The sequence below is a fragment of the Acomys minous genome, assembly GCF_964271855.1.
Source record: "Acomys minous genome assembly, chromosome: 11".
Lineage (NCBI taxonomy): Eukaryota > Metazoa > Chordata > Mammalia > Rodentia > Muridae > Acomys > Acomys minous.
The window spans coordinates 40411573-40483661 of NC_140492.1; positions in this window are offsets into that span (position 1 = coordinate 40411573).

Genomic DNA, 72089 nt, shown 5'->3' on the forward strand with positions numbered 1-72089 from the left:
AATCTAGTCATGTGTAATAGTCATGAGTGACACATTTAAAGTGTTATTCTTGTGAAAAAATATTTGAAACACCAATGTAGAAGATCGTGTGTAGTACTTATTTAATACAGTAAAAATTTCCTAGAATCTATGAGGGTACATTATTGAGGATGCCTAGTAATAGAAGACACAGAATCTGAACTGACTGTCTCTTGTACACAGGCAAGGCTTCCAGTAGTGATCCAGACTTGCATTCAATTGAGTTGTTGGCTAAGGGATTCCATTAGGAAACCCAAACAACTGAAGCTGATGCTAAACATTGACAGTGGGCCTATTGCCAATGACTATGTCCGCAGAGTTCATCGAACTTAGAGAGGTCAAGCTGGTACCTGCATAAAAGCTTCACTCCTATGTTTTTGCCTCTTTGGTTCAGGAAGGTTTTCTGTGGGCAATGGAAAGATAAACCTGAACACTACCTTAGTCACAAAACCTTCATCCTACAATCTGCCCTTCCTCCAAGATGTTCTGGGGCAGTGGTGACACAGAGAGGCAAACCAATATCTGGTTTAACTCGTGTCTCATGCCACCAGTGGGAAACTACCCACACCTGATCCTGATTGGATGTCCAGGAACAAGAGACTGGATAAGCTGTAGACCTAGAGAAGAACTAGCCCCATATGAGTGGTTTACCTTGTCTTACTATATCTTCTTCTGTTGTGTTTGGTTGTTATCTTTTGGAGATCTTCTCCTCTCTGAAGGGAAGTGAAGGGTAAGTCAGGAACTCCTTGATGTGGGAAATAGGTACACATGTCTATGCTCTGTAAGAAACACGTAGCTATCAAAGTTGCAGAAGATGCTCCAGTCCAAATCAGTGATAAGAATAACCACCAGTGTTTTCCCTTGAAAACCAGTGTGAAGATGGTTTCCTCATCCCTGTTAAAATTAACTTAATCAATCTGCATGGAAATCAAGACCTCAGAACCACCATGAGCTATTATTGCTATTAACTAAAATGAAATGACAGTTTAGACAAGTTGCTGGAAGGGTAGTCAAATGTTAACAGTATTTACAAGTAATATGTAGAAAATTAAATCAGGAATACTGATTTTTAAATACCAAGACCTTCAAGAACATTTCAATAAGAAAATGTTTACTAATAGAACTGAAAAGAGTTGGTGGTAAAGAAGAAAATATGCAAGAAAATTGTGTAAAAGAGTAGTCTATATAAAAATATTCATGTCTATAATATTTACACTTATATCTTACACAGTTAGTTCTAAAACTACAGTAAAATACAGTATGAATTATTTCTAACTAAGGACGAAAACATCTGAGCATTTAAAGCCTTTATTTTCTATTTTCTGACATGCAGTGATGGCATTTAACATTGGATCAAAATGTCCCGTTCAGATACAGTTGAGTAATCTTATCTGGCAAATGTTTTCATGGGGAATGAATGTATCTTTGTTAGATGAGCTGAATCATTATTCTCTTTACAGTCAGGCATGACATAGCATGAAATAAATCATTTAAAATTGACAATTTTATATGAAATCCCAACGGAAAGAAGTGAGACCTATAAAATAAAGTGGGGAATCAATGAAGGATAGAAAAAATGAATTATAGTTAGAGCAAAGGACTTTTTAAATGGTTATCCTATGTATAGAAAATGTAATGAATATTGGAGGTGATAAATATGAATGTATTTTAAGATAAATATAAACACACAGATTGTTTTAATTAAATTTTTACTGTGGAAGTGAACCAATCTTCCCAAAGTACCACAGATTATAAGATTTCAAAATCTTGGAAAATCAATAGGAGTGAAAGAAAGCATATTTATGTGTTCTTTTCTTTCTTTTATCTGTTGCTTATGAATTAGGATCTTTTATAAATAATTCCCAAAGTAATATTTTTGCTTAAAATACTTGTCCCTGTTCCTTAGTATCAGTGAAAAAAATGACCAAGGGCTATACTTCTTGAAATAATAAATTTAAGTGGTAAAGGTTCCAGACTAGCTAGTACATTGGATGAAAACAAAAGAAACATTGAAAGGACCTTCACCATCAACTAAGGAGAAAAGGAAGATTCTGTCACTTTCTTGCCCATCCTCATTTGCTCTATTCAGTTATTTGTTTATTTATAAAGTTTTTTTTACTTATCTCTTAAACATTTTATTGCTTTAAAATTCACTTCATTGAGATCTTTTTACAATTTCATTTAATGTTGATGATTAATGTATTTCTGAGATAACTAATGCAGATAGAGACAAAGACAAGGCCAAATAAAACTTACGTCTTCATGACAGAAAAGGTCTGTCATTTCATCTTATACAAAGAATAATTAAAAACCTCTAGTTATGAATAGAGCATCTTTTTCTCTAAAAAAAAAAATACAATATTTTATAAATGTCTGTGTGGACCTGCCATCCACATAGACCATATGAAATTAGGAATACATCTGCAGATAATTATTTTATCAAATAATATAAATGACCTTTAACATTAGTTTAGGACCTTCAGAATTGAGATTGGAGGACAAGCTTTGAAACATCTTAGCGTAAACCACTGAACTGAATTATCTATACTTAGGTGCCATGCATGGGTGATAAGCTTCAGTCAGAGTCATCTTCAGGCCACCCTCAATTTTTATTAGTCATCTGTGAAATCTTATTTCTTTCTAAAATTATTTAGAACATCAAAGAACACCAATTAATTTCCAGTGAGTCGGCGTATCTCCTGCTACTATCAGTCATAATTCCTTCTCAAATATGTGATACAATCCCCAGGAATTTTTAGCTTTAAATAATACTGCTATTTCATAAAGCCGCAAAAGTATTTTCAGGGCTGTTTGAACCCACAATATTCCATATTCCAATGCTAACAAGCCTTGAACAAATAAAATCCTCTGTGTTTTCGGCTATGCTGATTTTATTCTTGGTCAATACTTTTTCTTCCCCTGTTAATTTTGTTCTGGACAATATCACTTGACCATGTGATATTGATTTAAAGATTTATCATTGAAATGGGAGGTCTGCTAGTGCTCATTCCAATGAATTTGAGAGAGATCCAGTCATGAACCTCAGAAAAATCCAAATACTCAGGTAATTTCCTCTGTGCTTTGGATGCCTACTGCTGTGAGCCACCTGCATTCCATAGCACCGGAAAAGTTTCTCTATCAACCAGAAGGAATATTCACACCCTGCAGGAACTTTACTGGTCATATCAGCCTAAGCATTCCTGTAGTAGCTTGCAAGTTTCCAAATAAATAGGAATTTCAGTTTCTGCATCTGCCCACATCTTGGTTACATTGCTTTTGTTGTGAAAGTGCACTATGACCTAAGACGCATATAGATGAATAAGATTTATTGGGGGGGGGGGTGGTTAACGTTTTAGAAGTAAATTTCATTACAACAATGATTGGAGCATGGCATCAGGCAGGCATAGTGCAGATCAATGGCTGAGAACTTGTATCTTTTTTAAAAATCTTTTGTAATTAATTTATTCATATTACATCTCAATTGTTAGCCCATTCCATGTAACCTCCCATTCCTCCCTCCCTCCCGCTTCCCCCCCTATTCCCTTCCCCTATGTCTGTGACTGAGGGGGGACCTCCTCCCCCTGTATATGCTCATAGGGTATCAAGTCTCTTCTTGGTGACCTAATATCCTTCCTCTGAGTGCCACAGGCCTCCCCATCCAAGAGACATGGTCCAATATGGGGCATCAGAGTTTGTATCTTAAGACAAGATCCAGCAGGCAGAGAGAGAGGTAAATGAGAATGGTGTGGGCTTTTGAATCCTTGAAGCCCACCAAAGTGGCATGCCTCCTCCAACAAGATGATAGCTTGTAAACTTTCCTAAACAGTTCTATCAACTGGGGACCAAGTATTCAAATATATGAGCATATAGGGGCCATTCACATTCAAATGGCCACAATCCCATATTGTAAATTCAATGCCACATAGAACTTTAGGTAATATCTCTATTTCTGTATCCCTTAAAGTCTTTGTCCCATTTAATAGTTATTCACATTTTAAGACCTAACTTTTATGGCTTCTATTTCTTTAATTATAATTGAGATAATTGGCATACATGCCAATAACTATAATATATAACATACCATATATAGTATATATGTGAGCTTATTTAATGTTGCTCATATGTGTTTAGAAGTGACTGCTGATCCCTGGGGACTAACCTTTCAGACGGTTCAGTGGCTCACTCCTGGAGAACATAGATTTTTACCATAGCTACACAGAACCCATCAGTTTCTTGCTTTTAGCCTTATTTCTAGGATTGAAGCCCCACATTATTTCCCTGTCTGTTCTGGTTCTACATGCCAGTTGGTGGAGTACTTCTTTAGGTTTTGTATAGTCGACCATGTTTTTGAGATTACTAGTTGCAGCTACCATATCATATGTAGAATAAAATGTTTCACAGTAAAAGGCCAGGCTTGGTCCCCTGGCTCTTAAAATCTTCTGAACTCTGTTGTGAAGTACACTGTCAGCCTAATCTTAAAGGGTTGTGCTGTATATGTAGCATTCAGAACTGGTAACTAATGGGGACTAATCCCATAATTAGTAGTGCCCTAACCACATTAGGCTTTCATTAATGGTCTCTGTTTGATGCAAAGCAAGTTTCTTGGACGAGAAGTGAGAGGTTCAGTTATATGTGGGGATAAAGAAACCATTGATACTAAAGTTCATGTTAAATTATCGAGTGCTTCTTCTGTGTGATTTGACCCAAACATAACCTCACTTCCTACTCCACCTTTCTCTTGATCTTGAATCTTTGCCTGTCACCAGTTCTTATTATCTACTCCCTTTACTTTACTCAATAATAAATTAATTTTTAGGCAAATATACTTATAAAACATTGTACATTTCTATTTCAATGAGAAGTTAAGTCTTGTTAATTTTATTTGTTAAGGAAATATGATAATTAGACATTAGCTACACTTATTTGTCTTTATGAAGCAAACCTGTGGTGGTAGAATGACTAGAGCCATTATTCAAGTTCAACTTATAGCCTATGTCTACCATCTCACTAAATCCAATGACTCCCATCAGTTTTCTCTCACAAACATAATATTTGTGAATGACCAGAAACTAGACTATTCATATATCTAGGAATGAAACAGCTCAGAATGATAAGTCATTTTTGTAAGCTAAGCTAGGGAAGATTGAATATCAAACAATAATGTATATTGTAGGCTAATATGTAAAGGAGAGTTTGTGGCATGTTTGTCTTATGATTCTGTTCAAGGTCAACACATACAACAAAAACAACAAACTCTAGAAGGATGGCTTTGCTGTGAAATTACAAAGACCAGAGTTGAAATCTCAGCACCAACATCTGTAACTCTAACTCAGAAGAGATCTGACAACCTCTTTAGACCACAGCACATATACACACATACACATAGATATGTGTAGTCACATTTATTAATAAATAAAATTAATCTTTGACATCATGTGCAAAGAATTAACCAGATATTTTAAATGGTTAAGCCATTTATAAAAAAGATATTTTTTTTTGTCAATAATTGCTATCTTTCTATATTCGTTTTGTACACATGTTATTTTTGTTTTGGCTCGTAATTATTTTTCTGGTGGTCCTTTGTGCATTTATTACTTAATTTAGCATAAGGATCAAAGAGCCAAAGTACAGAAATGTCAATACAAAATAAAGACACACACAAAAATATATGATGTTACCACCAAAGTCTCCTTGACTACCCACCCAAAGGAGAGCTGTACTTTTTTTCACAGAGTGGAAGGGATGGGAGGCGGCATTTACAGCACCTTGTCAACTGCAGTACAAGTTATGTTAGAAAAATTAGATTTATCTAATGTTGCAGAACATTATTTATCCCTTATATCACCATGGAACAGGAGTAACTCACATTTAAAATAATCTTTTTTAGCGTTGGTCTTTATTGATACCTAGTAAACAATTAATACTGTTTAATTATCTTTTTCAGAGGGGTAGTGAATCTTCAGGGGAGGGGAGATGGGAGGCAGAGCCAGTAGAAGCAGAGGGAAAGGAAACCGTGGTTAGGATGTATTTCATGAGAAAAGAATCCATATTCAATAGGAAATAAATAAATAAGTAAATAAAAATATTTCATTCACAGTGACTCTGTATAATCACTTCGCCCTTTCTTAAAATTGTTTTTTTATTACTCCTGCAGCTTTCCAGATGAAGGTATTTTATTTCCTTAGGATAAAAGTGAATGCGACCCCTAGAACAGATGAAGGACCCCAACAGGATGGGTGCCTCCCCTGGACAAATCTGGCAGAGGCTCCTTACAAATAGTCATTTTCCACTCCATGTGGTGTCCACTTGTGGCTACTTGGAAATTGGCTTTGTTGTCACACCAGAAACTGTGTTTCTGTAAATGTCTATTTGTCGCATTTTAAATGTGCCTTAAAACAATAACAAAATAATTAGGCTGGAGGATCATAGGAAGATAATATCCATGGAAAGTGCATACGATGTCTTAACAAGAACCTCCAGGGCAAAATTTATATGCTTTATATTCTGAACATATGTGTCTCCAGGATAAAAATTGAAGTTCTCTATTAAAAATTGATTTTCACGGCTTCTTATGACTATAAACAGGCCAGTTATGAATGGCTTTGTGATGACAAGCATCTAAAACTCTGATCTTAGTGTATTCCTTTTTATAGAATGTGTATTTTACTTTAAAAAGGAAAATGTATATTGATAGCTGAGAAAGGAGAAAATGTATAAGAGGTATAATTTGTAATATCAGAGGAAACTTAAAAATTCAGATTTTCTTAATTGATTTTTTTCTCCCATCTCATTTGTCCTTTTGTCTTAAGACATTCTTAGCTCTGAATATTAATTATTTCATTTTATAAACAACTTGCTTATGGCTTTGATTTTTCTGCATTTGAGAATAATGCAACCAAAAGTATTTAGTCCTTAACACATAGTTGTGAGAATGTAAACCAGACTACCTCCATAATTTCTTTGACAGTTTCACAATATTGAAATAATAAAAATTATTAGTTACCACTTATATAATATAAAAAAATAAAAATATTAAGAAATACAAAAATCTTTCCAAAGTCTGGAAGACTCAGAACTTTCAAAGGGAAATTATGCAAATAACAATGAATGTTTAGATTTCAAGTAACATTTTTCATAAGTAGATTAATGTAGCTGTTTACTGACAAAAAGTAATTTGGATAAGTTCAATCTCATCATAAAAACAAGAGAGAAATAAGGGAAGACAGTGGAGATTGGCTGTGATTTGAACTTTAAATTCTCTCACTCTTTTATTTTATTTTTGAGAACCTTAATATATTACAAGCTGGACCCTCCCCTTTCTTCCACTCAGACCTTGCTATATGTCTTCACATTCTCCTTCAAATCTATGTCCTCTATGTTTATTGATTGTTATTACATACATATATACACATATACATATATACATATACATGTTTATACATATACACGTATATATGTGTATATATAACTAAATAGGCGCTGTACAGTATGCATAAAGTTACATGGATCTATGTTTTCAAGGCCAACACTTTAGTATTGAACAACTGGTTGGTGTGCTCCTTCCAGGGCAAGACTACTTCTCCTGCTCCCAGCTTTCCATAGATGCCCATGGTTCCCATTCAGTTCATGTTTGGACAGCCATGTTGGTGAGAATTTATGGGTGTACCTTCTGATATTAATAAAAGACACAGTCTCACAGCAAACTCCCTGATTCTTGGATTCCTCCAGATTTAATGTTAAGAGCTTTTGAATATCTGCTGATATCTGTCCTCTGGACTCTATGTGTATGCCTTGTGTTTACTCCTCTTCTACTCAACAACTTGGTACCACTTGAACATAAATTAATGTATTTGTTCATGGTCCTTGCAATTGATAATTGTATCATTTTCTTGCCCTTTTGAGCATATTTTCACCTAATAATCCAGTTTATCTTGTCTAAGTTTAACATTTCTATGAAGTATACCTGACAGGTTTGTTTTGTGTGTGTGTGTGTGTGTGTGTGTGTGTGTGTGTTTAATAATAACAATATTAAAACATGCCAAATTTGTGGACATTGACTAAGTTGGCATAGGATACTTAAATTCTGTTTAGTAGAATATAAAAATCACTTCATTACTATTCAAGTATAGCCTTATTCATTGCCTTAAGGCAAATTTCTTCTTTCAAGCCATACAATATTACATACTTAATAATGTTTTTATGTAATATTTCACAGTTTGTTTTCTTTTCCTATACCTGTAACACATCACTGACATTTGAATATACCATCTCATTTCTAATTGTACCTTAAATTTACAATGCAGTCACATAACCTAGGTATGTATTCACCGAATTCCCAAAATTATAATGATCTTTGTAACTATTTCTCACTAATATCAATTGTATAATCTATGGAATTGAAAATTAATGCCTGATGCTAATCATGTAGACCAGAAAGTAAGTTCCTGCTAAAAAGCTGAAAGAGACTGAAGATGGAAATTAAAGTTGGGTTCTTTGAAAAGTATGGCATTACACTATAGGAAGTATTTTGTTAAGCTTATATTAGAGAGGTTATGGAGGATATGTTCATTTTCCTAAAGTTATTAATAAACCATGCACATAGTTATATTTTATCTTCTAGGAGTTTAGAAAAGGATCAGAGGTAAAAAGAAGCAAATCAACTGCTAAGTAAGTGGTAGTCTAGGAAGTGTTTAGTTATATATGCACATCAATCTAAAAACAAGTGTCATTACACAACTAAAACTAGATTTTATGTTTTTCTAAATTAAGCTTCTTATTCTTTTATAATATGTATTTGGGGGCCAGGGTTTCTCTGTGTATCCCTGGTTGTCCTAGACTTGCTTTGTAGACCAAGCTGGCCTTAAACTCACAGTGATGCACCTGCCTCTTCCTCCCTGAGTAGTGAGATTATAGGCGTGCACTATCACACCAAGCTAATAAATATTTTTAATGTAATAGAAAGTGATATAATACCGTGAAATAACATATATTCAAGAATACTCAGTGTGAGGGTAATATACCAAAGGAAACAAAATAATGTTTTACCATTCTAGAGTTAAAGCTTGCAAGAAGTATTACTATAGATAGATGAGTGTAAGAGGGATATGGAGCAAGGAGATGAGGAAAAGAAAAATATGAGACTACTATGAATAAGGCTGCTATGAACATGGCTGAGCATATGACCTTGTTGTATGGTGGATCATCTTCTGGGTCTATTCTAAGGAGTGGAATAGCTGGGTCTTGAGGTAGCCCTATTCCCAGTTTTCTCAGAAAGCACCAGATTGATTTCCAAAGTGGTTGTACAACTTTGCACTCCCATCAGCAAGGAAAGAGTGTTGCCCTTTCTCCACATGCTCGCCAGCATGTACTGTCACTTGAGTTTTTGATCTTAGCCATTCTGATGGGTGTAAGATAGAATCTCAGAGTCGTTTTGAGTTGCATTTTTCTAATGACTAAGGACATTGAGCATATCTTTAAGTGTTTCTCAGCCATTCGATATTCCTCTGTTGAGAATTCTCTGTTTACTTCTGAGCCTCATTTTTTAATTGGGTTACTTGGTTTGATGGTGTTTCATTTCTTGAGCTCTTTATATATTTTGGATATTAGACCTTTGTCAGATGTAGGGTTGGTGAAGATCTTTTTCCAGCCTGTAAACTGTCATCTTGTTTTATTGACATTATCTTCCACCTTACAGAAGCTTCTCAGCCTCCTGAGGTCCCATTTATTAATTGTTGACCTTAAGGCCTGGGCTGTTGGTGTTCTGTTCAGGAAGATATCTCCTGTGCCAATATGTTCGAGGCTCTTCCTTATTTTTTTTTAACAGATTGAGTTATGTTGAAGTCTTTAATGCACTTGGACTTGACTTTTGTGCACAGTGATAAATATGGATCTACTTGCATTTTTCTATATATAGACATCCAATTAGACAGCACCATTTGTTGAAGATGTTATCCTCTTTCCATTGAATAGATTTGGCTTCTCCGTCAAAAATCAAGTGTCCAAATGCGTGTGGATTTATTTCTCAGTCTTCAATTTGATTCCATTGGTCAACCAGCCTGTTGCTGAGCCAGTACCATGTTGTTTTAGTATATGTTGCTCTATAGTACAGCTTGAGATCAGGAATGAAGATTCCTCCAGATGTTCTTTTATTATATAAATTATTTAGCTATTCTGGGTTTTTTGTTTTTCCATTGAAATTGAGAATTGACCTTTTAATGTCTTTAAAAATTGTATAGATATTTTGACAGGGATTGTGTTGAATCTCTAAATTGCCTTTGGTAAGATGGCAATTTTTACTATGTTAATTCTCCCAATTCATGAACAAGGGATCTCTTTCCATCTTCTGATGTCCTCTTCAATCTCTTTCTTCTGAGATTTGAAGTCTTTTCAAACAAAATTTTCACTTGCTTGGTTAGAGTTATTCCTAGATGCCTTATATTGCTTCTGGCTATCATAAAGGGTGTACTTTCCCTAATTTCTTTCTCAGCACATTTGTCATTTGTACACAGGAAAGCTGTTGACTTCTTTTTGAGTTAATTTTGTATCTAGCCAATTTTCTGAAGGTGTTTATCAGCTGTAAGAATTCTCTGGTAGAATTTTGGAGGTCACTTATGTACACAATCTTACAGTGTGCATTAGGGATACTTTTTACTTCTTCTTATTCCATTTGTATCCCGTTGATCTCCTTTTGTTGTCTTCTTGTTCTGGCTAGCCAGAACCTGGAAACAACCTAAATATTCTTCAGTCAAAGAATGGATAAAGAAACTGTGGTACATTTACATTATGGATTACTACTCAGCTATTAAAAACAAGTAAATGCTGAAATATATGGGTAAATGGATGGAACTTGAAGTGATTATCCTGAGTGAGTAAACCCAGACCCAGAAAGACTCACATGATATATACTCACTAATAAATGGATATTAGAGCAAAAGGGATGTCCAATGAAAGTCTTCACTTACCAGGAAATCAGGATAGATAAAAGTCTTCCTACTGGGACTCTAAGTGAGGGAAATATGGGAGTATGGGGAAATAGGACCAGAGGGTCCTAGAAACCCACAAGAAAAACATCATGATGAGTAGGTCTGAACCCGGAGCGTTCTGCTCAACCTACTGCACCAACCAAGGACAATACATGCAGTAAACATTGAACCCCTATTCAGACCTAGCCAATGGACAGGACATTCTCCACAGTTGCAGATGAGCAGGTACTGACTCTGACATGAACTCTGGTGCCCCATATTTGACCACCTCTCATTTGTGGGGAGGCCTGGTGGCACTCAGAATATGGATAAGCAGGCTACCAGAATGGGACTTAATAGGATGTGACTTTATGGTGGGGAAAAAGATTCCCTCTGTCACAGACCTATGGGAGGGGAGAAGGGTGAAAAAGGCAGGGTGGGAGGAACAGGAAGATAAAAGTGAGGGGATAATAATTGCGATGTAATATGAATAATTGATAAAATTAATTATAAAAGAATCACACTGCAAAAAAAAAAGAGAAATATATTAGGATATATGAGTGAAAATGCAACAAGCCTACTTTTTGCTTTATAAACTACTTTCAAATAAAATTTAAAAATAAAAATTTTAAAGTGCTTATAGAATTCTCTAGTCCCTGATTATAAATGTAATATTTTGTAGAACCAAATGAAAGAGAAGGAAGGAAGTCCTAGGGATGTAGTACAGATTTTGGTGTGATTTTCCCCTGTGCGGTGAACATGGTGACGAAAAGCAAATGAGAGAAAGTAGATTTATTTCATTTTACAAGGTAGAGTCCATCTTCTCATATAGGGAAGCTCAGGCAAGAAATTAATTAGGAAGCAGAAAGGAACACAATTTACAGCCTTCATCCAAACCTCAGGCCCAGCTATTTTTCCTTCAAACCACAGGCCCATCTGCTTAAGGTTGGCATAGCCCATAGTGCTCTGGATATTGCTACTTCAATTAGTAACCAAAGAAATGCTCCACAGACAGGATATGGCCAAAGCTGATGGAGACAGTGTTTCAGCTGACATTCTTATTGGTGTGTCAAATAACAACTAATTTCAATTCAAAGGAGGAAAACAGGATGAAGAGGAGGAAGCTGTAGATAAAAGGGGGAAATTTAATTAATAATAAATAAATAAATAAATAATGTTTTGAAGAAACTATCAAGTTATAGAATATTTTTATTTTTATTAAATTAACTCTGCTGGTGATGAGTAAAGATGATGCTGATGGATAAAAATTAGCTCAAACACTGAATTTTATACACACTTAGTGCTGTTCTCAGGAAAAACAAATAGAGCCTTGTTCATAAAATGAAAATCTCAGCTATAGTTTTATTAGTTGTATGAATTTTAAGTACCATAATCTCCGTTTTACTTCCCTGGAACTAACAGAGAAGTGCCTTCAAGATGACAGCTGATTTGATGGATTTAGGATTTCTAATTGAAAATCCTCACCAGCTTTCATTGTATATTGTCCGGGTCATTGTGCTAGATAGTTTCTGATAAGAAGTCACATAATACACACTATTTTTAATTCTGAAAAATGATGCTGTATCTCTCTCAAACTTTTACTGATTTTCTCTTTTTCTGTCATTGTAAATACATTTTCAAATATGGGGCACCAGAGTTTGTGTGAAAGTTAGATCTCCTTCTCCACTCAACAGTGGAGAATGTCCATCAGCTAGTCCGGGTAGGGGTTCAAGGTTTTTACTGCCTATTTTTTCCTTGGCTGTTGCCACAGTTTGCGGAGGGCCCCAGGGCCCAGACTCGCCTGTAGTTTTCCAGGACCCACTGGGTCCTTCCATTTAAACTCTGGTGCCCCATATTTGAACATGTCCCTTGGACGGAGATGCCTGGTGGCACTCAGAGGAAAGCTAATAGGTCACCAAGGAGAGACTTGATACCGTATGAGCATATTCAGGGGGAGGAGGTCCCCCTCAGGCACAGACTTAGGGGAGGGGAGGGGAGTAGGGGGGAAGTGGGAGGAAGGGAGGAATGGGAGGATACATGGGATGGGCTAACAACTGAGATGTAATATGTATAAATTAATAAAAATGTATTTAAAAAAAAGTAAATACATTTTCATGAAACTCAATCACTGTTTTAAAATATCTATAAGGGGATATTTGAAATCTTTGCTGAAGTCAACATATTGACCAACGCAAAAGCAATTTTTCTCCCTTGATTTAGTGCCATTGTAAGCCTAGTACTGTTTTGGTCATTGAATGCTGGCCATAATACTTAACACATGTCCTCTGTTTTATTGTTTGTTTGATAAGCAGCGACTGTTTAATCTGCCCCAACAAATCATTCAGTAACTGATACCCAGGATATTTTTTCTCATGAATGGTAGAAGCTGGTTTCAGAGTCAAACTCCAGTTGTCTCTGAGTTAGTGATTAGTGCAGTATTTTTACTGGGATACCATGAGATTATAGGCTTCTACTTTATGCCAAAAGAGCCTGTACATGTGACCAGGTTTTCCCTTTGTTCTTGAGGTCTTCTGTCTTCATCTTCAGTTCTCCCAAACCAGCCGTTCCGTGTAGAGAGTGAACGCAGGGGCCCACTGGGACTCTATGTTTTACGTGATTCCTACTACATTTATTTATGTTTTAGATTGTTGCTTATTTTGTTTCAGGACGTAAGCATTTCTGTTCTTTTATGTACTCACTTTTACTATGGAAATATAAGTCACTACAGTCTTATGCAATTTGTAGCATAATGCTATAAGCCAACAATATGTCATTTTACTGTCAGATTCCAGAGAGTTTGAACCAAACAACATGGTTAGGTTGGGATAGCCAGAGACAATTAAAATAAATCTTGGTTTAAACACTAGCTGCTTAGCATATTTAATGTATGAAAATAATCTCTGAATCTCACTGTAATTTTCCACATGCCAGGCATTTATAAAAGCCTGATTTATATGGTGTAAGTGAAGGTTACCAAGTAAATACTATCAGATTTTCAAAACAAATTACCCCCTTCTCTATTATTGACTTCATTGCGAAGCATCTCTGCCAAATATTCTTTTTAGATATATATATTAACATGAATGATTGAACATTCCTGATTCTTTCATATTTCTCTCCCATGAAGAGGTTAAACTTATTATTAAGATCCAATGTGGCCTTTCTTTCCCTTGTTTGAGAGTATTTTCTTCTCCTAGATGTAATAAATTGTTAGTAGGCTCCTTATACATTTAGTTCCTGACAACATCATAGTTGAATAGCCAGTGACAAAGAGCCATATGACAAAGAGCCATATGAATCATGCTATCATAAAAAAATCACTCTTCCTGTGCTGCCAATTACAATAACTGTGTCTTGCTTTCAATGATTCACTTCTGCCATTGGTGCTCCTACTTCAGGGCCAAATTAAGCTCTTCACATTTAATTCACCTAAATGTGCACTGGCATCTACAGCCCTAACATCTGGCACTCGGAGAAGAGCATTGAAAGAACACTTCAAAACTGCCAGCATCACACTCACATTTTGTGTCTTATAGTGCTAGTGAAGGGCATGTCTTCCTGGTTTTTCCCTTGTAAATGATCAGGTTCTAAACAGCTTCCCCACTCTAATCTAACCTTATAATTTCCATAATCTTTAAGATCTCTCCATCAACACTAAGCCAAGGGATTTCAGGCATCTTCAACTCCTTTTCATCAGGCCATCTCTTTCAAATGTTTCATCCAATCCATTATACCAACTTTTGGCATCTTTTTAACCATTTTAAACCTAGAGTCTCCACTCTGTTTCCATACACTCAGCCTACTCCAGTGTTATGGCCAATCCACAATCACTCCTTGACCTCAAAATCCACTCTCATACATATTCTCCAGACTTCCGCTTGAGTGATTTAGCAAACTCATAAGGCTCCGTGGTGTGGTGTGGTGGTGTGTCTTCCCACAGACTCTACTTCTTTATCTTCCATCTGGTAGGCTGCTTAGCTTTAAGTTTTGATGTAGGTCTGAAGACAATACCTGGTGGGAACTGAGGGACATCAGTCCTGTCTCCACTGGCATCGCTTACAATGGAAGTTCACTGCAATTTAGACAGATGTTGCATGACATTTTCCTTCAGACAAGGTGGACAGGGTAGTATTACAGAAGATGAGTCATGGTGAGGCATCTTCTGCATTGAGTGAAGAGAATACTTTCTCACAAGAGACTGACCTTTCTGAATCTGAGGGCCAAGAGTCCTCAGGTTCAATGAGTCCTCTGGAAGACCTGCCTGTTGTAGTTAATTTAATGGTAGGGTCTAATAATGTTTATTTTTAGGCCTATAATTAATGTTATGGCAGTATTTTTCTAACCTGCTAGCAACCAACCAACACACAGACACCTGTTATATTTTAAAATAGCCTTAGTTAACCTAGAGCAGGACAGATATTAATCCTCTAAACTACTTCACATAGTGGGTCAGGTATCCCTGCCCGAATCCCATGGCATCTTCTAATAATTTCTATGAAGCTAACTCTGATCCATAATGCCAAATACTTGCTAATTATCATCATCTGGGCCAAATCTCCATCCACACTGGCCATGTGCTTCTCCTCCACCTAACTCATGATGTAGGCTTCTCCTCTCCTCCAGTCTCTTCTCCTCCTAAGATTCCTTCTGTTTCCCAAAGCCCAGGAACCTTAGCCATGCCTATGCCATTTGCCCTGCTTGGGTGTAGTGGCCTTTTATTGGTCAAAGAGGTTAGACTCATAGGCAAGGTACTACAAAGTGGGCCACAAAGACTGCAAGCAGTAATTAGCATCTAAATGCATTAGACTAACCTCCAATACCTGTCAGTACCTCTTAATTGCTGAGCCTTGTCTCTAGTCCATTGGTTCTCAACCTGTGGGTTGTAGCAACCTCGGGGTCAAATGCTGCTTTCACAAGGGTCACCTAATACTATCATAAAACACAGATATTTACATTACAATCCATAAAAGTAGCAAAATTATATTAGTGAAGTAGCAATGAAAATAACTTTTCATTTGGGGTCATCACAACATGAGGAGCTGTATTAAAGGGTCACAGCATTAAGAAGACTAAGAACTGTTGCTCTAGCCTCTGTACCATGACTTAGTTCAAAGTGATCTTGATCATCTGTCTTTTCTATAAAATATCATATACTTCTACAATTACTACATTATGCTGGTTGGACCAACTGATATAATCACATTGGACTTGGTGGTAACATATATGCATATCAAAGGATAGGAACTAAATCTAATGAAATTTTCAAAGTCCTTTAACATGTGTGAATTTTTTCCAGTGGCATAGGCATACAATAACTATGGAAGTAGCATATTCCTCATTTAGTTGTATTTCTCAAACCCATATATCAAGTGACTTGAAAAACTGTTGACTTGGTGTAGAAGCTAATACAGGAGAAATCTCCTTAAAAAGCCATATGCCTTTGCAGGCTGACCACAGCATCCAGCATATTGTATAGCACCTGTGATATCAGTGGCAGATAGGAATAATGTTTGGGGCCTTTGGCAGGTCTGCTTACAGAAATCATAGCACACATCCTTGAGAGTTTGGACAAAATCCAAAATTGTACCATGACCTGTAGACAAATATTTTTGGGGAGACAGCTCTTAGCCTGCTACTGCAAGTTAGTGGAAGCTGAACATTTGTCAATAGACACCAAGTTACCATGGGCAACTTGAGTTGCCCATCATGACCTAGGTATTATATGACCCACCATGCCATAAATTAGGACATGCATAGCAACAATGCACAATTAAATGGTTCTGATATATATTCCATCAAACCCAAGCAAGTCTTGAGTACACAAAGAAGTTACAAGAAAATGTCTATGAGTTCTGCTACTGCTCCAGATTTATCTATTCCTAAGCATGCACCTAGGGACTCATTGGGTGTGTTCTATGAATAACTGACTGCAGAAAAGAAGATAAGGACCTGGTTTGCTAATGGTTCTACATAATACAGGAGCAGAATTTGACAACTGCAGCATTCAAGTCTATTCCTGGAAACCCTGAAAGAAACATGTGAAAGGTAATCATCACAGTGGGTAGATCTTCTGGTACTACTCATAGTAATACATTTTGTTTGAAAGGAGAAATGACCAGATGTACTATTGTTTACTTGTTTGTGGACTATAGCCAGTATTTTGGCTGAATGGTCAGGGACTTGGAAAGAAAATAAAGAAAGAAAATTTGTGAGAAAAGTCATTTGGAGAAATTTGTGGCTAGCTCTCTCCAAATGAACAAATCATGTAAAAATTCTGGTGTCTGGTGTAAGTGCTCATCCAAAGGTGAGTTCAGCAGATGAAGTGTTCAGTAATAAAGTAGATAGGGACAGCTTGATTATCAGCCTCTTTCTCTAGCTGTCATTTCCCTACAGCTCCATGAGCAAAGGAGCCATTATGGCTGAGATGTAGGTTATCCATGGACTCTATAAAATGGACTTCCACTCATCAAGGCTGACCTGGCTACAGCTGCTGTGAGAGCCAGATCTCTGAGCAGCATGAAACAACACAATGAGATTAGACAAAAATATTTTTTAGCCATTTTACTTATAAAGAGTTATAAACACTGTGCTATATTATCTTTAATTAGCTTGGCTCTGTCTTCCAGAATTTATGAGTGACATCTAGAGATTTAGACCTCTTATTAGATGTCTTATGAGGTGAGCATCACCTCTTATTTATAATCAATGAGCTGTAGTGATTTCTTCTGGAGGTCAAATCAAATGCCTCAGTTATATGATACTGGCATTTAAAGATTTTTTGTGTAACTTACAGATAGTTTCTGCTTCAGAAACTTGAGATATAATTATTTCCATTGTTGTGTCACTTTATCTGTATTACTTTTCCCTGATAATTAGGTGAAAGGAAATTTCTATTGACGTTAGTATTAAAATATCACTTCTGTTTTATCTTGATAGCTTGCCCAAATTGCTTTTGAAAAATTTGCATTTACTCGAAGACTTATGACTAAGAAATCATTGTTTCTTCGAGTTGCTTAGAAAATACTGACTAATAAGCTCTAGCAATTTTTTTTCTGTTGAGTTTTAACTTCAAGTGCATACTGGAGAAATAGGGCAAGTATCTAAACAAAGACCATGAGTACTAAAACATCAGCCAACCTTTTCCACATATCAATAACACTATAGAAACCTTGTGACACATTTTTATCGTATTTTCTAAATTGTATATAAAAGGAAAGTGTACTCTTGTGTTAAATTAAATTTAAAGCAAATTCCATTTGAAAATATTCATGCAAGTATTAGTGTCTTTCTTTCCTCTCCTTCCTTTTCTCCTAGTCTACCTTATCTCCCTTTTCCTCCCTTCCCCTTCCCCCTTTCCTGAGAAAAGGAAGCCCTCCCCACCTCAGTAATCAAGCCATCCCCAAACATTAAGTCTCATCAAGACTGAGTGAATCTTCTTCCACTGAGGCCAGGCAAGGAAGTTCTGCTGGGAGAAAGAGATCCAATAGCAGGCAACAGAGTCCATGTCAGAAAAAGTCCCCCACCAGGCTTCATAAAGGAATGCCATGAAGATCAACCTGTCCGTCAGCTACATATATGTATAGGGCCTAGGTCCAGACCATGCGTGCTCTTTGGTTGGTGCTTCAGTCTCTGTAAGTCCCCATGGGCTTAGGTCAGTTTATTCAGTTGGTCTTCTTGTGCAGTTTTTGTCCCCCCAGGGTCTTTCTATCCTTCCCCCTATACTTCCACAAGGCTGCCTGAGCTCCTCCACATGTTTGTTTCTGATCTCAGTATCTGTTTCAATCCATTTCTGGGTGGAGCCTCTCAGAGAACAGTAATGCTAGAATTCTACCTGAAAACTTAGCAGAGTATCATTTCTAGTGACAAGGGTTAGCCTGGAGTAGGTCTCAGGTTGGGCCAGTCCCTGGTTGGGCAATCCCTTTAATCTCTGCTCCATCTTCATCTTTGCACTTCTTATAGGGAGGGTAAATTTTGGGTTGAAGGTTTTGTGGGTGAGTTGGTGTCCCCTTTCCTTCACCAGGACGCCTGCCTGGCTAGAGAAAGTGGCCACTTCACTCTCCATGTTCCCATTGCGAGGAGTCTCAACTAGAGTCAATGCCATTTCCTCCCAGGATCTTACCCTGTAGAAGGTCTCCACTTTTTCTCAGAGATGGGGCCCCTCTGTTTCCATTCTTTCTCCGAGACTTTTCCCCTCCTGCCCACAACTCTTCCTACTTCTGCGTCTCACCTTCTTTCTGTCCCCACACCCATGTCTTGCCCAGTCCTCTCTCTGCATCCCCTTTCTCTATCTAGTTTATGTTTCTTTCTGAATTAGATTGAAGCAATCTCCTTTGGGTCCTCCTGGTTAGTTAACTTCTTTGGGTCTGTGGGTTGTAGTATAGTTATCCTGTACTCTATGGCTAATATCTGCTTACAAGTGAGTACTTACAATGTGGGGCTTTCTGGGTCTGGGTCACCTCCATCAGGACAATCTTTTCTAGTTGCATCCATTTTCCTGCAGGTCGCATGAGTTTCTTGTTTTGAATAGCTTAATAGTATTCCATTCCTGAGGAAGTATGTTCAATGGCCGTATGGTAGGAAATAATTGTAAAAGAGTGTGAATTCAACATTTGTCCATGGTAAAAGTTTTTATTTTAAAATTGAAATACACCCTGAAAACTATCTTAAATGATAAGCATTTTGCATTTTAAACATGGCCAGTAACATATATACAGATTAAGGTACCTAAAGGTATGGAATGGCTAAATGGCTGGGTCAATGTGCAAATTTACACAGTCTGACTCCTGAACTTTAACAATTAACTTGGCTATAACACTTGATGCCCCCAGCATTGACTGACATACTTATCACATAATGGTTATTACATATATCTTTTATGAGAGAGAAGGCCCTGAGCACAGTGAGGAGTATTTATCCATGCACTCCTCTGATTATTCAGTTCACCACAGGTCTTGTTTCCACGTGAGTCATGGTAAAAATAGTAAGTTTTCAACCAAACCCAAAGGTTCTAAAGTGAAAATTTGAGAATTTAAATTTCAGTGCTTGCCTCCTATTAACATTTCTAGGGACCTTGGTTATAAATCTCTCCAATACCTTAAGGTATGAAACTGTATTAAACTGTACAGTGAAAAGAATTGTCCCCTATATCATCACTAATTCACAGAGAGATGGTGGTATGGTACATATATTAAATTTATTCTAGCCTCTTAATTAAGTAAAAAAGAAAAAGTTTCCTTAGTGCTGTGTTTATCTGTGGATGATTATACGTATTATGACAAATACATTCAGCAGCATATATATTTCTCAAATTGTCCCAAGATACATTTTTCAACAAGTTTTATACACTTCAATATTTCAATTACAATTCCTTTCAATGCAGCAAAAAAAATTAATTAACAAGCTATATTCTTAATCTAACAAAAGTAAAAGTGGCAAAAGTCAGTGAGCAAGGACACAGATTGGACTTCGCAAAGTCAGGTTTCCAATTTTGTTTTAATGTTTGCTTCCTACAGGGTTCCTATTGCCTCATGTTTGAGGGGTTGGCAGGACTCATTACACTAGCTTTTATTCAAAGCTCAGTGGTATGCAGTTTTGCTTTGTCCTAGATAGAGTTTCCCCTTGGTATGTTGGTCTTTGTTAATTCCCAGTTGGATAGGTAGTACACATGACGCTTTTCTTGAAAAATCTCCAGATATTTCATACTGTGAAAGCCACAGCAGCTTGACTCCAAGCCTAGTGAGCAACTTTGACATTTTCAGTGTGAGGACACTGCTCAGCACTGGGCATCTGTCTGCAGTAGGAATTCCAACTATTTTTTTCCATTGTTTCCAAAGAGAGAATGCTCTACTTCCTTCTGCCTCTCTTAATTACTTTGAGATCTCCTCACCCTTCCCTGCAACTTGAAGAAACAGTCAGACGGAGGTCAGGGACAGTCACATGTTACAGGATATGCATTCAAGATCTAGCTCTGCTATATTGATATATTTGCATAATCAAATACCTCTGTTCTTTACAAATCACCTGGTTTTAGGCATAATTCTTAAAGCAGTGCTACATACACTAAAAATATCCTTTGAAATTCTTACTAATAGTTATTTAGGTATTGTGTCTTATTTATCCTCCAGCTTAAAATGATTAGAGTATTCTCTCCACTGGAAACTTAGTTTATAAATTTTATATGATGTTTAATAAAAAATTAAAGCAAAATAATATTTCTTATTATTTTACCTGACATGCATAGTCTTTAATATGACTACATTTTTTCTCTAGGAATTATCATGCATGCATTTAACCATTAAATAATATGTAAATTATTTTCCATTTAAGTTACCATCATATTAACAGAACTTTTTGTCATCTTTTTGTGTGTTCCTGTTTAGTTCAATAAAAGAGGACATATTTGTTAAGATATATTCATTTGTCAAAGTTCATAAATGAAGCTATCTCTAAAATGATAGTCCTATTGAAAAAGATATGCATGCTATACAGTTGTTTGATTGATGGAATATTTTATAGGAAATTCTAAATTCAAGATACTAATCCGATGTTATAATTTAGAATATTAAAAAGATTGGTTAGAGGTCTTGAAGTAATATACATAAGTGTTAACAAATCAAGATTGGATTTCATTCCATGTGATAATGAAGTAAAAAAATCCAGAGACATGTAAAGTTTCAGGATGACTGAGAAAAGATCAGGTTTAGTGATAATAAAAGAATATTTTCAAAGTCAGGAAACAAGGTATTTGTTTCAGTGGATACTGGAGTGTTATTGAAAGTCCCTTGATGTTGGTTAACCTTCCAGTTTGGTGTGGAAGAAAATAACAGAAGACTAAAGAGGGAAATGAGGGAACAGAGTGACTATTCAGTCACTGATGACATTAGAATGTGACTCAAAACACAGATTAGGTGTTTTCCAAACATTCCTGTTGGAAAAATGATAGAAAAGTAAGCCTTTAGGGTAAGTAAAATAAGTCAGTCACAGAACGATAAATATTTAATGTGTAACTTGTTTCAAAAGTATATATTAAATAAATTGTATGTATATTATTATGTTCGGTAAAATATATACTTGTTTAATATCTAATATAAATATAACTATATATGATTCCCAGCTGAATTAACATATTTAGCTCTTGATGGTTGGTTTTAGAGTTTGGTTTTTTTACTCTTCTGATATTGGCACTATTATCTCCTTACAACACCACAACACAACACAACTCCAGAATCTCACTTAAGCCCCGTTGTTTCCAAATATCAATGAATCTGTAAGAAATAAAAGATGTGCTAGGCAGTATATATATATTTATATCCAGCTGTGATTCCTATCATAAACAATGACGATCAATCTCCAAATATGTTCCCATTACTATAGTGCTATCATGGGTGTTACAGAGATAAATAATGGCTTTCTGATGGGACATAAGGTCTTCTTCTCAGGGTGGAACTGGTACCTGGTACTGTAAACCTGTCCGTCATCCCATGGTTAGTGAGGTCATATACCTTAATGGAGAACCTACTTCTGATATTTTTCTCTAAATGAACATAGCATCCAATTGCATTCTAAATGCTTAACGTTAAATCAGTAGATTAGTGCAAGTCTCATACCTCATCAGAGATGTTGCAGTGTAAGGCAGTCAACACAGATAAACTAACTACTTAAAGTACATATAGTAGGTGATTGTGCACTGCTCATTCCCAAACTTGATATCTGTATCATCTGCTGACCACAGACTCAGGAATCAATGAACAAGGGGAAGAAGAAAATTGTAAGAACAAGAGATCAAAAAGGCCTGCTGCAAATAGTGACTTTCAGATGTGACAGGAGAGGTGCACTCATGAACTCAACATGGATGTAGAATCTTGTACCGGACCTGAACAATATCAAGCTAATCAACATTCCAGCATGGATGGAGAAGATGCTTATAAAGCCTCAATCCTAGCTGAAAACTATAGTCCACTGAAGTCTAGTGAGAAAATGCTAATAAGCTTCCTTCAGTGATGTCAACTCTCCTAGGTTCTTCCTGCTGCATTGGAGAGCCATACATCCAGGATCATACTGGCAGCACTAGCTAGAACCAGTTGTTTATAATTTTAAAAAGGCTATGAATTTAAAACTTAGGCGTGGGTGATCTAATAGATGTTTTAGAAGAAAAAGGGATATAGATATGATCAAAATACATTGTATATATGTATAAAATTCTCAAAGAATATATAAATGATATAAAATGTAAAGTAAGAAAACTTGTTTTTATTACTTGGTCAGTAGTCATTGATTAGTATGATACAGGAATAATAATTTGGGATTAAATTAGATGGATCTATTACTAGTAAAACACCTTCACCATTACATTAAGTTTCACTCTTATGAAAATATACCAAACATGTTTAACGATAAAAAGCAAAGTACTAAATTTACTTTAGTACTAAGTTAGTACTAAAATAGTACTAAAAGTACTAAGCTTAATAGTAATAGATGACCTAAAGTTTTATCTTTTTCATTCTCTTCTAACTTCCTATGATAATGTCAGGATATCTTATGTGGCACATGGACACCCTTCAATACTTCATCTTTAATACCCCGTTGGAGATAAAGAGGAATCCAACATATACGCTTTGCAGGGAGCAATGATATGTCTGTTAATTATTGAAGAGACTAACACAGAACATTCTACTGTACATCCAGATACTTCTACAGTGCTACCTCTACTTTTGAGATCAATTGTCAGTATAAGTCACAGCCAGAGACGAATGAGATCAAGGTAGTTCCTGTACATTGGCTATAACCATGTCTCCTTTAATTAGATCCTCTGACTCCATTTTAAAACTTCATTACCTTTGAAACTCTAGCAATCAAAGTTTTTAATGTGAACACATTATTCATTTTAATCACATAAAGGTACATTCCCCATGAATTTGGGAAATGTTACCTCTAATCCTTTTGCGATAAAGAATTTGTGGACAAATCTCTTTTAAACACCATTTCAGATCTTGATAATTAATGAAAAATAAATTTCAGTGTAGAGAAAATGAATTTTCTAGTTATTACTTTGATTATATCAGATTCATTTATCTCTTTTCATTTCCCAAGCAAAGTTTGTTTTCCACAGAGCACTTCCATGATAAGTCATTTGGCCTTACTGTTTTTCATTCTTTTTTTTAAAAAAAGTCTCAATTTATAGTAAATCAAGTCTACACATGCTGAAAAGAGAGACATTTCTTGAATTATTTGTTGTGAGGAGGAGGACAATGGACTCACAGCATTCCTTTCATGTATAAGAAAAAAGGCAAGAATTACAGTTAGAAAAGAACATATGGATGGGCGTGGTGGCGCATGCCTTTAATCCTAGCATTTGGGAGACAGAGGCAGGCAGATTAGTGTGAGTTCGAGGCCAGCCTGGTCTACAAAGTGAGTCCAGGACAGCCAAGACTACACAGAGAAACTCTGTCTCAAAAAACCCCCCCCCCAAAAAAGGACATATGACACTAGAAATGTAATATATAGAAATCTAAGTCCCTTCTTGACTTTTGAAATGGAGAAAACCAGGTAGGAAGGAGGTGGGTGGCCTCTAACAAGAAACCCATTGGTCCTGTGAGAGATTCAAGGAGAAATTTAATCCTGCCAACATCTTAATTTTACCTTATAAGACTAATTTTGTACTTCTGAACTAAAGAACCATAAGACAATAAATTTGCAAACCACAAGACTCACAGCAATTTGTATCAAGAGCAATTGAAAGCTAATGCATTTCCCAGTGTAAGATATTATGAGAACTTAATTTTACCAGCTCATGGTAAGGTGTCAAGAAACATTAGGTTTTTGTTTTATATACAAAGAGTATGAAGAGGACTTAAGGACAAGTTTTCTGGAAGAATATTGTGAAGCGATACTATACTTCTTTACTAGTTATTTAATTCATGATAAATGTCTTTCATTTTATGCAGGGATCACGAAAGAACCTGGGTAAAGGAAAAAAGCATTTGTTTGTTTGTTTCCTAGCAAAAGTATGCATTGTACAGCGGTACCTGGGCTTTAAAGGGTGGTAATTTTTGTTCTTGCAGGCTGAATACTCAGTGACCTCCCTTCATTTACTCTGTGCTCTACTTCTGCCGCTAGCACATTATCAACTATATGTTTTCCTGTCTATCCTGTGGAGTTCAATCACAGGTTAGGAGTTTCAATTGTTTTATAGCTTCAAGAAACATTTAGGCTCTTTCGAGTTGACCAAGAAAATCTAAGCTGACAAGATGAAAAACAAACAAACAAACAATTGTACCTCTTGGAATGTGTATGACTATGTGTTACTAGTCAGAAATGTAGTCTCAAATTCAGAGCAAGAAGCTGCCACAGGGTCATAACTTCTTGTAGAATGCAAAAACATGCTCTGGACAACTGAGATGTTCTTAGGAGTCATGGATAAACATACACACACCCCAGTGTCCATGTCTCCATGTCCAGCATCTGGTTCTTATAACACTCCCCATTTTACCCAGACTCAATGAGAAAATGAAACATTTTATTTAAACAGATTGGAGTGAGCTACGTAGACGTTTACAACATGTTTTATCTGTCATACTTGACAAAGATTACTAATTAGTTCAGATATATTTAAATGTAGCAAATGTTTCAGATCCCTAAGATAAAAATTACAATTATCATTTGAATGAATTCTGGGAACCTGTGACAGCCTGGAGGTAAAAGCGACTCTAGAGATCTTGGAATTTAAAACAGAAATTGTGGATGTTTAATTAGAAAATAAATTAACACTATACATTTATATCTTTAATGTATTACATGAATCATTCAAAGCAATTTCACCTGCAGATACACACATTTTAATTGCTCTTTTTATGGTATGGTAGTTGTCCAGCTCATTGTTGTTGGTGGTGTTGGTGTTGGTAGTGGTGGTGGTGGTGGGGTTGCTCTTATTTTTTTATTTTTGCTTTTCTTTGTTCTTTGATGCTGAATCTCTCTGCTGTTTAAAATAAAATTTGCACAATAGGTCATGCAGTTGTATTATGTTTGACAAATTAGTTTGTCACATGGTAGATTTCAGTTGTCTTTTTAGCCTGTCCAAGTGTCTTATATCCCTGTCTGTCTTCCTATGCTTCTCTTGTCCACCCAAGTCTCCACTCCTGAGGTAAAGCCATAGTCACTTTGTACTCCACATGGAAATTCATTATTCTTAGACCTCGTGAAAGCCTCAAAATTAATTTCTTTCTTGGATTGGGGGGCCATAGAAAACCACTGTGCTCATTACACTGTGACATATGTATGCATCCCCTCAATATATGTATCCCCATAAAGTGAACAAATAATAATCAATGCAAGAAGCAAATTTTTATCTCAAAAGTAAATATAAATTAAACAATTTGGAAAGATTTTTAAAAATCTGTTTTTTATCTAAGTTTTAAAAATTGTGTGTGTGTGTGTGTGTGTGTGTGTGTGTGTGTGTGTGTGTGTGTGTGTGATATGTGTATAGGAGTGCCAAATTCCACAGAGGTCAGAAGCACTGGATTCCTTTGGTACTGGACTTATAAACTAAGTTTTTGTGAATGGCCAGATATGAGAGCTGGTGACTTAAGTCCTCTGGAACAGCAAGAAGCAGTCCTAAATGCTAAGCTATCTTTATAGGTCCCTTGATTAGATCATATGGATTACAGTTACAAGATTAGAATACAAAATCAAGAATAGTTAGGTGAGTTTACAACATAGACTAATGCATTGTATAGGCACATACTACTTATTAGAAATAAAAAAAATTACTAGTAATTGACACGAATAAGATCTAGTCATATAAATCAAAATTGATAAGTCAAAAACATTCATAGATATAATATAAAGTCTTAAAGAATTAAATAACCATAGTTTTTATTTAAAATTTGTATTTCTGAAAACTTCTCACTGTGTAGAATATGAAAAAAAAATATAATAGAGTTTTGAGATTTTTATGATTAGAATCTTATTATTGTAGAAATCACCAGAAGTAAAAGTGAGGAATTATTGACAAAGTTAATCTAAATAAAATATTCATACACTTTAATAAAAGAAATGTTAAGAAATAAAGAAATAACCAAAACGAGTAAGCTACTACTTAACACAATTGATCTAATAAGGAATATGATAGCAATCAATGCCATTGATAATCAAATTAGAATTTGAAATGTGATTGACATACCATTTTAGTCCTTAAATTTGTTATAAATGAATAAAAATGATCATTGTAAACACAAGCACATGAAAGAAAGTGAAAATTATTCAAAATGCCTTCTGAGTCCCCAGTATCACAGCAGCAATACATAATAGATCTAGAGAGACCCAGTTTATCCACCTTCTCCCAAAACTAAAACTGATTCCCCACCAGTTTTCCTCAAATCTTCTCCTCCAATCACAATCTAGAATCTGCCTATCTAGGAGATTAGATATAAATACTTGCAGTGGTGTGAATTCAAATGCTTCTACAATGTAGAAGAATTTGGATTAAGGCAGTGTGCCAAGTAACAAAAAAAAAAAAAAAAAAGCTACCAAGCATACAAATAGATTGGTGGATAATGAATGCCTCCAAGGAGTCCAAGGACACAAGTGTTAAGAAGAGCACATTCACCTGCTTTCTATGGTCTCCCTTGAAGTAGTAAGGAAGATTCCTTAAGTGAAGAATAAGAAGGTAGAAAGGAAAAGGAATCTAACATTTCCACATGTATTTACTTTTGTTTATCTGAATGAGGAAACAGCAACATGAAAATTCCAAAGGTAAGTATCTAAAATATTATATTCTTTTGAACCAAGTTATTTATTAAAACAGTTGAAATACAGGCTTTCTTAAATATTAACTGCAAGGTCATGACTAATAAATGAAGAAAAGGAGAGGTTTGGGAACTATACAGAGCAATAGAAAAAACAAACAAACAAAGAAACAAAAAAAGTCAAGTGTAAAACATTCTGAAGTCTCCTGTTCTTCACTGACATTACTAGCTGGTCCTCATCCAGTTAGAAACAGCACTATTTATCAGTAATAACCACTTAAATAATGGGATTTTTTAAAAAAAGGCATCCTCTGAAATGGTAAAAGGCAGAGAAAGAGAAAAATGAGATGAGGACTGACTTTAAGGCTCAAGCGATCCACATTTTGTCACTAAATACATGTAACACCGAGTTAACAATCCTCTGTGCTCTTTCCACTCATAAATTTCCTATTATTACTGATATCTGACCTGAACCTCTGACCAAAGCACAGCTTATGTTGGAAAATGAATCATGAAAGAACCATATTAACCTTCATAAATTCACTTTCTCCAGGGATGCACCAAGGGTAAAAGCAAAATAATGTTTGAATTGTGTTCTCTCTTGTACTGCTTATTATATTTTCAATAATAAATCTAAATCTGGATAAGTAGCTATATCTTACCACCTAAGAAACTTTAATTAATAACAATTTTAGATTATCAACTTATGTCTTATTGTCCAACATAATTTTAACTCTTAAGAAAATAAACAACAGAGAGAAAGCATCAAAAAGTACTCACCAGATAAATCTGTGTTCAAAATCTGTTTTTGATGGAAACCAGCTAGATCAGATGATCAGGTATTTGATCCTTTTCCCCTACATCTTTTAATATCCTTTCATTGTCTTTAAGTTTAGTGTTTTGATTACTATGTGCCAGGTGAAATTTATTTTCTGATCACATCTACTCGATGTGAATGCTTCTTTCTCCTACTCCAAGTCCAATCCCTGAGTCCCACACCCTGCTCTATACCAGACCATCATTGTGGCCTCTTTTCCCGCATTTTTCAACAATATTAATCTCGGCTGGTACCTTCTTCCTTCCTCCCTTTGTAAACACTCTACGCTAACCCTAAATGTCACCTTCCAAACTAGAAAGAAAAAAAAAACCACGTTTTCTCCAGAATCCACCATGTCAACACATGACAGGGTTCCAGAAGCATTCCTTGACAATCAATCTGCATTCACCACAATCTCCTAAGAAACAGAGAGGGCAATAGAACTCAAGGAACAAAACAATCACCTTACAAAGGCAAGGCCAGGTATCAGCATGTAGAGGACTATCATCCCAAACACAGATGCCTAGATGCTATCACGATACCATAATAATATCCAGGACAATGTAAGCCCAGCAACCCTATAGCAGTAGGCATTGTAAAATGCAGCATAGCTGAGGCACGAGACAAGGACTGAGAAATAGCACTTATGAATATGTTAAAGGCTCTTTACTAGGAAATTAATAATTTCATTAAGGAAATCTATATAAGCAGAAACCATTAAATAAGGATAATATTTCAAAAACAGGAAAGTGAAAATAAAACCAATCAAGAAAAAATTATCATGAAAACTGAAAAGAAAAAAATTAGGACCTTGAATAAGAACTACAGAGGTAAGCTTTATCAAGAGAATACAAGTGATAGAAGACATATGAAATGAAAAAAAGGTGTATGAAATAAATACCACAGTCAAATAAAATATTAAGTCTATATACTCATAAGGTCTGGGAAGCTAGGAAAAAACAAATCTACAGAGAATTGCAACGGAGAGAGAAGAAACCCAGGTCAAAGGTACAGAAAATATTTTCAACAGAATCATAGAAGAACTTTCCCTAGTCTAAAGAAGGAGATGCCAATCAAAATGCAAGAAGCATTCAGAATACAAAATAGACTGGATAAGAAAAATTTCACCTGGTACATGCTAATCAAAACACTAAATTTAAAGACAATGATAGGATATTAAAAGACGTAGGGGGAAAAGATATAATACCATATGAAGATTTGCAACTTAGAACAACACTCCATTTGTTAATGGGGACTCTGAAAGTCAGAAGGGACTTTCTAAAACCAGTGGGAAGATGTTCTATAAACTTTAAGAGACTACAGAAGTCAGCCAAGAATACCATATGCAAAAATCCTTTAAATCCACAATAGAGGGAAAAAGAAAGACGTTACATGCCACAACCAAGTTGAAGCAGTTTATCGACAAATGCAGGCACACATAAATCCTTAAAAGAAAATCTTCGGCCTGAAGACGTCAACCTCACCCAAGAAAGCACAAGTAATAAATAACATTACACCAGCAAATCAAAAGAAAGAGAGACAAGAATAACAGGAATCAACACACACTGCTCTTTGATAACTCAAAAATCAATAGTGTCAACTGCCTAACAAAAAGACACAGAGTATCAGAGTATGGAAACAGAATCATCCTTCTGTTGCTTCCAGTGAAATACACATCAATAGCAAGGATAGATATCATATTAGGGTAAAAGGATGGAAGAGGATATTCCAAGCAAATGGACAAGAAATAAGATGGTGTCTTCATTATAATTTCTGGCAATATAAATTTCAAACCAAAATTAATTAACAGAGGGATGATAAATAAAACTACATACTTATCCAAGGAAAAGTCCACCATGAGGATATTATAGTTCGTAGGGATTGTGTATGAAACACAAGAACACCCAAGTTCCTAAGAGAACCATACTACAACTTTAATTACAATTGACCTTCACAAAGTAATAGTCAGTGTCTTCAATACCCAACTCTTGTCAATAGATATGTTGTCTAGACCAAAACAACAACAAACCTAGCAACCAAACAAAAGCAAGCAATAACAACAAAAACAAACATAACAATAACAACAACAACAAATTAAGAAAGACATGGTAGAGCTCACAGATATCAATAACCATACGAACCTAACAGATATTTACAGACCATTTCACCATAACAAAAAAGAATCAAGGTACCAGAGTAGGTTCTTTGAGAAAAATCAGTAATATTGGTAAATCAGTGTCCAAATTAGCTAAAAGACAGAGAGGAAAATACAGATTAACAAAATTAGAAATGAAGTGGGTGGGGGTAATAACGTAGTGTGGAAAACCTGAGAGTCACAAGGACATACTTTAAAAACCTGTACTCTACCAAATTGGAAAATCTAGGATAAATGAACAATTTTTTTCAATATATACCCCTTACTACCACCTTGTATATCCACTTGTGAAAATCAATGTGACAGTTTCATAGGAAGCTGGCTATAACTCCCTTTAGGTCCAGCGGTATTACTCTTGGACATATACACAAATGATGTCTTATCCTACCATAGAGAAACTTGTTCAATCACGTTCATTGCTGCTCTATTCATTATACCCAGGCATTGGATACAATATAGCTGTTCTTCAAGAAAAATTAATGAATAAAGAAAATTCATTACATTTATATAATAGCATGGAACTCAGAACTTTAAAAAATGAAATCATGAAATTCATGTTTAATCGTTGTAACTAGAAAAAACATCAGCCTGAGTGAGGTAACTCAGACAAATAAGGAAAGCAGGCTTTCTAAACACAGCATGTCCCAAGTATGTGATAGCATGAAGAGGGACTGGAGGGGTCTGTACTAGAGGGAGTACTGGAACTGAAGCGAGAGGTGAACACATGCTCCCCCATTCCTATCCAAAAGCTATCACCAATAGATAATCATTATTTGCTAATGTGACATTAGTTTTCTCCAAGGAAGTTTTACTAAGGAAACAAGCCATTCTAAAGAATAGGTCTCATGTCCAGCAGTATAATATGACCAACACAAATGGAATTCAAAAGGATCTTTAGAGATCCATTGTCTCATAATGTTTACTCACGATATTTTTTTTAAACATATGGGTCCTTTGGTTATATATTATGAGTTTTAGGTTTGTGTTTCCTTGGGGTTCGTGTGTGTGTGTGTGTGTGTGTGTGTGTGTGTGTGTGTGTGTGTGTGTGTGTGTGTGTGTGTGTTTCCTGTGCTTTTTCTTTGCTTCCTTTTCTTCCATTTGTCTGTTTTGTCCTATCTGATCCATTTAGTATTTAAAAATATCTTATTTTATTATTACTCATTAGATGACTTTGTTTTCTATTGGGAAACATAAAAGGTGTGAATCAAGATAAAAGAGGAGGTCTAGAAGAACTAGCAGGAGTTGGGCTGGGGAAAACTGTAAGCAGAATATATTGTATTAAAAAAATCAAAAATTCAGAAATCCCTTGCTCTCATTATGGCTTCCTTAATTCATTAAAAGAAGTTTTGTCAGTACTCACATCCACACAATTTCTCTCCTCTCCTTAGTTTTATAATTGTGATTATTCTTTGTAGTTTTCTCATGTAAAAACTGATTAATATGAATCTCCTGAATTTTCTTTTGTTTGAATATCATACATAATCCACATTTTTTAATCTTTATTTAACATGACATCAACAGAAAATGGATTTGTTCTACAAAACTGTTAATTAATCTCTGCAAATTTTAACATCTAACTTTGTTCCTCATATTTTCCATACTTATTCTTCTCTTCCATGCCATTAATTTCTTCTTCAGTGTATCTGTTGTCTTACTTTCTGTTGGTTTAATTTTCTTTCCATTGGCCATACCATATTCCAGTTATACACACACACACACACACACACACACACACACACACACACACACACAGAGAGAGACACACACACCACTTGGAAACTGTATATAAAACTATATATTCAAAATATATTTACATAAAATTTACAGTTGTATGCTAATTCCTGAAAACATGTATTATCCAACATTATCTTTGAAATGTGTGTCATTGGTATATATTGAAAACAAAGTTTGAATTGTGTATTAATAATTATTTCTAATTTGCTAATATTCAAATTATTTGTTTTAATTAAGTGGGTAAGTGGACATTAATGTACCTAATATTACAAATAAATGACCAGAAGAGGATTTCTGATATCTGTTTCCATTATAGCACACTATCTTTTATTATTTGTCATTTTAAATATCAGGATTCTTTCCAAACTCTCTTGATATGCTACATCTTTTATAAACTTTGAATCATAATTCATATTCCCATCTATTTATATTTTTTTCAGAGAAAAGAAAACTACACTTGCCACTAAATGCTGATTTCTCTTAACAGCTTATGTACTTAAACATTCTGAGAGTTATTGTTTATGACCACTTTCTCCTTTCTAAAATTCTCCACATCACTGCTTTCATAATCCACTTTCCTTTGTTCTCTTTAGGGCTGCCCTTTGTACCTTGATGCCCTTTATACTTTTCTTCTTATCTTCAAAGTCCTATTATCCCTGTGCCTTTTCTGTGATGTCTTTTGTACTTATATTAAAATATTGCTTCTGAACTATTATGTGGACTAAGTAACTGATATTTTTCTCTGTCTTCACTATTGGAAGGTCAAGACTGAATTTATCTGTAGAATAACTACAGTTTAGTCATCTAGAAATGAGAAGTTTCACATTAAACAAACAAAAAGTAGCTTAAAATAATTTGGAGAACTAATAAAATTACATTTTCTATTTAAGTTTACATATATGCTAATAAAATTTAACAAATAGTAGTATTTTCAAAGTAAATCTCACTGCTAATGAACTCAGAAATGCAAAAAGACATCTGGATCTGCTTATACAGAATATGAGGTTGGAGCACAGGCAAAAGGGCCAGATGCGGAGGATTTTTAACTCCGGAAGCACAAAAGCTGAACACTGATGGGCATTTGTTACAGCCGTTGGACAACTCACCATAGTTTCACACATCGTTGCTCATGACATTGGGATTAAGTTGCCACTGTTATATATGATAACTTAACAGTGATCACACGAACAGTGAAAATGAGAGCAACAATTAACATAGATGAGCAAATATATCCGTAGTAGGATATAAAATACTTTGGATGCATGTCTAAGAGCTGTTTAGCAATCTAGCTGTCCATCAACACATGAAAGGATACGAAAATATAGTACATATAAACACTGAGAATCAAGTGAGCTACAAAGAAAAATTAAATCATAAAATTTGTAGGTAGATGGGAGGAACTAGAAAATATGCAGAGTGAAATGACCCAAAGCCCCTACTCAATTTTTTTTCTTTTTCTTTTTTTTGAGCATCATTGCTCTGAACCTTTAAGTTTGAGAATAGTGCATAGATTAAAGTGTCTACATAAATAAAGAGAGTAGAAGACCTGTGCTGAGACGTGATGAACTAGGCAATATTCAAAGAAGAAGCTTAACTGAGAAACTGTCTCCAAGATTTGCCTGTAGGCAGGTCTGTAGGCATTTTCTTGATTGATGATGGATGTGAGGGGGCACAGCTCACTTTCCCACCCCTTGGCAGGTAATCTTGGCAGACATACTAAAGCAAGCTGGGTAAGCCATACATAGCAAACTAGTCAACAGCACTATTCCATGGTCTCTGCTTAAATTCCTGCTTAAGGTTCCCGGTTTCAGTTTCTACATTGACTTTCCTCAGGGATGGACTGTAGTGCGGAGTTGTAAGATGAAATAAATGCTTTACCCCAGGCACAGTTTTATCAGAGGACTAGAAATCAAAATTAGAACGAGATGATTGGTGTGCAGGAGATGAAAGAGTTCTAGAAAAGGGGATCAGGGCACTGATGCTATGAGAGAAGGAGAAAAACACATGGGGAGACACAAGGACTGAGTGGAATGAACTCGGGGTGTAAAGTAGCAGAGAAGCCCTGGAGGGGGATGGATCACAGTCAGGATCTTTTAAGCTTTACTATTAATATGATGCTTTTCATGAGATTTTGAGGCTTCTAACACATTTCCTATTAATAATTGGTGAATTTTCTCATTTCCCTGTGCCAATGGACCTGGTAATCCCCTATGAGACCGAATATGAGTAATATAGAGGGATAGTTTCTACTTTTGAAGGCTTGTCTCAATTCCATACCCATCCATAGCAAAGTTAACTCTGAGTTATCAGGTGTAAAATTCAGCAGTTTCTATATGAAAAATAATTTATTCTGCATATTGTGAGTCAGTAATTATAATTAAGAATTCAGGAAAATCTAACAGCACGATAAAGATTGCATGCAATTCTGATTTTTATACTGAGGTATAATGGGCTTTTGATCACTTTAGTTATTTTATCTGACTTGTAACCTACCATTCCCATCCTGTTTGCATCAGTATAGAAGGCTGGTGCCTTTGGAATTGGTGTTCCCTTTACAATATGAGGAAGGATCCAATTAGTTCTTTTTATAAACTATACACATTTGCTTTCAGGGTATTTCTTATTAATTTCTCCCAAGATGTAACTATAGGCTCTTTACCAATTTTCATTGATTACCCATGATGACATATTCTCAGCATAGAGGCACTAAAATTTCCACTGGATCTGTTCCTGATAGTTGACACAATCTTATTCTGTTTTATAATTAATTTAGAATTTTTTTCTATGTATGTCTTCACTATTTTACTTTGTTCATGTGCAAAAAAAATACATTCCATAATTTTATCTTTCCTTTGCATTATGAGCCCAGTAGGAGAATGACTTGAAGGCAAAATAACCAAAATACAGTCAACCTTAGGATCAATTCTATCCACAAGTGTGTCATGTAGTCTTTGTTCTGCCAGAATTAACTCTTTCTGCATCAGCTGTTAGACACTTTGGATGGTTTAAATCTGAATCCCCTTGTAATTTTTGAAACAAGTTACTTACCTTATAAGTAACTAATCCATTTGTAGGCCTCAGTCAGTTAAAATTTCTAATCAATTTTTGAAAATCATTAAGATTTTGCAACTTCTCTATGGATCTGTACTTTCTGTGGTCAATTTTTTTGTTTAGTTATTTTATAGCCTAATAGGTAGTTGAATATCCTATTTGTTTTTTTTCTGGAGCAATCTGTAACCCATAGCATGGCAGAATTCTATATGTTTCCTTAAAGAATTTTTCTAAAGTATCTGCATCAGAATCAGCCAACAAAATATCATCCATGTAATGGTAAATGATAGATTGAGAAAATTGACTATATTATGTCTAATGGTTGTCGCACAGAGTATTGACATAAAGTTGGACTATTAACATTCCCTGTGGAAGTACCTTTCAATGGTGTCTCTTCATTGGACCACTAGTATTCAGAGTAGGTACTGAGAAAAATATACCTTTCCCTATCCTGCTCATACAAAGATATTGTCAAAAACCAATCTTTTAAGTCAATTACTATTATAAGCCATCACCCAGGTAACAAAGAAGGTAAAGAAATTCCAGGCTACAAAGGACCCATTGGTTGAATTACTCTATTCACTGCTCTTAAATCATTTTCCTGATTTCTTTTTTTCCAACAAACATGGGAGAATTCCATGGGCTGGTAGAATCTTTTTTATGAAGAACTTCCAGCTGCTCTTGTACCAGTTGTCGAAGTGTCTGCAATCTTTCTTTCATTATGGGCCACTGCCCTCACAACACAGGTCTGTTTGATATCCATTTTAGGGACAAGGCTGTTGATATATTAGCAGTGGTCCTTTTTATAAATTTGGAAACTCAATATCTGTGGAGTTCTGTGACTGAGGAATGGGCACAACTTTTGGTTGTTCTTGATTACACATATCAATACCTAACCCAGAAGGAGCTACCATTTCACTCCTAATTTCATCATTGTCTGTCTCCGTGATTGCAGGAATGTTAATTTGAGTACCCCATTGTGGTAAAAGATCTCTTCTCCATAAATTTATGGATATGTCAGTCACATAGGGTCTTAGCTTCCCTATTTGCCCTTCTGGTCCCTCACACTTAATCCACCATATACTTTGTCTTATTTGGGATAATTTAACAATTGCTACAAGTTGTGCATAAACATTCTGAAGTGGCCAATCTTGCTTCCAATACTTTTGAGAAAGGATTGTGACATCTGTTCCTGTATTGACCAAACTTTCTATTTCAACACCATTCATTTGTACCATTAATTTATTTCTCTGATCATTAACCATTGTTTTCCAGAACACACATATTCCAATACTCCAATACTCCAAATGCACCTGTTTTTTCTATTGGAGTGGCTTTGTCCTTGATGTAAGGAAACAGTAATAGGTGAGCAATTCCATCACCTACATTAATTTGCGTCTCCTTTTTTTACATATGCCATTATTTTAATTTCTTCCTTCCAATCCTCATCTATAATACCAGGATGCACAATAAGACCTTGAGAAGTTAATCCACTTTTTCCCCAAGATAATTACTACTGTCCCTGAAGTAAAGGACCTTAGCCACCAGTGGTTTTTTGTAACATTAAACCTGTGGGGATAGTGTAAGAGATTTATCTGAGGCCAGACCCAAAGCTGAGCTGCCTTCAGTAACATGCATTAAATCACTGATACCTAGTTTTCGTTTTCCTGCAAGTTTGTTACCTCCTTCCTGACCAAAGAAAGATGACTCATTTTGTTTGCTGTGGGGCCTCCAGCTAACAGGCCCCTGCTTGCATTTCCCAATGACAAGAGATTAACTCATACATCTTTCTTAGATTGACAATCCCTAGACCAATGTTTTCTCTTCCCACAGTGGCTACGATACTATTGAAGTCTTGGCACATCATTACCATCACAGATGGAAGCTCCTTGTCTCTTCTATGAGTACCATTTACTCTGGATTGAGTGCACCTGTAATTTTGAGGTTTGGAACTCTTAACCTTACAGTTTCTTTGTAAATGGCCCAATTTACCACAATTAAAGCACTGGGCGTTTTGATCTTTGAGACCTCTAGCTATAGCATGTCCTATGATATTGTTTTTTGTGCTCCTGAGAAGTAATATTAACTGTCTCTCTTACCCATTCACCTATTGGGGTCCCTCATATTTTCAATGGTCTAATTGCTCTCTTATATTCAGTGTTTGCATTCTCATATGCCATGATCAGTTTCAATCCCTGTCTGGTCTCAGGGTCTGGTATGGCTCTATCTAGAGCTTTATCCATTCTCTGTAAGAATTCTTTGAGGCCTCTCCAGGGCCTTGAAATACTTCGTAAATGAAGGGGTTGTTTATACCAGGCTCCTCAACCATGTCACAAGCTTTTAAGGCTGCAAAAAGAAGTTGTTCATCTTCAGATCGGGTTTGTTCTCTTAAGTCATCATAACACCCTTCTCCAAGCAATTGATCTTCATAACGTTTATCCCCCTTGTTATGTTTTGTTATTCTATTCTCGAGGCTTCATTTCTCCACCACGATAACGACTATAACTGTTGAGCAGCTTCTAACACAGCTGACACCAATTCTTTCCACATCTTAGGAACTAAGTCTATGCTGCGTAGCCAAGTTACTTAACATTTAACAAAATATACTATAGCCTCTTTAAATGCTGTAAATTTAGCGTATCTACTGGACTCCATGCCATCTCATCATAAGCCTCACCACCATCATTAGCAGTGGCATGTTGCACAAAGGCTGGAAAAGCAAATGGTGTCTTTGTAGCCATAGAGAATTCCTCTATTGGAGCACTTGCCTCCAAAGCCCTTTTGGTCTGTCTGCTTTCCTGTTCCTCTAGAATCTTTACAGGCTCTCCAGCTGCCCATTTTTCTCCACCCCCTTCTGCATGCTGGTGCTCTGAACACTTGGCACATGGAGCAGGGTGCGGCGACAATTGTGGGAAACACTGGCTCTCCGTTATCAGGTGGTTTTGGTTTTCCAAATGCTTCAACCTCTATTATCAAATTTTCGACTTGTACAACCAACTCTTCAATCCTTTCCAGAACAATAGAATTTCTTGTCCTTTCTGGTTTTTGTATCTCTTCAGTCTTTCTTCCAATCTTAAAAAATGTAATACACTTTACTGCCTGTATCGTCCTTGGCTGGTGCCTTAGTTTGAGCGGGACCCCTGGGCCCAAATATGCCTATCATAATGTTCTACTTGTAGGTTTCTAGGACCCTCTGGATCCTTCTACTTTGCTATTCTCCCATGCTTCTCTCATCTAGAGTCCCATTAAGATGTCCTCCCCTCTGTCCCAGTTTCCTGGTAAGTGAAGGCTTTCATAGGACATGCCCCTTGGGCTAGTATGCAGGCAGTAAACTTTAAACCCCTACCCAGATCTAGCCAATGGGCAGAACATTCTCCACAGTAGAGTGGAGAGTGGGATATGACTTTCTCACATACTCTGGTGCCTCACATTTGACCATGTCCCCTGGAGGACGAGATCTGGTGGCACTCAGAAGAAGGACAGCAGGTTACCGAGAAGAGACTTGATACCCTATGAGCATAGGCAGGGGGAGGTAATCCCCCTCAGGAACAGTCATAGGGGAGGGGGATAATGGAAAATGGGAGGGAGGGAAGAATGAGGGGATACAAGGGATGAAATGACCATTGAGATGTAACAAGAATAAATTAATAAAAAAAAAAGAAAAAAGAAAAAAATGTAATACAGTAAAAAGAAAAATGAAAGAAAGAAACAGAAAATTCCCTCTCAGTATAAAGTAAAAAAGAACTTTGCAATAGCAGCTGTGATTTTGCTGACACCTGAAACAGCATGTCTATATCATAAAAACCTGTATATTCATCCACATTTAGAAGTTGTTACCCATTATGCCCAAAGCACGGTGGGTGCCACCTGTAGGCTTCGACATTTTCCAAACCTACCTTATTTGAGATTCTTTAATGCTTGTTCTGCCCTCCAACCCACCTACGCTAGATAGCAGAGAAAAAGGGTTAATGGGAAAGGGAGTAGACTTCTTTGGACTTGGTTCCTGGGAGCAATTCCCCTGGTGTAGGTAGTCGGCACGGTTTCAGCAGATCAGCAATTGAACCAAAGTTGCTACTGGAACCTGGAACAGCAGCTGGAACCTGGAGCCCCAAAGTGTTCTCTGGAGCTGTCTCTCTAGGAGCATCTAGAAGTAGAGTGATGAATGGCCAAATAATATAAAGATGCAAAAGGCCCTTTCTTCTGTTTTGGGAATATATATATATGAGTCTGTACTAAGATGTGCTTCAGCTTGCAAAAAACAATCCCCCACATGAAGTAGTTCATCTTCTAGTAAATAAACATCCCCAGATCTCTCAGAAGTCTATTCCCCATCCCACACTTGGGATCAAAACAAAAGCATGTTTGTAGCCACTACATTCACTCACCTTTCAAATTTCTAAAAAAAAAAAAAAAAAAAAGGAGAAGAGATACAAAATCACTGAATTATATAATAGAAAACTAGCCACTATTTCCTTATGGAGTTAATAATCTGACACATTTCCTTCCCAAGGCATATTTCAAACTCTGCCATTCGCCCTAGCATATTCCCCCAACCCTTTTGTTTTTCCAAATAAGGCCTAGTGTGTAACCCACACGTACCTGTGTCTGCCACTGCCTTTCTATATCCTCAGGTGTAGCTCCAAACCTAAAGTTTGCAGTAAGCTCTGCCTGATGAGTAAAACTGTTCTTGAGGTCAAATTATGGAGATGCTATCAACATGTGCCACATCCAACATACAATAAAGACTTTAAAGATTCAAAGCAAGAATTTAAAAGTTCAAATAATATATTAAATTAGAGTAAAGGGTGACGCATTTTTGAAGAGGATAAAACGTGTATGACAATGGAGCAGCAGTAGAGTTCAATTGAACTCACCTGAATATTTTTCAGATAAATCCAAATAACTGAGAGGTCATATGAGAAACTACATTTCTACTCCTAGGTTTCTTTTGGTTATGTTCTTGTTGTGCCTCAAATTCTTTTCCCATCTACTGAATTTTTTCTTATTTTTCAAAATATTTTGTATAATTTCATCTTTGACGAAGCTATTTTATCTTCAACTCCAGGTCTTTAGTTCATACCAAATTCTGAGATTTCATATTTCAAAATTGGGTACATGAGAGACACATAATGTGTGTGTGTGGGACTTACATCCATATAGCTACATATTGATTGCAAATGTATACACTGTACTCTCTGAAGAATTTAAATGATGCCTTTTTAACTTACATATCCATACTCTACATGTAAAACTACTTCATTTAAATATAATTACAGATTATTAAATTATATTAAATTGAATGTAATTTAAATATATTTTTAAATTTCCTGAATAAAATTAGATTATATCAATAAAATCCATTTAAAATATAATCAAAATTAGATTTATAGAAATCATGAAAATTGTCCCATGTTATGAAAAACAAGTGTCAAAATTAAACAATATAGATAACTTTACCTGTTTGAGACAATACTGCAGACAGTGAACAAAAGATATTTGGTATGAAATTTATTACTTTTTCCATGTTATTCATAAACACAAATTTGAAAACACAAGATGTCTAAAACATTTACATTTCTCCTATTTTATTTTTTGATATCTACCATAATAATGTGTGGCAATTTTTGAAAATGTTATTTTCTCAATTCTTAATTTGAAGCCAAATAAATTTCCCACAGTTGCAAAACTAGCTGATGGAATAGTTAGACCTCTTCTTTCAAAGTACTTATGTTTTGACTATTTCACATGCACATACAGTGTTTTGGGAACTTATTTTCCACCATTGCCTTCTCTTTGAAGCCTTTCCCATTCCCACAGATAAGCACTATCTCTTTCTCAAATATTTACCACATCTGCTTTCATGTCTTTTTCAGCTTGTGACCCACTGTGTTTATGTGAGTGGGCTAGAGGAATTTTACTGGAAAATTGACAACTCATAGGTACCTGAAGTACAGCTCTCTAATCTTATCCTGTGTGTGCTAGCCACCATACCCTATTCTCTGGTTTTTAATTTGCCGAAGAGAAAACATTATAGAACGTAGTTTCTCTAAGAGCGTTCACTATCATGTGAATCATTATAAGAGAATAATATAAGGAAAAAGGCACAGTTCAGTTACAATAATATTTAATCTATTTAAGATAATAACATAATGCCCAGACAACTTTAAATATTTTTACGTATCTTCTTTTTCAATTCTCCTTGCTAAGTGGAATTCTTGATACAGATCAGCAACTTGCTCTGTGCCTTTTAAATAAGTTAATTATAATGTTGAACACTTCTATTAGTAAGGCCTGACTTTGATCAAAACCTGATTTCTTTTTGAATCTTCCCAAGGGACTTTAAGACATAATCAGAGCTAGATGCCATTCCTTTGGTTAGAGGGCAGAACAAAACCCAGTAGTTATTCCTAGACATGGCTGCACAATGTAAATACCTTGGGAGCTTTCAAAAGTTCCCATGGGCAGACTTTATCCCACAGCAATTAAGTCAGAATCCTTATGCTTAGAACCAGCCATCTGCAGTTTTACATTTTTTTTCCTGGTGATTTCAAAGTGTCCCTATGTTTGCATTAGAGATCACTGGGATTTCATTAATCTACCTAACACTATGTGAAGATTTGAAAATAAATTATGTATTTGGCTTCAAAACAAACCTAAAGACTTGGCAAAAATAGTTCTAAGTGTGGAGTGGGTCCTCTATGGTTACTCTTAAAGGATGTTCAAATTACCTTTGGCTCATCAGTTATAGACTGATTGTTGTCTACTGTGGCTTCCTTCAAGACATGTTTTCTATCTTTCTAGCTCCACTGGATTCAGCCAAGACACGGCTACTGCAGACTAATTAATTAGCGCAGTGGGACCCGGGATGCTACAAGCTGCCACTCCATTTACCTTTAGTGCCACTTGTGCCGGATGAGCAGTTGTTCTCCGTCTAGTGTGTCATAAGAAATGCTGTAGCTAATGGTGACCACATCTAGCACTCATGACATTGCGGTGTGCTGCCGTTCTATACTGTCATTCTTCTGCAGTGTGAGGGCAGCCATTTATTAGAGCAATCCTGGTGTGACACACCACAATTACTTTTACAAAGAACACACTGAAAACAGGTCTTGTAATTGCCTGCTAGTCAACAAGTCATGTCTGTAAACAAAATCACTCACTCTCTTATTACCTCTTTTGCCTCAGTGTATAATTCACTAGCTGTAGAGTGGAGATCTTTCCTTCTATTTTATTTCCCTTTTAAAATTCATCAATAGCAGTACACTTCTAGGCAATGTCCAAAAACCTTTGAAAATGCCTGGGATGTTTCCATACCTCATGCTTGCTTGCCTATATTGAGAGTTAATGTAGGAAAGTCATTACGGGGCAGTGAACATCAGGGCCGAATTATGTTGCTAATTAGTAGGCTCAGATGCTGGTAAGAGAGACAGTTTTTAACATTACTACTGAAATGCCTGGAAAGGAGGGAATTAGAGCAGCTATTCCCCACAGGACCACATCTTTCTTTTATTACTCTCACTTTCAGTCTTTTTCAGCTGGTATTCTACATTCTTATTTTATGTATAGCATATTAAATATATCAATGCATGTTGACTCTACAACTTAAGTTTGCAACTTTATTTTTTATTTGTTATTATTGTTATTTTTACATATACATTTATATTATAACACACATATACAATAAATTATCTACAGCCAGAAGAACCATGAAACAATCAGGAATTGCATAAATGTTACATTCATAATGTTTTGGCTATTTGTATTTGGCAACCTTGAAGAAAACATCTTTTCTATCTTGGTGCACATAAAATTATGAATGTAAATCAATATCTATCGTATATCATCTTTATCAACTTCTAACATCTATCTAGGCATCAAAACATTTAACCCCAAAATTTTGTAAAAGTGAACTATCTGTTCTTCAACTGTTCTCAAACTATCAGTGATTTGAGAAGGAATACAATTAATTATCTGAGTAGACTGGAAGTGCAGGTTAGCAACTTCCAAAATGAGAACACAAATGAGCTATAGTGATGCATGTTTGTTAGTTTCTCTCCTGAAAGGACTCTAAGGCTGTTGAACATGAGCTGCACTTTAAAATATGTGTCTTTGTTTTTGAACTGTATTCATTCCTCTGTTCTAATACCTTCCTTCCTGTCAGATTCTGCATACTATTCTTCTACCATCTGAGGCTTTTGAAACCGGTTTCCAGCTTCTTTCCAGACAAGGCTAAGAAAGCTGGATTTCTATCACCAAATGTGAAGTCTCCCAAGTAAAGGTACAGAAACAGGCCTGCTATTGATTCCACAAACACACAGAGGCATCATAACAACACATTCTCCCCAAACAAAAGGATATAAACATAATCACAATATCATCAGCATGATGCTTCTCTGGCATTCAATTCTGAGTCAAGTAATCCTCCTGAGGACAGTTCTAAACACAACTCAACCCTAAGAGTCAAATCTTGATTGCCTAGTTGTTAGAATGCTTACTCTCCATTGGCCACTGAAAGTGGTTGTTGAAGAGGAGGAGTGGCCTCTAAGATGCGTGACTATGCTGTACACAGTTTGGGGAAGAAAATACTGCATGGTGCGTGAATCCTCAGGGTCAATTGTGAGTGAGAGCTCTGGTTTGAAGGCACCCATTACTCAGAGTTCATCTTCATCACAATTATTCCTATCTACAGCTTTCAGACACTATAAAATAGACATGGGATACTTATTAAGTCTTGTTTCAAATAACACTTAATGCAGCTCTTATGACAGAACATGTTCATTAAGCAGGCTACGTCTTTTTGTTTGTTTGTTCACAGATTGCATAAAACGGCTGTAATACTACAACTTTGAAATAAAAGAAATGGATGTTTCTGTACTTTCCATATACAAATGGAATCATAAATGCTTAACTTTTAATTTTCTGCACTCTCATTTAGGAAAGATTTTCCTTTTTTAGTTATTTTATTTACTACTATCATGGTTTCTAGATTATAATATAATTTTAACACTCTTTTTCTTTTCTTCCTTTCAAACCCTCTTTACTCTAGTTCAATCTCTTGTACTTTTTCACAGTTATTACATGCATGTGTGTGTGCTTGTGTGTGTAGGTGCATATATGTGTATAAACATAGATATATTCCTAGTTGTGACCTTCTCAGTCTATATTATGTTACTTGTATTTGTATTTTCAGAACTGACCATTGGGTTTTAGATAAACAATTGGTATGCTTTCCCCAAGGAAGAGGGTCTCTCTGTCTGTTGTCTATAGTTATTTGTGCAGGGTTGAGGCTTGAGGTGTCATTCTTGTTCAATACCCATTTAGGTAGTCATGATGATGAGACTTCTGATATTATTAGAAGACACAGCCGCATAGCTAAATCCCTGATCTTCTGGTTCCTCCACTCATTCTGTATCTTCTTCAACAGCATTCCTTGAGCCTCAGGTGATGGAGTTATTTTGTAAAGGTATTCTTTGAGTCTCTGTTCAGTATTCTGTACTTTGAATGGTTATGATTTTTATGTGGTGGTCTGTTATGAAGAGAATTTTTTAGATGAAGGGATGACTGCATATCTGTAGGTATAAAGAAAATATAATGTATGTAGTGATTGTGCTGGTTTAATAGAGTAGTGGTTGTAGATTATCTTCCAATATCCATGACTTCATTATCATTGAATAGTTGGCTAGGTTTCTATTTTCAGGCATGGTTTCATTCTTATTGAGGGGATCTTGTGTCTAAATAAAAAGCTGTTGGTTACCACCTATGTATGCATATCACCACTGACCTTTAGGGATATCTGCCCATGTTGATCATTGACGTGATTAAAAGTGGGGCAGGATATTTGACTGCCTCCCTCCTTCGGAAGCTTGCATGATACCTTTTAGTACAATGGAAGTTAGTCCATTGTCCATAGTCCATAGCAGGGACAGTTCCTGCTCAGAGGCCTCTGGGACCTGCTTCTAAAGTGCCCGGCGTCTGTTGGTCACTTGAAGAAGCCAATCCCCCTCATTCATTATGTGATATCCTTTCATCAAAAGAATTCCAGATTTGGAACCATTCAAGGTGTTTTAATGGGGACTATATGGGTTGAGGTGGGTGGTCTGTGGTGTAAGATTTCTTGGAACCAAGATTGCAAGGTCTGAGCTCCTGCATCACATCCAGGGCATATTTTGTAGTTATTGTCTTGCAATACGTTTTATCAAATTATTTTTCACAGTATGCTATTCACTATTAGCAGTTTCTCTCCATGTGTGTCATGTTTATTTGGGAATGGCTAAATTCTCTATCCTTGGAGAGGAATTATCCAGCAGAAACACATTTCAAGAAGTAGCCACTTTTTCATTTATTGTTAAAATGTCACCCTTACCCTGAAGGGACAGATTGTGTTTATTTTCTTAAAGTACTGCCATGTAGCAAATTACTGACAGTTATTGTCATCAGAGAAAAGGTCAGCAAATTTAGAAATGCATAATTCATCACAGACTAAATAACTCTTTTAAAAACTTTGCACAGAATCACCAATAGACACTAAACAATACAAACACCACTCTCTTTGCTGCCCTTCTCAAGCCCGGAGTATTCTGATATATATCATATTTTATGTCCCCTATTCAAATTGCTCTGAACTCTCATATTATCTTGTGCATATCTGAGACCCAATGTACTACCGATATAAATGCCAGTCTATTTAACTTTTTCTCCTTCTTCTGAAAAAAAAATCCCTTAAATTCTAAATTCAGTTAGGGTTTTGATTCTACCAATACATTATGACTACTTTCTTTCAATGTGATAACTGTCCTTGTATACCTATTCCCATGGTTGTTTTCCACAACAATATATTTGTCCAGTCCATAGCTTTAAATGATATTAAATAACTTATTGTTTCTTGTTTTTATTAGTTCTGTTCCTTGATGATTTTACACACGCATACAATGCACAGTGATTATTATTTCTTTACAACTTTATTCACAAGGTTTACTGTACATCTTTGGATATATAGTACATTCAGCTGGACAGTTTTCTCCCTCAGCTCTGAATAATAAAATCGCTCAGTGCTGCGTTCTTATGCTTTTGTGGTTGCTGCTATTTACTCATGTCTATTGCTAAGCCTCACCAAAGGCATGCTTTAAGGTAATATCCACACTCATGGCAGTTCAGTCTATAACCTCATTTAGATAACTTCCCTAAGATAGTGATAAACATGCATACACACACACACACACACACACACACAGACGCACACACACACACACACACACACACACACACACACATGCATGCATGCACACATTTACTATTTAATGTTTACCTTATTAGGCAATAGAAAGCCCCAAATCAGAAGTTCACAGTAACTGAAGGATATACTCTGCTGGAAAGCATTTACTACACAAACAAGTACACTGTTTGTTTGTTTGTTTAGCTTATATCACCTGTTTTAGTCACACAGAATATTTGTATCTTTTCCTCCCTCTTTTCTTCTTCAACATCTATATACTCGGAATTATGATACCATTACACTCAAATATATCCATTGTTGTTTACTCTGTACAGTTCTTCAATTTTAGAGCAATACAAAGTTACATTGATCAAAAGCCCCACAATGTGAACGTAGAAAACTTCACTGAGATAAAGTTCTGCAAGTGCCTGAGATAGCAGCTTATGTCATGCATATGTCACTGAAATTAAAAATAGTACAAAAGGCAAATACAAAGAAAATAATACATACAACACCACATCTTATTATTCCCACTTTCAATATTACTCTCCAGGTGATGAGTCATTACAACAAGGGTTCTTACGAGAGAGGGGTGTTGTAATGAAACAGTGCTTCCCTACTCTTCAGATGGTCTTTTCTGACCGCAGCTGAAACGATAGTGTTTAGAAAGACTCCGGTCTCATCTTCTCTCTACTGGGGTCTCCTCACTCACAGCAGATTTTAGTTCTTGGTTCGACTTCTTAAGTTGCATTATTTAAGGATTCTATTACTACCTTTTATTCACTTTCTGAGAGTAATCTTCTGTTCACTCTGGACTCCATGAAAGATAGAGTAACCTCTTACAAAAGCTCCCGGTTCCTATGTTCCCTCTTGTCTAGTGTTGTGGAACATAATTCTGTCACTTATTAAACGTCTTTGCTTCAGAATAATCATCTCAGCATCAGTCTCTACAATATGCCAGTTTGGGTGTTTTTTGTTTGTTTGTTTGTTTGATTGTTTTGTTTTTGTTTTTGTTTTTGTTTTTGTTTTTTGGTTTTGGTTTTTGTATTTTAGCATACCTGGACTGGACATTAGACTTTAATTAACACCTGAATGATATCTCAATTTGTGTTTTGCTTCCTCTTCTTTGAACATTCTTTTTAGGATTTAATGTAATTCAGTTAGGCCAACCTTTGCCAGTGAAAACAAAACAAAACACCAAACTCAAAACTTAGCAATGACTCAATTCAGTAAACAATCAATAAAGCAATCCATGTCAACAATAAATGTCAGTCACAACAGATCTTTCCAGTTTTATCAGAATTCATCTGGGAACAGGAAAGCATGGCAAACAGTATTTTCCAGCAAGGTCCTGATAATTTAATTTTCTTATCTCAAAATCTTCTTGGAATGTGATGTTGGCCTTCCTCCAATCAAGAGGTGAATATAAGTCCTTTTACTCTTAAAATTTGGGAATGCTTTTGATTAAGGATGTGGTGACAGTCTATGGCCTTACAAGCTAGGTCTGCTTTTCTTAGGATGCTCTCACATCTATGCTGTGAATCCACAGGTCTCATGGAGAGAAAAGTGATGTATTTTTACTCCAAAGCCTCATCTGAATGCTTACTTCACTGGCAGTATTATCCAGACACTGAGTGCAGGAGTCACAGTGTGATGAGCTCTCAGCCAGGGTCCTCACAATAGTCAGATATTGCTGGCTAAATATGCAAGCTCTTAAGAATAAAGATAACATAACCCTCATGTTTGGTGCATATTTTCAGTGTATGGACTTCATAATGTAATAAAAACATTGTGTTAGACAATTGTCCCTAGAGTATTGTTCAATATTATAAATTAATTATAATATTTATAATTTCCATTTCCTTTCTCCAAATCCTATCATGTATCCCTTCACACTTATTTTCAAATTAATGGCCTCTTTTTTTTGCATCTGAAAAACGTCTAATATCCAAATTATATGAAGAACTCAAAATTTTAAACACCACCAAACCAAATAACCTGATTGAGAAATGAGGCTCAGAACTTAACAGAGAATTCTCAACAGAGTAATATTGAATGGCTGAGAAATACTTAAAGAATGCTCAACGCCTTTTTTCATCAGAGAAATGCAAATCAAATCAACTCTGAGATTCTATCTTACACCCATCTGAATGGCTAAAATAAAAAATTCAAGTGATACCACATGCTGGCAAGGATGTAGGGAAAGAGGAACACTCCTTCGTTGCTGCTGGGAATGCAAACTTATACAACCACTTTGAAAATCTATCTGGCGCTTTCTCAGACCCAACTATTCCACTCTTTGGAATATACCCAGAAAAAGCTCCATCCCACAACAAGGGCTTATGCTCATAGCATCCTTATTCATAATAGCCAGAAACTGGAAACAGTCTTAATGTCCCTCAGTTGAAGAATGGATAAAGAAACTGTGGTACATTTACACTATGGAATACTACTCAACTATTAAAAACTACGAAATCCTGAAATTTGTGGACAAATGGATTCAACTAGAAATGATCATACTGAATGAGTTAACTCAGAAGCAGAAAAACTCAAATGGTATATACTCACTTATAATTGGGCACTAGCCAAAAAGGCATGTCCCATGAAAGTCCTCATTTACCAGAAGATTAGGATAGATGTGAGGACATCCTACTGGGATTCTGGTAAGAAAAATATAGGGGATGGGAGATAGGAAAGCAGAAGGACCCAGAGTGTCCTGGAAACCTACAAGAAGAACATCGTGATTGGTAGATCTGGGCCTGGGGCGGTCTGCTCAAACTATTGCACTAACCAAGGACAATACAAGTAGTAAACATCGAACCCCTACTCTGATCTACCCAATAGATAGGATATTCTCCACAGTTATGTGGAGAGTGGAGATTAACTCTGACATGAACTCTAGTGCCCCATATTTGGCCACTTCCCTTTTGTGGGGAAGCCTGAGGGCAGTCAGTGAAAGAATAAGCAGGCTACCAAGATGAGACTTGAAAGCCTATGCCCATATAGTGGGGGAGGTGGTCCCCCTCATTCTTAGACCAAAGAGAGGGGAATTGGGTGAAAGAAGGAAGGAGGGAGGAATGGGAGGATACAAGTGATGGAATAGCAATTGAGTTGTAATCAGAATAAATTAATTAAATAATAAAATAATAAAAAAAAAGAAAAGAAAAAAGAGTGAGCACTGTCGGGGATGATGGTCTTGGTCTCCTTTGTAATGCCTCTGTACAAGCTTTACAGAAAGACTGAAAAGGACTTTAAAATAAAATTGTATAAGTCAAAAAAAAAATCTCAGTTTATGTTATTTGCCTGATTACATTGAAAAATCTGAAAGAAGCAAATTGTTTTTCCTGCATTGTTATGAGGAAGATGAATTAAAGTTCATATAAACTTAGAGCAAATATTTTGAATAAAATAATATTTATGTAAAAACTATATGATTATAACATATATTTAATTCAAATAATTTTATTTAACATTGTAAATTATCTATAGTTTTCTATTCTCTAGCTTGGAAGTCAAACAAAGTTAGTTAAAGCCTAGACAGTAAAAGGCTATGGCAAAGAATAACTTTGAGTGACTACATTTACATATCCTGAGCCATATTGCATGGATACATGTCTAGCCTCCCATTGTAATAGGAGCCGTAGGAATTAAATCTGACCAAGTGGTTGAATTCACGTCAAAGGAAAATTAAATTTAGATGTATTTGTTAAATAGCAAAAAGTAAACATGTCTTTTGTGGAATCTCCTGTATTAAACATAAAAAAGACCCCAAGTTTGTCCAGTGCCAAACAGTCATGCCAAAAAACATGCATATAGGTAACATTATAAGCCCTAATAGGCTATATTTAGAAATGCAGGGCCATGGGGGACTGTCCTGGCTGGGCTTTAGCTGCCCAGTTGTCCAGGCCCTGATTGCTGTGGCCTGCAGTCAGGATCTTGTCAGGTACAGTGTAGCTAGAAGACCGTTCTAGAGTGTGCACCTTTGGCAGTTTAGTTCCACTGAGCTGTGACTGCAATTCGGACCCTCTTCCAGACCTTCTGGGCAGTACAGCTTCTCCCACGAGTTGGGAGTCCATGCCAGGCCATGGGGACTGATACGGCTGGGTTCTATCAGCCCAATATTGCAGGCTCTGTCCACTGAGGCTGGCTGCCTGGCTCCAGCCCACATCTACCTGGACCACTCATGCTATTGCTGGCTACTGTGTTCACCTTTGCCTGGGCTTCCCTGTGGTCTTAGGGCCTCTCCATGGACTGGTGTGGGGTGGGTGGAGGCGTCCAAGGACAGATTCACCTATTTTCCTGAGACTTGCCCAGGTCAGGAGCTCCGGTGTTCCACCGTCGCACATATTGTGCCTGGTCTATAGAGGCCAGCTGCAGTCAGCAGGTGAGTTCCGTTCTAAAGTCTGTAGAGCGGGTTCAGGGCCCCTGTGGGCTGTTGTTTGACCCAGGGCCAGGCCCACCTGTGGTCTGCACTGTATGGCGCCCCACTTGCCTAGTGTTCGCCAGTTCTTTCAGTTTGTGGTCTCAGTCTGGTCCCTGGTCTCTGTGCTGTAGATCAGATACAGTCCATGATAGGTGCTGCCATCTTGGAACTCTGAGATATTTTTCATCAGGCTCCCATAAGACATACTTTGATAATACTTTCTGAAAAAATACTGCAATATATTATGGGATTTTTAAAAAAGTTGTTTATTAAGGGTCATTTTGGCTCTCTCTCTCTCTCACCTCTGTCTCTCTGTGTCTGTCTCTGTCTCTGTTTCTCTCTGTCTCTCTGTCCCTCTCTTTGTCTCTGTCTCTGTCTCTGTCTCTCTCTCTCTCTCTCTGTCTCTCTCTGTCTCTGTCTCTCTCTCTCTGTCATCCTCTCTCCCTTTCTCTCTTTCACCCCTCCTCTCTCTCACCCTCCCTTTTTGTGGGTACCCCTTTCCCTCTTTCCTTCTCTCCCAATAATCATATAATAAAATCCTCCATATAATAATATGTGCCATATTGTCATATAATTTTATGAGTTACTTAGTTTTTCAATGTTTTTATAGTATGATTAGCTAATATTCCAAATATAACACATACATTTGTAGAAGATTATCATGAATAAATGTTGTAGGTGGTCTTTAGAACAATGGGTTAAAACTATTCCAATGGTCCTCTTAAATTTTATAATTTTTAATCCAGCAATATTTGAGTAAAAGTATTTTAACTTGTATGTGGTATTTTAAACTCTTTTACCATCATATTCATTGTTATTAGTGCCACTAAGCGTTATATCTTTAACCCAGATTATATACTAAAATTAATTTTTAATCTCAGGTGATTATTTGGGAAATATTTTTGTTTTTTTTCTTTTAACTTTTTCTTTTTTATTATAATTTACTCATACTACATCCAGATTGTAATCCCCTAGCTCTTATCTTCCTGTCGCAACCTTTTTCCCCACCTCCAATCTATTCTCCTCCCCTAGACCTCCCAGAACGTATATAAGCATTAAGGACAGCCAGCAACCAAGAGATGTTCTCAGACCAGCCAGGCTACAGGGAAGAGACAGAAAAACCATCTGAGTGGCTTTAAAGAGTCATATAACTACTAATCTGCATGGAAGACATCCTTGCACCTATAGATCTACCCCCTAGTTTTCACTGAGCTCTAGGTTGGCAAATTTCATGAGCTTCACTCAAGCCAAAGTGGGCATTCTACAATACAATTGCCTGTGTGTCATTGCTGTTCCTGTAGGTAACTCTTCACCCAAAGCCTCTAAAGAATGTCTCCCTAAGAATGATGTCACAAAGCACATGACTATATGATCACCGCATGGTTAATTTCTTGAATGTTTCCACTTATTTTTCAAGAAGGGCTTAGGGTACACCTGATTAGGCAGAGCCTACTCAGATACTCTGTCTAGCTTTGCTTAATTAATCATTATACTAGTAATAAAAACTAAACTTCATCCTATGGCATGTTGTCTAAGCACTATCAGTATGTGCCAATCTAGGGGACTCTTAACCCATAAGCCTAAAATTACATATTTTCTCTTTGGCTCCTTCTATATAAATTGTATTTGTATGTGGAGAGAGAGAGAGAGAGAGAGAGAGAGAGAGAGAGAGAGAGAGAGAGAGAGAGAGTCTTTTAATCATAATAAAGCCACTGATTTAGAATTGGAAAAACTGTGATGAATATATGTTCATCTTACAGGAGAAAAATAAGTTCAGCACAAACTAAGGATCTTTCTGTTAAGAGAACAAAGAACACATAATTTCTTTATATTTACAATACAATATTTTTATTGATTATTAGGAAGTTTCACATAATACACATTGATTATTTCCTTAGATTTGCTTCATACACATACAATAAATAAATAAAACTCATTTCTAAATGAATAGATCACAATGCTCTACAAAGGATATTTGCTATACCAGTTATCATAGCTCACGCTAGTTAATTCCACCACTATACTGAATATAGTATAGTTTTTGTGCTCTTTTAAAATGTACTTTTGTTTGTTTGTTTGAAACAATTCTCACAATAAGTTACCTGTCTTTTTGTCCGACATAATTCTTATAGTTAATGTCATAATTTTAGTTGACTTGAAATTGTAATGTGTCAACTGACAAATTTTAATTATTTTTTAAAAATTTAAATAATACAAATTGACTTCCAAAACACTTACACTTTCCTTATCATTGTAAATGATTTGCTATTTGGGGATATAATCCCTACTGCAAAAATTATACTTGTTCTTATTCCTCATTTTTCAAAATATCTCTCTATGAAGTACCAGGAGGATGATTATTTCTACCTTTGCAACTTCACTGCTATCCCTCTTTATTTCCAGCTGGTTCAGTAGAGTCAATGTTAGAATACTACTTCAGTGTGCCTACACATGACGTCATTGCTTACCTGACATGGGGATATGGCCCTGCCCAAGGTCATATAACAGGACAGACCCTCCTGGTGGTCTCTCTACTTCTCTCTCTACCTCCTCTACTACCCTCTTCTCTCTCTGTCTCTCTCTCTCTCTCTCTCTCTCTCTCTCTCTCTCTCTTTCTCTCTCTCTCTCTCCCACCCTCCCTCCCTTTTTTTGTCTCTCTCTGGGGTACTCCTTCCCCCTTTCCTTTCTCCCCCCATGCTCATTTTAGAACTCCTCTATAAAATAACATCCATGGTCTAGTACCTTCTGTGTATCTTTTTATATATCATATATAACATTGGTGCTGAAATACTTCACATTTCCTGTGTTTTTAATTACATTTCCAGTAGAATGTAAGTTCCTTCAGGATAAGGCCTTAATTGTCATAGTAATCAATAAAGTATAATGCATCACAGGCTTTAGAATCAAATAAACCAAATCTGAAATTCTACTAGTATTATTTTTAAGACTTAAAATGCAAAACTGCTTCTTTTTTACCGACATTTTCGTTTCAGTTGGAAAGAAACAAATTGCTATATCCTAACTTGGAGAATGAGCTCTTGTAGACAGTGATAATATATTTTTCACCCATCTTGCTTTTTTTTTAACCAACCCTCTTTCTTGTAACTAAAGTTTCTACATTCAATTTAGTAAGAACCAAATAAATTTCAATAGCATGAGTAAATTATAAATTTATACAATTTACATTAACTATTAAATGCAATGTAGTTTCAATATTTATTTAATATTTACTATGCTTATAATCCATTCAGACAGCTAAAAATGACCACAGCCTACTTGCACTTCTTTTTTTAAATTAATTATAATGGTTTTTTTGTTGTTTTTTTAATTTTTTTCTCCTTTATTAATTTATTCTTGTTACATCTCAATGGCTATCCCATCCCTTGTATCCTCCCATTCTTCCCTCCTTCCCATTTTCCCCTTATTCCCCTCCCCTATGACTGTTCCTGAGGAGGATTACCTCCCCCTGTATATGATCATAGGTATAATGTTAAATTAACAGACAAGATATCAGATGTGAATCTGATCACAGATTTTTTAAAAAAGTCTAGTTCTTTAGATTCTTGTTTCCACTTGTTGGGGGCATTGAGCCCTTTGTACTCACAGAGAAAGACTGGGAGATTTAGGAATGTTAATCACTCACAGATGTCTCTTCAATGGAGGAGACAAAAATCAAACACCCACATTCCATCCTGAAAGCTGAGAATGGCTGATAATTCTTTTCTATCTGCGGAGGCAGACCTCACCCATGATCTGCTAAGAAGGAAACCTCACCCAAATTCTCCAGAATGATTATCCCCGAGTCTTTCTTCCTAGATCTTTACCCATCCTTAAGGAAGATGCCACAAGTACTTTATGGCGTGTTAACCTCTGTGCTATTCATCAGAGACCAAACTAGATTCAAAGCTATAGAACTCCCCCTCATGGTCACACATACTTTATAAAAGAGTTTCTAATTATTCACACCAAAAGCTTTATTTTGCACCTGGAATTGGATTTATTGGACTGATTGTTACCTGGAAACCTTTTTCCAAATGGTACTGTGCTATATATTGCTGATAGTGAACCATCTGTCATTAGAGTGCCTGGAGTCTCATTCAGGTTGAGGAAGTCATCTGCACCAGATATTATTCTTATCTTTTATCTTGGTTCTAGTCCCTGCTCGACACCTGCAGGGCCCCTCCAATCTGCTCATCTGCGAATTTCTCTGTAAGTCCTATCAGTACTTGTAATATCACTTGGTCAGTAGAACATTATTTTTTCAAAACTGAGTCTACAGATATTTCGGAAGCAATATTAATATGTACAAAGGAATCCCTAAAGGGTATTTTTAAGAGAGAATTTTTCTAGTAAGGTTTGCAAATGCTGTTTCAAAAGCACAGAGGTAGCTGCTAAACTTTGGAGTGTTTGAAGTTATTTGCTATGTTTCTGAACCATTCATAGCCCTTCCAGCAAACAACTTGTGCTTTTATCAAGTTTGCTACGTGTGAAGTATGTTCCTTTTTCAAATTATTCATAGTCCTTTATCAGTCATTGGGACAATGATTTTTGAGTATGTATTGTTTATATGATTCAAGGGTTTTTATAAAATTAATAAACTGTATGAAGTATAATGTTTAAAACTTAAAATGATACATCAAAAACTTTCTGTGACTCTTAACCAAAATGATATATCTCTTCTCTATAAGTATGCAGACCATTAAACTTTAAGCTTCTGTTATTATAGAAGAAAATCAATTGTACTTATACTCCTATGGTTAAACTCAATTTGTAGTGCAAAAAATTCTATTGCAAAAAAGTAAAAAATATGAAAATCTATTATAACTTCTTTAACTTTGAATTCTGCTTATGAAAACTAGTGATTGAACTAAAAATACAATTTATCAAATCGGATCACTGAAATTTTAATTTAAGTCATTATATAAGAAAATTATTTGAAAAATACTAAAATCTTCTTTTATACAAGTAACAAGTATGTCATCTGCTTACTAGCATGTGAATGACTGCAGCATAGTCTACATACTACAGTATGCAGATAGATATTGTTGGTCAGGTAGAGAGCTAGTTATTTACTAGTGTGCTGTTATTTCACTGATTTCTGAACAATCATTTAAAAGGAATCGAAATAAAAATAACCTAGCTAAAATGATATATTGTCTAGATTCTTCATTTATTCTTTGCCAGGCCTAGAGAAGTGGTTCTCAAGGTATAGAGGTCACCTGGCCCTTTGACATCTGATTGAGTATCATATCCCCTGCATATTAGGCTTTTCCATTACAAATCGCAACCATAGAAAAGTTCCAGTTACGAAGTAGCAATGAAAATTATTTCATGGTTGGGGATCACCACAATATGAGGAAGTGTATAAAAGTGTTGTAGCATTTGTAAGGTTGAGTACCACTTCCTCAGAGTAAACATGAATGCTACTTGCTAGTTCACAGATGTAAGAAAATGAAAAGAACTAGAAATTCTGTTAAAGCTTGGTTCAGAGTTGGCTTAACTCTGAAATAATTTAATTAGATGTTAGCCTAGGTTTTGGAACAGTCTAGTTGGGAAGGGTTAAGTAGTGTGTCATTGTTCTCTGATAGTTTCCCAGATTGACTATGCCTACAGGCCCCAATCCCAGTTAAAAGAAAACAAACACCATATACCAAAACTTCACTTGAAAAAGTCCAGCATAGTTATTATGAAAATAAAAGAAAATAGCTGTTCCACATACTGTTTTTCTGATATTCTCATATGTGTGCACACATTCTGATGCTGTCAGATCTTTTGTAAGTAGTAAAATGAAATGCAATCACTACAGCTGTTTTTTAAAGACAACACCAGAATTAAAGCCGTGGAACAAAAACCGAAAAAATCCAAATAAATTTTCTGAAAATAAAAGTCATTTTCTGAGCCAGCATACCGAGTCCTCTGGCCTTGCCTAAGGGTTCTATCTGTTCTCTTTTCTGAACCTTCATCACTCCGAGTACCATCACCCGCATTGCTTTCTGTACAGTAGTCGTAGTTTGTACTCATTATTTCCCCACCTATGACTAAAGATTAAAAAGTACCAGACCATGGAAAATGCTACATTGTTGGAGTTCACAGTAGCCATTTCTTTTGGCTGCATTATAAATTCTCTTTCTCCCTCTTATTGGTATTATTTTCTTCTAAATGAAGTCTGAATCAGTTATGGCTGCATACAGAGTGCATCACTGATAGGAACATCAAGGAAATTGTGATGTACCAAATTAATAATGCATTGTACTTGCCCTGGCACTATTCCTCACAGCCTTCCTTGAGAATTAATCATCCTCAAACTCCCCCACCAGGGCAAGCAGCTCTCTCGGTTTCACAGGATGAAAACTCAACAAATTGACAACATGATGCATCAGAAATTGTCAAACTTATTGAAAGCGAAATGAAATAATCCACAGTATTACAGGACTATTTCCTGGAATCTAACCATAGATCACCATAACAGATGTATGAGGGGGGAAATGTCAGAAAACCACACAAAAACGTTTGCTGTGCTTTGACGTAGATAATTGTAAGAAAACACTGGTTTTGTTTTTAGAGGTAAATGCTTTCTTTATTATGTTACTTTGCTTATTTTGAAAAAGGATGTTAAGCTAGCGACACATTTCAGAACTGTCTCCTCTCCACAGCTTCACGGACAACACATCCCATCCTCCATCTGTGAGAACACTTTTTTCACAGAGAACAGTTTCAGAGACAAATGTAACTGCCCTTGTCATTTACAGCAGTAGACAATAAACAATGTTAGTAAAGGATCCCTTCTGGTTAATCTGAGTGATTCTAAGCTGCTTTGTATTCTCTATATTGGATGCCTTCTTCTAGAGGGCATCCAGAACTTGCCTGCATTTGTCTATTAGCCTATCAGTCATGTTATTTACTCACTCAAATAAAAACAAGAATTGGGAAGCTTCAAGTTAAGTCTGTATGGTGCCTGCTTTTCTCCTTGGCTGATAAAATACCATAACTCAAAGCAATTTACAGAAGAGCTTTTATATTATCCTGTAGCTCCAGACTGCTAGAACCCATGGAAAGGAAAGCATAGCATGCCTAAGTAGGAATGGGAAGCTAGCTGATGACATTCCATACAAGCAGAAAAGACAAACGAAGGGATTTCATATAGAGCAAGGATGCAACAGTGTAAAGTCTTTCCCCAGCCATTAATGTCCTTCCACTATCCTCCACCTCAGAACATACACTTCATGTAAAAATTACATTGTCTTGAAGGAGTCTAAAAAATTAAAAGCAAGTATTACATAGTATTGTGAGCTAGTTTCCTTCCTATATTGAAACCTGCAAAAAAAAAAAAAGTCAGCTAAAAGTAAGAACAGTGCATAGATGAATGACAGGAAATTAAAAACAAAAACATGTTAGAGACCTTGAAAACATCCCAAGAAAAGTCAACTCAATCCAACCAGGTAAGGGAAGATGGTCACAGATTAGGTTGAAGGATACAGCCATCAGTTAGAAAGATGTTTGCATTGAGATGCCTTGCTGGATGCCTTGTGGTTCTTCTCTTGTGCTATGCAGGGCAACAGCAAGAAATGACACGTAGAAGTAAATTACAAATGGTATTAGCTTCCATCTTCACATATGCATCTACTTACCTATGTGAGTAGACTATAATAAAAGTAAATTGTTCTTGGTAGGTAATGATATAGTGAACTGTGAAGATTTAGTAGAATTATGGCCTCCTCAGAGACAGATAAGGAGGACTTTACACACACATACAAAGCACATGCACACAAAATTACAGTTATTATGAAAGATAAGATAAATGGCCAATTTTAATATAGAGAATTGGGACAGCAATCATCTTGTTTCTACCCAGCCTCTGATGCTCCTTGTAATAATTCAAAAGCTGTTACTTGTTTAAATGAAACAGATAGATTTATGGATAGATAGATAGATAGATAGATAGATAGATAGATAGACAGACAGACAGATAGATAGATAGATAGATAGATAGATAGATAGATAGATAGATAGATAATAGAAAAATGATAGAGGGGCAGACATACACAGAGACCAAGAGAATACTTAACTTTTCAGAATGTCTAAAACTCATAAGTGATGTCTTTTAAGGAATACTTAAAAGATGAAGAACAACTTTCCATACCAAATGATGAGTCATAAGCCAAGACAATATTATACTAACTCAAAGTGCCCATTTTAATAATTTTATAGTTTATAGTTTAAGTTTATAGTTACTGGGCATGGAGGTATCCATGTGCTACTGACAGAACTCGGTGCTGCTGAACTGACAGGTTAAACTCACAGCTGAGTATCACTTCTTGCTTATTCTATTTTAAAAATGTCTCTTTTAAGGTTATGTTCAATTTAACTCACTTTTTATATTAAAATTGAATTGCATAAATTATTTTTTCGTGTTTATACTGACATCTTATTCTATTCTATTAGACATTGCTTTTTCACAATAAAGACAATGTTCCGAGGACACACTCTCTCATGAAAGTTAAAAAAAAAAGAATTAAGAGTTACTGATTCTTAGAGAAATGTTGGAACATATAAAAGAACTTGAAAAGTATTAGTATTCTGATTTTACATAGAAATGTGTACTGCACACTGCATTCATAAGGACTGTCTCTTACTAGGCTCCATTATCTAGGTCCAAAGGTTATTGGATGATTATGTGGATGCTTTTGAATGTTTTAATTATAGTTGTTTGGGAAGAGTTTTGACCATCCCGTATTTCCATTATGAGACTCGCAGAAGGCCAAACTGCCAGGGATCTCATACTTTCTAACCTCCCTTGACCACCAGTTTTTACTGTTTTTTTTTTTCAAGTTGGAGATTACCATCTCTAAACATATGGAAGAATTCAGGAGATTTGTGTTTAAGAAAGAGCTGTTCATTTACTACACGCCAGCTACAATGGCTGTTATAGGACAGACAGAAGGAGACCAGAGCCCTTTTCAAGTTTGACATTTAAAAGGTCCTGACACTATTTAGAATCTCAAGCTCAGCCCCAGGCCACAGACAGTTCATTCTTACAACAGGGTTATTGTGCTGCCCCCCCTGCACGTGTTCCAGATGATTTCCTCTTTCTATGACCAAAGGCCTGCAAAGGTCCAGGGTTCATTCTTTGAATTTCACTCTAAACTTCTCAACTATTTATTATGATTATTCATTAGACATGCTATATGCTATGGAAAATATTTCCCTCTGGATTAAAAATCATTATTGAGACAATAATTATTCAATAATGTGACTACTAGGCTTCACATTCTTTTCTTAATATTGTCATGACTGGTTGTTTGAACTGAGTTCTCCAAAATACCTTTCCAATTTCTTCCCAGCTAGTTCAAGCCCTCATTAAAACAGTTGGATTTCTTTAAACTGTATCATAAGTGTTTAATATTTCTATTGGTGGAATGAAACACCATATCCAAAATCATCTTAGGGAGAAAATGGTTTATTTAACCTCTCAGATTATAATTGATCATTCAAGAAAGTCGGAACTCAAGACAGAACCATGGAGACAGGAACTGAAACAGTGGCCACACCATGAATCCAGTGATGAGTGGTCCCAGTGATCTTTGCCCTTCCACATACATCATTAACCAAGACTGTGTATTCCAAATTAAATTGAATGTCAGTCTCTCAAAATAAACTCTTCCTCGGCAGGGTGGGTGGGAGGGGGCAGTGGAAGAAAAGGGCCTACAGACTTGCCTACAGGCTGTCTAATAGCAACCTTTTCTTATTTGAGGTTGCCTTTACAGATACCTCTAAGTTGTATCAAGCTGACAAAAACTTTGCCAGGACAACAAGAAAGCAGCCACTGACACAAGCTTACTTTATGTTGTAAAATATCTCTTGATAACTCAGTCTCTTATATGAATGGCAGGAGAGGCTGTGCACATGCCTTGAAGAAACTCATAAACCTTGATAAGATGTGATGGAGATTGATTTATATTCAGAATTTTAGACATGCAAAGATAGGAAAGATGTGTTCTTCAAGACTGTAAATACAAATAGCCAAAACACTAAGAATGTAATATTTATTTTATTTTTTATTTATATATATATTTTTTGTTTTTTGAGACAAGTCTCTCTGTGGAGCCTTTGCTGTCCTGGACTTGCTTTGTAGACCAGGCTGGCCTCGAACTCACAGAGATCCACCTGCCTCTGCCTCCCGAGTGCTGGGATTAAAGGCATGTGTAACCACCAACACCCCCCCCCCTGGCAAGAATGTAACATTTATGTAATTCCTGATTGTGTCATGGTTCTTCTTGCTATAGGTAGTTTATTTTATACATGTATAACAATATAAATGTGTATATAAAAATAAAAATGTATAATTAATAAAAAAATAAATGGAAAAAAAGAAACTTATAAACCATATGCATGCAGAAACACCATGTAGCCCTTTGCCTAGGACACAGCTTCAAGACTAAAGTGGTGCTTAAGCAGTGCTGTACACTCGTGGATCTTTTGTTACCAGATCTTTTTTTTTTAGCATTAGGCCATAAAATTCCTTCAAATTTTTGGTGGATGAAACTGTTGCTAGTTTTTGCTTTTTTTTTCCTTCCTTCTTTCTTATTTCCTTTTTCTTTCTTTCCCTCCTTTCTTCATTCTTTTTTCTTCATTTTTTTTGTTTCTGTTGTTATATGTTGGTGCCTATTCTATGATAGTATACTCTGAGTTGTATTCTATTACCCGATAATAATATTGTGACTACTGTAGACTTTCTTGAATAGATGTATACCTAGCCTTTTAAAAACTTCATCAAAACCTCACTTTATTTTATCCTAATATATGAAATTTCTGTTGAAAAATGTCCAGGGGTGGGGCTTACACTTTTCTCTATGGCTACTTTATAATGGAACTAATAGCACTAAATGCTCAGGTGTTTAAAAACTTAACAAAAGTTTGTGAAGAGTGGGTATTATTTCATGCATTACTTCTTCCGATAAGTAATTCAAACAATACAAATGAACAAGATCAGCATAAAACATAACATCTCACCATATTGTCATATTAACAATATGCTCTTATCTCATGCACGAAGATATTCTCCGAGGATCATTACTTCACTACCCGATGTTCTGTGTTTTTGACTATATTTTGAGTTAATTCTGTTCATCACTCTTAGTGTGTTAAAGGTCAAGAATGATGCTTTTTTTTTTATTTAGCTACTATATAGGTGAATCCTGAATGTTTAACAAATTGCTGTGTTGGAGATTTTATAGATTATCATCACCTGTAGTTTCTCATGGTTCTGCTGTTACAGCAAGAGGAAAGAAATAGTGAATTCAAGCTTTACAGCTGGGACTTGCTGGAGATCTCATGGATTTCAGAAGTCTGGTACCCGTGCCTGATACGTTCCGTACCTGAGCAAGTGGTGTGCAGGTCTAGAGGTAGCTATGGGAGCCTTCCTTCAAAGATATTTTTTTGAAAAAAATAATTTACTTGGAAAGGAAACATAATTTTTAAAAAGTATGTGAACTATGTCTTAAATTTGAAGAATAGAGCAATGCCAAGTAAAAATGTGTAAGCCAATAAGTATTTCAAATACACCTAGTCACTTAACATAAGTAGCACCCAAAGGTAAGTCCCCAGACAAGGACTACATGTAAAAAATAGAATACTAATTTAAAAGAATAAAATTTTAAAGCCAAAGAGTTCCTAAATGTACTCAGAGAAGATTTCCATTACTTATTCCTAAGAAAATAGTACAAATAGACCAGTGAGAGGAGTCTCTGGTGATGCTTACAACCTGTCTAACATGCACTTGCTTTTTTCCCCAAAGAGTCAATTTTCTTCTTGTTTAGAAATAAAGATGGCTAAAGGAACACAGAATTGCAGACACAGAGGATGTATTGAAACTGAGATTATTAACTTCCCATTTTCTCACTAGAAAGCCTCTCTACTGTGGTGAGGAGAACAGAATTCAATACATAACTTTGGGAGCATTTTTTATGTCTCCAACACAAGCCCTCATACATCTCAGGAGAAAATTGGGTTTCGTACTAGAAAAACACACCAGAATGCCTTCAGTTTTTATATTTTCCATAATGTATTCACTAAGTCTAGCAGTCAGCCATCTTTGTGTGTTGTAAATTTTGAAGTCACTTTACTATATAGTCACTTTCATATGAATCACAAAATAACAATAAGAATGAAATGCAAACACAAAAGTTGACTGGTCCAAAAGTTTATATAATTTAGAATAATTTTGCCTGTCTTCAAGTGTCTTCAAACATGCCACTGTCCACTTTAACAGTGAGATATTAGGTTTAGTGAGCTTATGCGTTTCCACTGAAAGATATGTTGCCTGCAGTGAGCAACTATGGCTGAAGTGTTGACTAACACGCAAGACTTAGCTTCTAGGATGCTCAAGCCCATTGCCAACAGAGCCTCATATTTCAAAATGCAGTACATAGGAGTCTTTTACAATCTTAAGTCTGAAAATATAAAAAGAGCATCAGGAGTTCTCACCTTTATGCTACTCATTATCTGCTAAATAAATTTAAGTGAAATCTGAGCAGGTGCACAGTTTCTTTTCGATTTGTATTACCAGCTGTTTTCTCCCTTTCTGGCCCGTGCTTTAAACAAATAAATAATTTAGCTTCCTTGTCCTGGCGTTTTTCAGCTCTACCTCTGGAATAACTTTGTAGCACCACCTAATTGCCTGCACAACTAATAAACCCATGATTTTTAATAATATAAAGACTGATTAATTCTATTTATTCCTAATACTCACTTATAGTAATTGTAAACATAAAATCTTACTACATTGTATTATTATTAACCCAAATGATCTACATCATCTTAAATAATTTTAAACATACATTTTATAATTTATAGACATTTTATGGCTATCATTGACTTTTTCTTCCTACTAATCCTGCTGTCACCTGAGGCTGTCCCACTTAATGAAAGGCAAATCATCAAGAAATTGACTATTATCTCTCAACTTACTCTTATTGAAGATAAAAACATTTTTCACATTCAGGTTTAAAGAAAATACTTCATGCCAGCCCTATTTTTTTTCAACAGTTTAAATACTTAATTGCTTGGACTTCTGGTTTCCAACATGTCTCACAAATGGAGTAGCCAAATGTGCCTTCTTTCATGGATTTCAGTATATTATTTCCATGGTAAATTTTGGTACTTTTACACACACACACACACACACACACACACACACACACACACACACACACACATTCTGAGTTCAAGAAGATCTTAAGTTGATATCTTACAACCATTTTGGGAATTTTGCTGTGGAGGAGTCTTTTCCCTGAGAGAATTGCAATTATATTAGAATTCCTATTTCTATGTGTTCCTATAGCTCTCAGATTCTCCGATGTGTTTATTTGTATTTCTTTATATTATTTTACTGATACTTTCTTTAATTTTGTACCATTTTCTATGAATTTTTCCCCCCAAATTCTATATTTGCTATCATATTCATTCATTTGAAATTTGTATTTAAATCTTTCATTTCAATGTTTATTTTTGTTTTGATTATCATTAATAGCCCACACATTTCTTGTCTATATTCTTCATTATGGATTTTTAGATGTCTTTTTCTTCTTTTAAGATGTAAGACCTTGTGAGATAACTCCAATAGGGATGTACAACCACTCGTAACTAACAAATTTTTCTTTTTCATGTCATTTCTTCTTGTTTTCATTTGAAAAAGCACTTCCTTTCATTATAGAAGAAGCCATAGAGCACTAATAATGAAACTTGGATTAAGTGATATTCTTCCTACTCTTTCTATTTGTTCTGAAAGACAGTTAAATTAATATTAGGCCAAACTAATTTTAATGACCATGTCAAAATCCTTCCCTCTCTCTCTCTCTCTCTCTCTCTCTCTCTCTCTCTCTGCATGTGTGTGTGTGTGTGTGTGTGTGTGTGTGTGTGTGTGTGTGTGTGTGTGTGTCTGTCTCTGTGTGTGTGTGTGATCAAGGGGATAGAAGGATTCCTAGCAATTTATGATAACTCAAAATTAAAATATCAGTACCTTTTTAAACAATGTATAAATTATTCCCAGTCTAGGTTTCCTCAACTATGGGCATATTTTTGTATCTATCTATCTGTCTATCTATTTATCTATATATCTATCTATCATCTATCTTTGTATCATGATTTGTGTGTGCGTGTGTGTGTGTACCTATAAAGGTTTTTGTGCACAAGGTGTGTACAGACACCCACGGAGATAAGAAGAGAGTAAAGGAGCACCAGAAACTGAAGATACAGATCCTGTTGTGCCTCCATGTTTGTGTTGGGAACAGAACCTGTGTCCTAAGCAAGAGTAGCCAAATCTCTTACCGAGCCATTTCTCCATCCTGCATAATCCTTTGTGTTATAGATATCTCTCAGGATACTGCCACGATCCATGGAATCCTCCTGAAAAATGCACTTTAAAGTGCACAACCACTGACATTCTCCACCTTTTTTATATATCTGTTTTTTAAACCATTTTTGATTTATTAATTATTCACTTTACATTCCAGTAATAGCCCCCTCCATTTTCTCCTCCCGGTCCCACCCTCCTCCCTTGTTTCCATTATTCTCCGCCCCTACTCCTCAGAGAATGGGAGACCTACCCCACCCCCACCCCCAGGGTGTCATCCTCTTTCCCTGTGGCATGATGAGGTAGCCCCACCAGGGGAAAGTGATCCAAAAGCAGGCAACAGAGTCAATGTCAGAGTCTTCCCCATTCTCTTTACTAGGGAACCCATATGAGGGGCAAGCTGTCCACCGATTACATCTGTAGAGAGGGCCTAGGTCTGGTACACTCATGGCCTTTGTTTGGAGCTTCAGTATTCACAGGCCCCATTGGGCACCTGTTAGTTGGCTCTGTTGGTCTTCTTGTGGAGCTTCTTTCTGCTCTGAGTCTTTCTATCTTTCCTCCCACTCTACCACAAGACTCTCTGTGCTCCACCAATGTTTGGCCTTAGGTCTTTGTATCTGTTTCCATCAGCTCCCACCACCAATAAACCTACAAAATATCTCATTACACTCTGAATGTGTGTCCTCACATCTATAGATAAGTGTATTTTTCAACCTTCATTATGAAAACTTTCCTTTGCAAGATAGGAGACTACAACTTACCAAAGTGCAGAGCTGTAGAACCTAGTGTCTACTGGTTGATATGCTTCAATATTTATGCAATATTATTTGTTCCAAATCAGGCAGAAGAAACCTTATGAGAATGATGGCCCATTTCCTTTAAGCAGGGTTAGGTTCATTTTTGGTTGCTTTCTTGGGTTATAGAGGGTTATTTTCAATGGGAGTTGGTTACAAGTTATTATTGGACTTATTTAGAGAGAAAACAAGATTAGGCTCAGGGATGTATCCCTTTTCCTTTATCTTACATTCTTAGGTTTGGAAGTAGGCGTTGAAAAGAAAGACAGGGGATATATATATATATATAACAAAATAGAATAAAAAGCAGATTAGTGAATCTACTCAACTCAATGCCTTAATTGTCACTCACAATGTTATCTTTAACTCACTGGTATGAAATTTTGTATATCGATACAAAGTAAGTTTTATTTTAGACAATACTAAATTTTAAACATTACATCTATATCTTTGTAGGACATTGGTAGAGCTACAATTTGTAATCTTTCTTTTATGTTTATTTTAATGATCATTTTAATAGCAACCATATTATTCAGATTGTGTGTATGTGTTTGTGTGTGCCAGAGAGAGAGGGAGAAGGAGAGAGAGAGAGAGAGAGAGAGAAGAGGGAGAGAGAATATAATATATGAGCTATTGTAGACCAACCTAATATTAAACTTATTTTTCTACTTCAATAATCCTAGGATTGGAGGTATTTTCATTACCAGCACAAAGATTAAAATATAAAACCATCACTTATTAATTTATTCAAATCTCTAAATAATTATAGTTATTCCCTTATGACCATTTTCAGCTTAAACACAAACAAGTCTATTTTATAAATAAACAACTTAATAAAAAACCAATTTTTAAGGCAAATGACACTTTGTAGTTCTTTTTTCTCCTTTCAATTGAGCTATATGGAACATTATAGGATCCTGGTGCTCTTTATGCATAGAGAGCAGAGGTCCTATCTCACCTTTACTTGGGTGTAGCTATTTGAATTGGAGACACTTGGCATTGTACTCTGACTAATTGTGTTGGTTAACATCCAAAACTGAACTCATAAGCCTGAAACACAATATTGTTCCTTCTCTGAAGATAGGTGCAAATGGGTCTTCTGTGTTTTAATAGTAGGGCAACACCTTGAGATTTTTCTCCATAGCTAAAATAAGCAATCAGCATAGTTTTGATGTTCTACTCTTTTAAAGCAGTACTAAAAATGCTTGTGAAATAAGGCACTTGCAGCTTTGGTTCTCTCTGCTCTTAACAAATTTCTGATGTCCATGATGGATAAGTGTTTTATATGACTGACTGTAGTTGTTTGGATGAGAAATATCTCCCATGGTGCCATTATATAAATACTCACATCCTTATGGAAGTCTTAAGATGTAGAACCGTGCTTGAGGACATCACTTGCCTTTGAGGTTTTACAGGACCATCTCTCTCTCTCTCTCTCTCTCTCTCTCTCTCTCTCTCTCTCTCTCTCTCTCTCTCTCTCTCCTCTCTCTGTGTGTTTGTCTCTCTCTCATCTCTCACTTTGTCTCTGTCTCTCTCTGTGTCTGTCTCTCTTTATTCTCTTCTTCTTTCTCCTTCTCCCCTCTTTCCATCTCACATCAAGTCTTGTGTAAAGATGAATATGATCAGTGTCCTGCTCCCCAGCCATGCAGTGCCCTTCTATCACAACCCACCTGCAATGTTAGGCTGAAATATATGTGTATTTGAGCCTATATACAGAATATATGTTATATATAGCTCTCAAATTTTTTTTAGAAAGTTATAAATAAAGCCAAAGAAAAGATTAAGCAGTTGAGGTATGGTATACAGGCAAATACCTGTGATAAACCCCATAAACAATAAATAAAGCATCAATCTGCATTGTTCAGAAGTCATTAAGGAATAGTTCCCCTAGGCACTTTTAGCAAACACCAACTGAAGAGACAAAATAACATGTTGGACTAATTTCATTATTTAAAAATATCTTAAAGACCAGAAGATAAAATATTAATCAATTTAGGTAGCTTATACTTGACAAAATTATTTTCTTTGTTGAAAAATATTTTACTTAATTACTAGAAACATGTATGGCTCCTCCCACAGGATTTGTAAAGAATGAAGACGTACATAAAACTTAATAAAGAAATTAATATTAAATTGAAATCATACTTTTTCAGTAAAAAAACATTTAATTAAATTTGTATTATGTCATTTTCCTTGATTCACTTTTATTTTTCCAATTCTTTCATTCCCCACTTATTCCTTCCTAAATTACAGGGCTCCTTTTCTATAACTTAAAATTTTTGTGTATGAAATTCCATGAATACATAATATCAGTATGATAAAATGTTGGAGCTCCTATCCATGTGGTATTTTGATCAATTAATATTATATCATTTTATTCATTGACTTTTAATCTTCTACTGGACCAAATCCATTTATAGAGGTAACATTGATTTATTCCATTAAACCATGAAATGGAATCTTGTTATGGGACAATAGTTAGTAAAAGTTTCTGATAATTGCTTAACCAAGAAAGAATAGTATAAAACAACATAAAAGAGTGATTCCTACTCAAAGAAGATTCATGAACTTTTAGGAACTTGATACATGAGGAAAAAGGAGAGGAGGAGGAGGAAGAGGAGGAGGAGAAGGAGCAGGAGAAAGAGATGATGATGATGATGATGAAGAAGAAGAAGAAGAAGAAGAAGAAGAAGAAGAAGAAGAAGAAGAAATGAAAGGCAAAATATTAATATAAAACATCTTATACAAACTTCATTATTCCCAACATTTATAAAAAGAAGTAAATTTGGCAGAAGAAAATATATTTGTAGATTTAATAGTAGGATGAGACCCTGTAGGAGAGAAAAGTTTAGATGTTATACAGAAGTAATAGGAAATTGGAAAGCATAGAAAGTAGGGTCATTGCTTTTTATCTGAGAAGACCTTAAGGAGAGACGAAAATATGATACTTTCAGGGAACACACAGAAGTACAAACAAGTAGATGAGCTAGCTAGCATGATGTGGAGCTGCCAAATGACACAGGGTAATTCTCTCAGACAGTTCCATGTTCTAACTTCCAGAACACTGGATACATTACATTGCATGGCTAATGAATTATATCTTCAATCCATAGCAAAGATTTTCATTAGAAAAACTGTAATAAGAGTTATCGTATTCTAATAAGTCTATAATTACAACCATGAAGTGTTTGGTAACAGCACACATTATAAGAATACAATGCTAGGCACCATCTACATAGTCCAAGCACCATAAAGTAGGTTTATAAAAACTTTGGTGATAAAGATCAGTGTTTGGATGTTGCCTTTGTATAACCAGGAAATCCAAAGATGTCTTACAATACTGTCTTACAGTAAAGCTTTTAATATATAGGAGTATAGCCTGAAATAACAATACAAAATACAAAGTAGGAAATGCATAAACCAATGACCCATCTTTTTATTCTATAAATCAAGTAGTATGCACTCCTGTGTACTTATGTATGTCGTACTTTTATGCAGTTGGCATTATTTATAGCAGTGCCACCGTAAACACTCAAGAAATGCATTGTGCTATGAAGTATAAGTGCTAAGAGGTCATTAGATAATATTAAGCTTTCAGCTCCCCTATACCTGTGTGAGGTCATTTCTAAATACAATCTGTTATTGAATTAAGTACTAAGTGGGAGTAATTTGCAAAGATATCTGGAAATTTGTTTACAAAGTATAGGGAAATGTTAAAGGAGGAATTAATCTCAGTGAAGCACTGACACAGAAACTTATCATAGAATTTGGCCTATTATGAAAGCCAGCTATTATTCTTTACTAAAATTTCTAAAATATTATCCCTGCTGTTAGACATATTAAGTTTATAGAAATATATTAAATAACTGCCTTCCAATAACTAGCAGTTAATGGCATTATATATATAATATATACCTATATGTACATATATGTTTATTATTAATTTATTTCAAAGACTAAACACCATAATTTATTACTAGTTAGAATAAAATTTTGAAATAAAAAGGTAATCTGCAATTAAAACTATCAAAGAATTATCAAAGAATTAATTATAATATATTAATAACAGAAAAATAATATCAGTTTTTATAGTTAATTCAATCAAAGCTACATTCACAATTCACCACAATTTTCTTGGATAGCAGTAAGTATTCATAAGCTAGAAACAAGTTTTTTTCAAGAGTTTTGAATAGAAATATTTTAATGTAAATTTTTACCTCACTCATTTCTTTCTTCATGTTGACTACCAAGGACATTTTGCTGATTCAAACATATTTCATGACACACATCTTCAGACTCTCATGGTGATACCACTGAGTGAATTTTTCAGGCCATCTCTCCTCCAGGTCTTTTCATAAAGTTGCATTTGGAAAAGTAAATCATTTGGAAGTGTTGCAATGCTTTTTCCTGGAACAAATAATAGATTTAACATTTAAAACAAGCAATAGATTTCTCAAACTAAAAGTTCTTTTACTGTGAAAGAAATATACTACTTGGACAATGTTCACCCTGCCATCTTTTCCTTTATTCCACCTGTGACAAGTGGACTATCGTAAAAGAATAGTCATACTGCAGGGTGTGGTGGCACACACCTTTAATGAAAGCCCTTGGTAGGCTAAGGCAGGTGAGCCACTGTAACTTTGAGGTCAGCCTGCTCTACAGCAAGTCCAGGACAGCAAAGACAGCAAAGGCTACACGGAAAGACCCTGTCTCAAAAAATCAATCAATCAAACAAACAAAAAAAGAATGGTCATACTATTGTCATTAAACCTGTCATACCAAAAATCAATGTATGTTTGTCTTAACTGTGAAATATGATGTCAGTTGAAAGAATAAATAAAAGAATAACAGCACTTTGATAATTGAGAAAAAATAAATCATTATCTGAACTATTTTTTAATTATCAATGGTATAGTCAATGACATACTTATACCTACTATACACAGTTAATTGTTTTTTATTTAAGAAAGAGTGTTTCAGTAAAATTTATCTATGATTCTTTGGACATCAGACTGTAATTCTTGATTTTTTTTTTTAAACTAAAGGAAGCTGTCCAATTCTTCAGAGATATCTCAGACTCCTAGTCTGTTAAACAAACCACCATTGCATTGGCTAATGTTCCAGATGTAGGTACTGGAATCATTCACCATTCTTTCACTATCTTAAATGAAACTTTCTATCTAAATACCCAATCTGACATTAATGAAGATAAATATACAGAGAGTATTATTTTATCTTTAAAAATTCTTAACGCTGAAGATTCATTCTAAATGAGTGTATACATCAATTACTCACTATCTCCTTTCAAATGGAAACTCCTCCTCTCCATTATACTGTTTCACCATATTCCCCTGTGCAAAATAAATCATTCATCCCTTCCTCTGAGGTCCAGGCTCTGCCAGTAACACTTTCTTAACAGTTCGTTATCTCTTTCCTCGGATATCATTTAGCTCCTGTTCTCATATTTCTTCTTGATCAATTTCAGAGATGTATTTTATAATCTTTTGGGAATTCTAGAAACTTCTTCCAATACATTTTGAGCATATGATTCTCAGAAGTAAAATCAACTTTTCTGTATTCAATATAGAATCAATACAAAGTTGTCTACAAAGGGACCTGAAGAAGTTATTTTTAACTGTTGTAGAACTATTCAAAATGTTATGATATTATTCACACAACTATGTTTATTTTTTCAAAATTTAGGCAACATTTCTCATTCAAAACACCACAGTGAAGTTTAATTCCTACAACCCAATATGGGGATTTGCTGTCATAATGTATGTACAATGTAGAAAAATTCCAGATACCAAGGTGACCTCAATACATAGCACT